Below are 72,089 nucleotides of genomic sequence, written 5' to 3'. Positions count from 1 at the left end.
AAAATACACCTAGAACCTGAAAGTCAATGTACCAAAACATCTAAAGTTCAACAAGTCTAAACAAGATGGGTCACAACCCCAAACTAATGAGAAAATCCACTAACTAAAAAGTCTAAGTCTGAAATGTGGACATAGACGAAATGAGAACTCATGCCAGCCTGGAAGAACTGACTCACCCTTGAATTCGAACGATGATCACTAATCTTCTAAACGAGGTCATTGACACTTGAAGATGCCCTGTACTCAACAAAGAAAGAGCAAGTGCAGTATCAGTACACAACCACAGTGTACTGGTAGATCACGCGGCTATCCCACTAAGTGTAACAAAAGCAAGTCAATACAACATTACAACCATGCAACATACCGAACATATACAATATCGATTATCGCATGCTCAACAATATACATTTATAACAAGTCATTGGTCCTATCATGGAACCCAAACCCAAACTGTTAGCATATTGGAACGTGGTACCCGATCCAATGTTTATGCTAAAACGTGACAACCAATCCCATAATTATATCGAAACGTAGCAACTGATCCCAATTAGTATACCGAAACGCAGTATTCGATCCAATCAACCCACCACAATTACAATCACAAGTATATTCCCAATAATCATACAATCAATGAGTGATTCATGGCATTAATCATTCATAGATCCTCATTTACAACAAGTGTGATCAATAATGCAACATTTGCATACATGCATGTATCATAATGAAGCAAAGACAAACATATATCACACAATCATAGAATCACAACCATCACCTACTTCGAAACAAGCTTGAAACCCTAAGAAACGTGATTCTTCCCTTTCTGGATTCGTTCCATTTGTTCTTGGTCTACAAACAATCATAATAACATGAGAATCAATAAACAATAACTAATTACCCGGATTACTAACAATTCTAACAACCTTAGATCATACTTATGATCCCCAAGTATCAAAACTAGGGCTTTTTCCACCATAGTTTCCAATTCAAAATCCTCCCCCATCAATACTTACCAATTCTATTACGTTCTACGGATCGAAAAATGGATTCGGGGAGTGAAAAACTTACATTTAGCCTCAAGAATGGTGGAAAACTGTCAAGAGTCTTAGCTCTAAAAATCAAAAAGTGCAGAATAAAGATGTTTTGGGATTTATTTATACGATATTAAGTCGCGTCAAACCCGCCACAACGGTCCTCACCCCGCTACAGCGGCCCCGCTCTAGCGGTAGAAATCCCGCCCCAGCGGCTTGCACGGAACCAGTGAGCTATTTTAATAATTCCAAGACCCCCATTTCACAACACACCTTTAACCAACGATGCTTAAAAAATATCATTCACGCTAAGATCGATTTCAGGAGTTCTACTCACCCGAATTCAATTTTATAAAGTCGTACGGGTTCCTTAACAACTTATCTAAGTACTCATGCAATTGAAACGACCCCAAAAATGCCCGAAAATGTGCTTCGAAAACACCTATACATGTACCTCAAAATCTGTGCATGATTTCAGAAATTCGACTTCATATTCTTATTCATGGGGTCAAAGTGAGTGGGAAATAGGTCTAACCCGAATTTTTGAGAAACCGTATCAAAATTTGAAAATCGCAAAAAAATGCGATTACGAGGGTCAACTTTAAAGGGGCATATCTCTTAGCAGACAAGAAACTGGAAGGGCCACAACCTATTAATTAAAGCTCTTTAAGTTAGCTTTCCAACGCACTTGGTTTCACCTCATTCCGAGTTAGGATGAGGGAGTTATGACCATTTTTGTAAAACCTGTCTATGCAGATTTGCAATTTCCAGTGAGCTATTATTTTTTTTTTAAGCTAAGTGTTGGGGACGTTTTTTATAAAAAGGGGATATGTCCCATACTTAGTCATTTTTAACTTCAAAAACACTCTCTAAGCCCTCTCCAAAATTCCACCGAGATCCTCAACCAAATTCAAAGATCTCAAGCTCTAATTTCTGATTCAAGACTCAATCTCAAGCTTCAATTCTCCATTCCAATCTTCATCAAGGATTCTCCAAAGTTGAGGTATGTGGGTTTGATTGTGGAAATCTTCCTTTCCACAAGTCCAACCATTTATCCTCTATTACTACTTCAAGTTTATGGGTCCTTATGATTATTTATGAACTCTTGAAGTATGGAATTACTACTACACACCCTATTATGGTCTATTTTGCATATTATCATGAAATGGAATTATTATGTGATGTTTATGGTTTTCATGCTTCCACGATCAAATTATGAAGGTTGATATATATATATGTATGTTGTTGGTGGGCTGATTTATATGGATTTTGGAATTGGTTGGACTTAGTACTCTTGAAATACATGATTTTATTTACATGAACAGTAGCCCACCATGTGTTTGATAAAATGCCCATTTATAGAATTTTTAGGAAATGGAAGGTCCAATGTACGTCTTATGAGTCGGATGGTTGTATAATTACTGAAATGATGATGAAATGGACACATGTATATGATTTTCTCTATATAAGTGTTGTGAGTCGACCAAGCCTAGCTCGGGGGGTTGTAGGCCCGAGTAACCGTATCGAGGAGTTGGTACCTTGGTTGCCTAGTACGGGGGGTAGTAGGCCCGTATAACCATATCGAGGGGTTTGTACCTTGGTCCCTAGCTCGGGGGGTGGTAGGCCCGGTAACCACATTGAGGGGTTTGTACCTCTTTCGCCTCTCCAAGGGGGTGGTAGGCCTTGGAAATACTATATTGATGGTCACTCGCCACACATGTACTACGCCCCACTAAATATGATTTTTATGTAAGCATCATTATACATATCATCTCATTAATATGCTATCTATCGGGTATGATTATGCATTTTGCCTATGATGTCCATCTATTGTTGCATTGCATTGCATCCCATATACTTAGTACATTTAAACGTACTAATGCATACTCTATGCCTACATGATGTCACCATGTAGGGACCGGAGCACCGCTTGACCATCCTCCTCCGCGTGGCTAATACGATTTTCTATCGAGGTTATTGGTGAGTCCTCCATTCCGGGGACGTTGCTTATGATCTTTTGCTATGTATAAGACTTTTCCTTTTTAGTTATGTATTGACTATGAGGGTGAGCCAGTAGTTTGTCTTGGCCCCCGCTAAGTACCCATGTTTAGAGGTGGTGTTAGACAAGTTGTGTATTATGCTTGAGTTTGACTCACCTATGGTATTTATGTATCATTCTCTTTTTCTCTTGCTCCCTTAGTCCCGATTTTCCCTTGATTATGCTTATCGCTTATAGTCATTTTAATTGCTTCCGCGATCAAGGATGTGTAATGATATGCTATAAGGCTTGTTTGGGGTTCCTTCGGGTTCTCCATTCGCCGGTCACGTCTAGGCCCTAGGCTTGGGTCGTGACAGTAATCAAAATCATAAATAACTCTCCCGATTGTTACCAGATTTTCCTACACTTCAAAGACTCCGATTTCGTCCAAATTTGGACTAGGTTGGGAAATTTCAAGTTACTACAAAAAGGTTTTCCGACCCAAAATTTTTCCCCATTGGCTTTTCTATAACAAAGGAACCCGGTTGTTACAATAGATACCGATTCACCCATCACTCGTCCCCGAGTGACAAACTTAGGAAAAATAGGCTAAGGAAGGAATGAAGTAGTACTTGAATCGACAAACAATTGGGGATACTTGTCTCGCATGTCCCTCTCAGTCTCTCAAGTAGCTTCCTCAACTGGACGATGCTTCCATTGAACCTTTACAGACTTAATCTCTTTGGTCCTCAACTTGCGCACATGACGATCAAGAATTGCAATCTGTTCCTCATCATATTGGAGGTCTTTGTCTAACACAATTGAGTCCCATTTGATGATGTAACCCCCGTCACCATGATATCTCTTCCACATGACACATGAAATATTGGATGAGCATCCGATAGATTAGGAGGTAAAGCCAATCTATACGCTATTGGTTCCACACATTCGAGAACCTCAAATGGACCAATGTATCGCGGACTTACCTACTTTTCTTTCCAAATCTCATCACCCCTTTCATGGTGATACCTTAAGAAAAACATTTTCACTGGTTTGAAACGTCATGTCTCTTACCTTATGATCCGCATACTTCTTTTGTCTACTCTGGGCTACTAAAAGCTTGGCTTGAATACTCCTCACCTTATCTTGAGCATCCTTCACTAAATCAACCCCCAAAGGTTTCACATCTCCAGTCTCAAACCATCCTATGGTGATCTACATCCCCTCTCATATAATGCCTCAAATGGTGCCATATCAATGCTGGAGTGATAACTATTATTATAGGAGAACTCACACAAAAGTATGAATTTATCCCAATGCCCTCCAAAATCAATCATACATGCCCTCAACAAGTCTTCTAACACTTGAATAGTCCTCTTTGACTACCCGTCTGCCTGTGGATGAAAGGTTGTACTAAAAGTAAGTTGTGTGCCCAATTCATCATGCAATTTCCTCTAAAACTTGGATGTGAATTGGGTACCACGGTCTGAGATGATAGAAAGGGTCACCCATGCAACCTTACTATCTCCTTCACATACACCTTAGCCAATTGTTCAGCATTATAATCTATTTTTACCGGAATAAAATGGGCTGACTTAGTCAATCTATCAATCACTACCCAAATATAATTAAACTTCTCCAAAGTCTTGGGAAGACCAACCACAAAATCCATGGCTATCATTTCCCACTTCCATTCCGGAATTGGAATTCTTTCAGGCCTTTGGTGTTGATACTTCACTTGTTGACAATTTTGATACTTAGCCACAAACTCCGATATATCCTTCTTTATGCTCGGCCACCAATAAATTTGCTTCAAATCTCGATACATCTTGGTCACACCCAGATGAATGGAATTTCACGAACCATGAGATTCTGCCAATAATTTCTGAATCAAGTCATCAACTCGAGGAACACAAATTCTTCCTTTAAAACTGAGCACACCTTTCGCATCAAGAGTGGTCTCTTGTGCCTTACCACTTGCAATCTTCTTCTTAAGTTCATTCAAATTCTCATTGTCACCGCCTGAGCCTACACCCTGGGCGGGACTGGCACTCGAAGACCATTGCTGGCCCCAAGCGAACCCTTGTCCTGGCTTACTTAACTCAGCGGAAGACAATATTCATATCTATAATGATCAATAAACTTAACTTAACTGAATAATAAAATAATTGAGAATGTTTTAAAGATTAAACATTTAACTTGGCCAAAAGCAGCAACCCAAGTCTTTAACATAAGAATGATAATGCAAAGACTACTGAACTACTAACTATCTATGAAGCATCTAAAATAAAGAGGGATGTCGGGACAGGACCCCCGATCATCCTAACATCTAAAAGACTAGAAAGCAAATAAAGGAGTCCTCCGGAATGCAAGGAGGCTCACAAACAGACTCTGAATGCTCAAATTAGATCAATGAGGCGCTGGATGCTGATCCTAGTTACCTGCGTCTGCATCATAATAAGATGCTGGGCAACTGGCATTAGTACATTGCATGTATGAGTATGCGCGTTGGAATGCTAACAAACATAGGCTCGAAAAAAATTATGGAAGAAACTCCTACCTGGCTCTTCTCAACTCATGGATACTCAACTCAAAATAACGTAATAAAACACATGCGATATATATATAAAGCTTATAAAACAATTGTAAACAATCTTAGTTCGTTAAAGATAGAGCAATAACAAACTTAACTTTACTCATTTAGAAAGTAATATAACTTCTATGGGTGATTCTCTAACCGACAACCATCACTATGAGCCTAAGTGAATGGTACAACGTTTTACCTCACGTTGCCAAGGACCGTCCTAAACGTTGCCATCGTTATGAACCTGAACTACTAAGTGGATCTACTAGTCTATGCTAAAAAGCACTAAGGAATCATCTAAAAAGTATGATCTTTTTTCTGCCCATAATGGCTACCCGGTTTATAGGGGCTTGAGTTAATATGAGCTCACGTCCCCATATCGGTGCTCAATGCTACTCCCAAAATATACTTAGCTCATATGTTTTTAAAACAACTTTTTATCTGGTTTAAGATAATTGCTCAAACTTAGCTTACAAAACTCTCTTGGAATCAATGCTCCCTTTTGCTGTTCAAAACTCTTTTGGAAATCTCAGTTTTCTCTCATCCTAAATGTAAAAACATTTACCATTGGGAATTCTTAGTTGCCATATATCATTTTAAAGAAAATGGCCTTTGCTCTTACTCTTTACTCAACTTCAAAACTTAAGTCTTAAAACAAAGTCAAAACATTTGTAAAAGACTTATGAAAATTTGAAATGAACCTCTCTTACTTGACTTTTGACTTCTCTTGACTTTGATCTTAACTGCACTTGACTTAACTCTTAACTGATCCTTGAATTGAATTATGGATTCAAGGATTATGATTCGTGTTTGGAAAGATCTTATGTTGTTTAGGAAAGATTTTAGATAGCTAAATATGAGAAACGACCAAAAAATCAAGATTTGAAGGTGGGTCCGCGACGTGGAGGCATAATTAAATTTTGGTTCTGAAAACGTCTTTTGAGGCAGAATGCCTCGTGTCAGCTCAGCGATGTGGAGTAGAATTTTTCAATTCTAAGAACAGGTCGCGCGACGCGCTCCCATACTCAAATTTCATCCAAACGAAATTTCTTCTTTGTTTTCCAGCCCCAAATCACCCAACCTCGGTTTTTTTTCCTCAAAACCTTTAGATACAGATACCCAGCAAATGTACCTAAGAACCTAACTCGAAAAGACTCTATAACGCGACGTAACGAACTCAGAAACTTCTCAATTCAAGAACAACATTTAAATTCAAGAATTCATGTCAAGAACATCAACTTTCAAACTCTATTAGGAAGAATTTCACTGAACTAAACATGTTTGGCACGTGGGTGAATGAACCCAACACTATGAGAGACTCACATACCTTATAGGGTCAATTCCTTGGTGAATCCGTAACCAAAATCAATCGTTCTTGGCGAATCTTACTTTTCCTCTTCTCCTTTCTCTTACGTTCTTTCTCCAAAAGCCCTAACGCTATTTCTCAAAAGTGTAAACTGAACTAACTCAGTTTTGACCCCAACTATTTTATTAAAAACGGATTTAATTAATTGGGTAAGGAAAAGATCAAACTACCCTTCAAAAATTCGGATTGGGCATTTCCTTATTAGAACAACCCAACTTCCAAAGGGCCTAAATCACTCGTATGAACTCGGAATTGTTCAAACTTGGAGGCGTTGGAAATATCATTCCAAGGGCTTTCCAAACCTATCTGGAACTACACCTAAATCATCTTGAAATAGGAGTTATGGTCGTTTGAAATTGACCAAAAACTCACTTTAACTTACTTAAATTTTTTCCAGATTTCCTTATACTTTCCAAAAATAAATATTTCCAGATTTTAAACTTTCTTCTAGTTCTTTCTAGTTGCGAGATAATACACTCATCCTCAAATTGCTTGGTCTTGATCTCTTCAATAAATGTGGCACTCACTTCAATGCTAGCTAACACCCCACCTCTTTCTGAGATGCCCAACTGCATGAACTTAGACTCTAAGGTCTGAATTTCCTTAGCCAAAGGTCGCTTGGTTACACTTAAGCAAGCTAAACTACCTATACTCACCTCTTTTCGACTCAAATCATCTGCTACTACAATTGCCTTGTCCGGAATGTATTGAATGGTCACATCATAATCCTTCAGTAACTCCATCCACCTTCATTGTCTCAAATTCAGATCCTTTTAAGTGAACACAAGTTGCAAACTACGATAATCAGTAAACACCTCACACTTCACCCCATAGAGGTAATGTAGCCAGATCTTAAGAGCAAACACTACCGCTACCAACCCCAAATCATGTGTTGAATAATTCCTCTCATGCACCTTCAATTGTTGTGAGGCATAAGCTATAACATTCTTATCCTGCATCAACACAGCACCGAAACCAGAATGTGAAGCATCACAATAAACAATAAAATCTTTACCTTTAATCGGTAATGCTAGAATAGGTGCGGTGGTCAAAAGAGTCTTGAGCTTTTGAAAGCTTTCCTCATATTTTTTAGTTCATTCAAATTATATCTCCTTTTTGTTAAATTAGTCAAGTGATTGGCAATAGAAGCAAAATTCTTCACAAATCGACGATAATAGCTAGCGAGCCCCATAAAACTCCTAACTTTCATCACAGAGCTAGGCTAAACCCAATTCTTAACCGCCTCAATCTTTTGAGGATCTACCATTACCCCTTCTTTTGACACTATGTGTCCATAAAATGCAACAAAAGTCAACCAAAATTCACACTTAGAAAATTTAGCATACAACATTTGTTTCCCAACCACACCCAAAACAATACGAAGATGGTCGGCATGCTCTTCCTCACTTTTCGAATAGACCAAAATATCATCAATAAAGACTATGACGAAAGAATCAAGAAATGGATTGAACACCCCATTCATTAAACTCATAAAAGTGGCGGGCACATTAATCAAACCAAAAGACATAACTAAAAACTCATAGTGCCCATAACGAGTTCTAAACGCCGTCTTAGGCACATCCTCGGGCCTAATTTTCAACTGATGGCAGCCAGACCTTAGATCAATCCTCGAGAAAACTGATGCACCTTGCAATTGGTCAAAAAGATTATTTATTCGAGGCAAAGGATACTTGTTTTGAATAGTGACCCTATTCAATTGCTGGTAATCTACACACATTCTCATACTACCATCATTTTTCTTAACAAACAAAATTGGAGCACCCCATGAGGAAGCACTAGGACGAATAAATTCCTTATTAAGAATCTCTTGGATTTGAGCCTTAAGCTCTCTTAATTCCGTTGGGGCCATGAGATATGGAAGGATAGACAGGAATAAGTAGAACTCGAATCAAATAACATATTAGCCATCCGATCACAAACATAAATAGTACATGTGATCACCACGTCAGATGCCTCAGTCTCATTCTTGCCTGGAAAGGCATAACACTGAGCCCTATCATCTTGACGAGCCACTTCCCTACCTGGTTGCACGTTACCCCTGCTTGCATTACCATTTCCTCTACCTTCACGGCCTCGCTGATTACCTCGTCGCCCACCTTGTGGGCATCCTCGACCATTATTACAATTCCCCGTGGGTATAACTACTCTAGACTGTTGATGCGCGGAATTTAACACACGTGGGTGGGGAAAATCTCTTCTTATATGCCTAGGTTCACCACAGTTGTAACATGTACGATCAAAAGATGGCCTGCCTCCCGCTGAAGGTGCGACTCTCTGGCTATTCTGAATCAAATTATGAGGTGGAGTTCCTGAGTAATTACCTGTAAAGGCGGGCATAGCGGACTGAATTGGCTTGGCTACAAGTGTTGGCCTCCCTGAACCTCTGGAATAAGAACCTTGAAAGTTGCCTGAATTTTTGTCCCTTTTTGCCAATGCCTTAGCCTGACCGTCTCGCCTCACCCCCTCCACTTTCTTCACAAAATCTGTTACCCAATTAAAACTCCTCCCTACAGAGGTCATTTGAACAGATAATACCTGCAACTCAGAGCTTAGTGCCCTAATAAATAAACGGATTCTCTCTTCCTCAGTAGTCACCAACTGAGTAGTATATCTAGACTAATCATGGAACTTGGCCTCATAAGCAGCATCAGTCATACCACCTTGTTCCAAAGCCATGAACTCATCCTTCTTGCTATCCCTCAAAATCCTAGGCACATACTTCTCTAGAAATAGAGCATGAAATTGGGTCCAAGTAAGTAGAGGTAAATTTGAAGATCTACATTCCATATAAGCTCTCCACCAATGCTTAGACTCACCTTGAAGTTGAAAGGACACAAACTCAACCCCATGTTCATGGATAATTCCCAACTTATGAAGCCTCTCATAGCAATCTAAGATAAACTCATAAGCATCCTCATTCTCAGAACCAAGAAAAACAAGAGGCTTTAGCTTCAAAAACTTATTCAACATTTCATGCTCATTACCAATCATAACAAAACCCAACAAATGACGGAAGAAAGCATCATTACCTCCCGTTCCACCCATCTTGGGCGCAGTGCTAGAAACAGGGGGATTAGCGGGAGCTTGAGTTGCTTGAACAGAAGGAAGCACTCCAGGACCAACCAACCCGTTCAAGAATGACATGATCTGTCGAGCTAACACTGGTATATGGGAGGAACATCGGTAGTCTCAGCCTGCACCTCTTCCTCTTCTCCCACCTCCTCAAAGTTTTCAACCTTGATATCTTCTTCAATCTCTTTATGATGTACGGGAGGGGCCTCATTTTAGGGAACATTTCTGGTCGGTACCCCATCTCTAGCAAGCGCCACTCTTCTTTGGCCTCGGCCTCTACCCCTAGCTCTTTCTATACCCCTGCCTCGACAGTGACCTCTCGCTACATATTCCTCAGCTGGAGCATTGATGGGGAGCTACGAGTCTGACGTCGTTGAATCTAGTATTAACCATCTGCGATAGAAAAGTGAAGGAGGTTATATACCAATTTGAATCGCCAGCTACCAAAAGGAATCAAGTCATAGCACGAAAGGAGACAAGAGAAAATAGAGAGATTTTCTAAAGTCCTATAGCCTCTCGAAGAAAAGTAAAGGCGTCCCCGTACCGTTCCGCAAGATTCTACTTGACTTGTTTTGGTACATCGAGATCAACGAAGCATAGGCTCTGATACTAACTTTGTCACGACCCAGACCATCGTGATTGGCACCCACACTAACCCTCCAGTGGGAGAACCACTACTACAACCCAAACCAAGCAACTAAATCAAAAACTAAAGCATTCAAGGATACGAAAACAGGAATAATAGCTAAAACTAAAGTTCCCTTAAACTTCAAACAAAAGATCTAACAACTAACATTACGGAAAATACACCTAGAACCTGAAAGTCAATGTACCAAAACATCTAAAGTTCAACAAGTCTAAACAAGATGGGTCACAACCCCAAACTAATGAGCAAATCCACTAACTAGAAAGTCTTAAGTCCGAAATGTGGACATAGACGAAAGGAGAACTCATGGGAGCCTAGAAGAACTGGCTCACCCTTAAATTCGAACGATGATCACTGATCTTCTAAACGATGTCAGTCAATAGCCCCTTGAAGATGCCCTTACTCAACAAAGAAAGAGCAAGTGCAGTATCAGTACACAACCACAGTGTACTCGTAGGATCACGCAGCTATCCCACTAAGTGTAACATAAGCAAGTCAATACAACATTACAAACATGCAACATACCGAACATATACAATATCGATTATCACATGCTCAACAATATACATTTATAATAAGTCATTGGTACTCTCATGGAACCCAAACTCAAACTGTTAGCATACCGGAATGTGGTACCCTATCCAATGTTTATGCTGAAACGTGACAACCGATCTCATAATTATGTCGGAACGTGGCAACCGATCTCAATTAGTGTACCGGAACGCGGTATCCGATCCAATCAACACACCACAGTCACAATCACAAGTACATTCTCAATAATCATATTCATCATTAATATATCCTTAATTACAACAAGTGTGATCAATAATGCGACATTAGCATACATACATGTATCATAATGAAGCAAAGACAAACATATATCACACAATCATAGAATCACAACCATCACCTACCTCGAAACAAGCTTGAAACCCTAAGAAACTTGATCCTTCCCTTTACGGATTCGTTCCGCTTGTTCTTGGTCTACAAACAATCATAATAACACGGGAATCAATAAACAATCACTAATTACCCTGATTACTAACAATTCTAACAACCCTAGATCATACCCATGATCCCACGTATCCAAACTAGGGATTTTTCCACCACGGTTTCCAATTCAAAACTCTCCCCCATTGATACTTACCCATTCTATTATGTTCTACGGATCGAAAAACGGATTCGGGGAGTGAAAAGCTTACCTTTAGCCTCAAGAATGGTAGAAAACTGTCAAGAGTCTCTTGGGGCTCGTTCCTTAGCTCTAAAAATCAAAAAGTGCAGAATAAAGATGTTTTAGGTTTTATTTATGACCTCAATTCGCGTCGAACTCGCCATAGCGTTCCTCACCCCACTATAGCGACCCCGCTATGGCGGCAGAAATCCCGCCCCAACGGCTTGCACGGAACCATTGAGTTATTTTAATAATTCCAAGAACCCCATTTCAAAACACACCTTTAACCAACGACGCTCAGAAAATACCATTCACGCTAAGATCGATTCCGGGATTTCTACTCACCCGAATTCAATTCCGTAAAGTCGTACGGGTTCCTTAACAACTTATCTAAGTACTCATGTAATCAAAATCATAAATAAGTCACCCGATTGTTTCCAGATTTTCCTACACTTCAAAGACTCTGATTTCGTCCAAATTTGGATTAGGTTTGAAAATTTTAAGTTACTACGAAAAAGTTTTCCAACCCAAAATTTTTCCCCGTTGGCCTTTCTATAACGATGGAACCCGCTCGTTACAATAACTTATTGAGATATCTTCATTTTTCATCATTTTCAGGTACCTGAACCTTTGTCAAGGTTTTATGAAGTGTTATGTCATAGTGCTCTTTCAAAGCACTACCTCATTAGCATGACCATTTTGATAATTTTCTCCTCTCCTTCCTCAAGGAATTTTATGTTTGGAATCGATTGGTCTATCACGCTTCAGGCGTACCATACACTCTGTCCTTCAAGGACTATTTATTGGAGCATTTGCAGCTTAAATAAAATATTGGGACAGCAAATACATCTAGTAAATTATTTACAACATTTTACAAATGAATTATCTCTTGAACTTCAAGTTCACATTTTTTTAACGAGGATCTAGATAATTCAGCCCACACATAATTTTCAGCTGCTAAAATGTTAGGAAATCTAACATTTACCCCCAACCTCATTCAGGGATCCATCTTTGTGTGTGGTGGAGCAATAAAATCATATGTGCACACATCAAATTTTTAGATGGAAATTATTTGGTTCCTGATCCAGAACCAATTACGATGGAAAAACCTTGTTGGCTTGATACATACACGTTAAATAAACTCATCTCATACCAAAATTTTATTTGAGAGATTTGTTCTCATAATCAATGGTCTAGCTATAATTGGAGGCAAACAATTTATGTTAAACCAACCACTATTATCAACATAATTTTATAGTTTGGAACTGTGCTCTTAATTAAACAATTTGAGCAAACAACCTTACAATAATCAATTTTTAAGTTGATACAAATGCACATGTGACCATACCATAGATGCATCTATTAAATCATAATAGTAAGCGGTCCACATGGCAGGTGAACGGGCTCATATTTACCTTTTTATATGTTTCAAATAATTTCAGGGGATACAATCCCAACCTTAGCTGGTACAATGATCATTTTATCATGAGAACAAGCAACACATGAGAATTCTTGAAGAATCTTTTATTTCTTCAACATATAACCACATGATTCTCAATTCTTTTGCATCAAATTTGAACCGAAATGGTCAACCGGTTATGCCAATTGATATTTATTCTAGTAAACTTCTAGTTTACTTTTGCATGTGATTCCATCATCATGCCTATATTTGTATACAACAAACAAGAGAAAGGCGGGTAACCTTTTATGTAAATATCCATAACCCGCTTTGATTGTAGTAATCTAAAGATATTTAATCTTTCAATAATTTACAGTCTCAATATAATAATTTTTTTTCAATTCCTCCGAAACTTAAAAAGTTTCTTTTGAGACTTACTACAACCTCAATATTATGAACTATTTTCATTTCTAGATAGTAACAAATTAGTTCTTCCGAAACTCTTAATTAAGTTTGTGTACTGCCACAAATTTCACAACACCATTCTTATGGTGACCATCTCCTTCAAGGAGAAAATTATTATTATTGTCATGGTTAAAATTATTACATGCAAGACTTATTTCTTGACAACCAATGACAAATTTGTGTTGCTACACAACAACATTTATTTTGGTCATGACCACAACCTTTATAGAAAAAAATTATTTCTTTCTTTTGTCCTCCAATAGTTCATAATAAAACATACCACAATATTTGTGTAGTACTCAATGTATATGACCAAAATGACCATTTATGTCAAAATATTTATTTTTTAATATCTCAAACCTCCCGTAGAGGTGAGATGTGACATATATCCAACCATACATGAACATGTCCTTATCCATACGAACACAAGTCACATTCTCTTCAAGAAATGAACCATAACCATTTGTACATGCTCCATAAGTTTTTATCAGAAACTCATTGTCATGCTTTGGCATTATCAAATTTATGTGACTCACCTCAACATCACTTTAAGAGGTCAAATGTACCAATTGTACTACCACTTTGTATTCCTTTATTTTGATGGACGATTTACAAAACTTTTCAAATTGGGTTGCATCAACAACAATTTGCCCAATATCTTTCCATATCACTTTGATGGATAAAAATTACCTTCACATTTGAAGGACAATCTTAAGAAACAATGTGCCCAATAACCTTTCATACCACTTTGATGGACAAAATTACCTTCACATTTGAAGGACGATCTTAAGAACCCATAATGTTATTCCTTTTAATTACCACAATGATGACCATTAACATTTTACCACACCCATATTCATACATTCAACCACTTGTCATTTTTTAGACATATTATGCACTGCCACCACATTCACATAAGAGAATGGAGCAAATTAATTGGACAAATTTCATGACTTTCAGTCAAAATTATACAACTTTATGTTAATCATCATCATATCATCACTATAATGCATTAGAACTTAAACCCAATTTATTACCCATATAAAGACGCCTTTGGTAATAAATCAATGGGACTTGAACCCAACTTCTTATTATCATGGTGCACCGAGACTTTTGGTGCAGTGAAACTTGAATTCACCATCTTACCCTCAATCAATGTCTTGATAAAGCAAATGCATTACCAAAAGAATAATCATTGAATACCATAAATATAATCTGAATTTGACTTAAAATTGAGTAAACATGAACAAAACTAATTAATTAGAACAACATGTTGGAACCATATAAAAGTCCCAAGTTAAAATAAATTAAAACATTTTAATAGTCCCTCTCAACATTGTTATGAAGATTATCATAATTTACTAACCATTTTAAAATAACCACAAAACAAGCTTTGTTAGTACAAATAATATATAGGATATGAAGTATACCATGCAATCAAAAAACTACTAGGATAATTCATAAAAATCAAGAAATACCTACCATCGATTCTTGACAGAGAATGAGCAACTCGTGCTGATAACGTGTTGTAAAACTAAAGAAAAATAAAACAAGAAATATAGAAGATGAAAGCAATTGAAATAGGGAGACAAGAGATGAGATCAGCTTTTCTTATTATTCCAAGTCTTCAAGTATATACAATATGAACTCTTATGCCTCTATTTATATGTAACATAGAGACATACAAAAGGTTAGTCATAAACATGACATTAACATGAATATAATGGGGGAGGTTATGGAAGTAAAAGGTTACAAGAATAATGGTTATAAAGTTGGAGGTTATGGTTATCTTCATAATGGAGAAAAGTAATAGAGATAATGAGTGAGAGTAACTTCTTGGTGTAATGTACATCCACACTATAATATTTTATAACAAATATAAATTTATATAGACAAAATATAGGAATACCATAAGACATTATAAACTTACAAATTAATGTTTGGAGGTTATGGATATGAAAATTATGAGACTTGAATATTATTAAAAATAAAAATTAAAGATGTGTAGGTCATGAGTAATTACTCCTTGTAAATAAATTAAATAATAAAGAAAAAACCCTTAAAATATTAAAATATATAATCATTTTATGATTAGAAGTGAGACTAACAAAGAAAAAAAGAATGTAATGAGTCTTTGTTATAAATGTTACTCTATTATTAAAATATTTATTCATAATAAATTAAGTAATTTGATTTTATAATACAATAATTAATTTAAATAAGAAAAAAATGAGAAAAAAGATAAATGCAAATGGAGGTTATAGAGAGGTGCCACATCACTTTGTCTATGTTTCTCCTTTATTATTTATATAGATTTTTGTCTCAATTTATGTGATACAAAAAAATTTAGAAAGTCAATTAAATTTTAATATGATTAAAGATATTTATGTTGTTAAATATTATAAATTATAGTACCTTTTACGTAATTTTTAAATAATATATGTTATTTTTGCTATCCAAATTTATGTAAACATATGTATCCACTATTAATATATAAGAGGGAATAAGCACACACGTTTCGGTCGACGTGTGTGCTTCCTCGAAATAAAATTTAAGTTCAAGGATAATTTAGTCATTTTAGATTTATTGTGGCTGCTTGCAAATTAGGACTCTCAAAATATCACATGTGTCACATATATTATTTTAAAATTATGTTCACAATATTATAAAAATAATTAACAACAAAATTATAAAATTAAAACAAATAAAATAATATATATTGGGCCCGGACTTTTCCAGACTTTTGTATCTAGTAGAACAATTAATTATTTGAGTGGATCTTTTTAAAAAATAATTACTTATTTTAAATATACTCTTTAATTATTACCATTTATAGCAATATATAACAATATTATGTATTTTATTATTAGATTTGTCTTTCTCTCTCGCTTCTTTCTCCTTTTTCTCTCTCGCCTTTTTTTTTATTCTTGTCTCTCTTTCTTGCTCTTTCTCCCTTTTTTCCTTTATGTTGTTCTTTCTTCCTTTCTTTCTTTCTATTGCTCTTTCTCTCTTGCTTTCTTTTGGTTGTTTTTTCTCCCTTTCTTTCTATTGCTCTTTCTCCCTCTTCTTCTGTTGGTTTTATCCCCTTTCGTTCTCTCTCGCTCTCTCTCTACTTTCTTTCGTAGAGTAGTTAATGATTTGTAGACTGAATAAAATTTGTATCAATAATTAATTGGATAAGTAATCTAATCGTAACAAATGAAGAGACATAATAAACTGCAAAATAAATTAAAGTCGAATTAAAAATATATTCCACACATATGAAAATTGAATTAGAAGAGAATTAAATATGAATGCAAAATGTATCAAACAAAAGAGCATTCTATGATATGTAAAGTGAAAATAATTATATCAATAATGAATTAAACAAGTAATTTAATCGTAATAAATCAACCAATAAATTGCAAAATGAAGTAAAATTGTATTTAAAAGTGTATTACACAAATATTAAAGTTGAATTAGAAGAGAGAATTAAGCATGAATAAAAATCGTAAGTAATGAAAGACCAGACAACGATCTATAGAGTGAATTAAACTTGTATCAATAATGAATTAAAAAAATAAGTCAAGAGTAACAAATAAATCAAAAAATTACAAAATAAATTAAAGTTACATTAAAATTGTATTAGACAATATTAAACCTGAACTAAAAGAGAGAATTACGAATGAATGAAAAACGTAACTAACGAAAGACAAGACAGACATATATAAACTGAATTAAAGTTATATTATTTATGAATAAAACATGTATTATATGTGTCTTTTATATTATTTTGAGTTGTATCACTAAGAAAAAAAGGGATATTTGCAATATATATTACGAACGTATTATGCCTATATTATAAATGTATTATAAGTGTGTTACCAAATTATTTTGGTTGATGTCAGAGCTTAGTGATAAACCATGGTGGACAAGGACCAATTTTGGTCTATTCTCAGTCAAAAGTGCTTGGGATCTTATAAGGAAGAGAGAGGAGGAAACTAAATTTTATAAGAAGATATGGGTACAAGACATCCCCTTTAAAATATCTTTCTTATCCTGGAAAGTGTGGAAAAAGAAAATCTCAATTGCTACTTTAATGGCACAATGGTATCCTAAAATCTCTCATCTATGTGGTTGTTGTGTGATTCCAGTTGATGAGACAGTGGATCATTTATTCGTAAAAAGGGAAGTTGCAGATTATGTGTGCTTGTATTTTTCAAGTGCAGCTGGTTTGTTGGGACCATGAATTCATGTAAAACAAGCATTGATGAAATGGTGGGATGCTAAAGGCAATATTAGACAAAAAAAAAAAGACTTTTAATGCATTGGCTAATGTCATCTTGTGGTTTTTTGTGGAAAAGGAGGAATACCATCTTACATGGTGGTTCTTACTCTACTAACAGAGTAATTTTGGGATATCTCCAACACTATTAAAAATTTTATTAAATTGAAATTGAAATTTAAATACTCTAATATCCCAAATAATTGACCTCAGATGGTAGTAATGCTTGATAGCTTCATGCCTGTTTTTATATCTATGGTGGTTAGGTGGAGGTCACCACCTTTGGGGTGGTGAAAATGTAACACAGATGGGGCATCAAGAGGTAATCTTGACCCTAGAACTATTACTTTTTGTGTTAGGGATTCTTCTGGTAATCTAGTGGGAGGAAAGGGGTAAGGATCCAAGACACAACTAACATGGTTGCTGAGGCTATTGCTTTGAAGAAAGGTCATGAATATTGCTTGGAGAATGATTTGTCACCAGTTATACTAGAATATGACTCTTTATCCTTGGTTAATATGTTGATGGAGAATGGATTGTTCATTGGAGTATGACTTTGAAGGTCAATTCCATCAATAGAATGAGAACATTGATGATAACAAGAGTGCAACACTCCTTAAGGGAGGAAATTACTTTTGTTGATTATTTTACTAACCTAGCTTTTAAATTTTGCAAGTACCTTTGAGTTTAAAAAATTTCAAGATGTACCATTTGTAGAAAAGAGAATCATTAATTCAGATAAATAGATTCCTCACTTAAGGATAAGACAATCTCATTAGGGTTATTCTAAAATCAGTCTGTATCTCTTAAGGTTCAATGGTGTTAAATAAATTCATCTAGTTGTTAGTTATGTACTCTTCACTTTGTCTGAATTAGATTATGTTAGTTACGTATCATGCACCTAGTGAGAGCTTTGAGGTGTTAACAATAAACCAGGACGAGTGAATTGGTATTAACTTTGTTACTTATAGATAGTTTACTTTGTAACTTTGTACCTATGAGTAAAGATCGAGCTTCTGATTCCCAGCTGGTATTTAAAGGTTTGTCATTGGAACTAATACAGTGCTAGAATCAGATTCAACTTCAATGGATCATAAAGTTAGTATTCTCTTCATAGATCCAAATCTAGATGGTGGTATTAATCCCATTTGTGGGATTCAATCCATCATATTTGGATCTAAGGAAAAGGATTACTAATTTGGCATGGGTTGTTCGAGCTAGCCTCTATTCTGATTTCTTCAACTAGGTAAGCAGGATTCAACTGTCTACTAGAGAAGGCCACATCAAAACAAGTTGGTTTGGCTTCGATCCTTACCTCTTGGAAGATTCCAGGAAAGACCACCATCTGCAAACTGTAGTATAATATTTGGAATTAGACAGAGTAATAACAGATGAGGGTTATGTAGAACCTACTTGTGTGGAGAAGAGGTCTCATCCAAGAAGAAGAAGTTTCAAAGTTGATTTAGAGTATCAAGAGGAGATGAAGAGAGAAACTTGAGCTGCATCGAGAAGATTCAAACATGATGTCTTGTGTTTATTTTTTTTTTTGTTTGGTTGACTGTTGTTTCTTTTGGACGTGGTTTCTTTGTTATATTAATAAAATGTGTTGATGCCTACTTTCAATTAAAAAAATTTGGTTGATATCACTAAAAAGGGAGTGAGGTTTTGCAATATGTATTATAAATCTATCGTTCATGATTTTAATACAATTATGAAACATATCTAATACAACTTTAATACAATTGCGATATAGTTCTGTAAACTTCATCTTTTTCGAGCTTCAATCTAATATTTCTCTTATTCTAAACTTGGCCAACCCTCTTAAAATTGAGATTTAAACTCCAAATAATTTTTCCCATTATGTGTAGGAACAACCTATCAAAATTAATCACAACTTCGTTAAACTAAAATAATGAATTCAAGTTTAAAGCATTATAATGATCATCAATGGTGAACTCTTGTTGCTGTAATTTTAGAGATTTGAAATTCATATTTGATCACATGATTTTGTACAAATTTTTGGTCTTTCTGTTCCTCTTCCTGTAGTGTTTTGGGTGCAAATCGTGATAGAAGAAAAAGTAGTAGTAGTTTGAGAGAAAATGACAGAGAAAAAGGAAAAGAGGCGACATATAGATAGTTATGAGCCTTTTTTAAATCGATGTACAATTTTAAATCCAAAAATTACTATATTTAGTTAGAGAAATTATATTGTTATAAATGGTAATATTTTTTTAATATAGAATATTTATGTGATTTACCCAACAATAAATAAAGAAGTAATTTGATATGATATGATATTCTCACCAGTTTAACATATAAATTAATTGGGTTAGCTTTTAATAAACTATGTACTTAATCAAACTTAAACATGCAAACCAAAAGAAAAAGCCCAACTAAATTACTCTTGTTATCATTTCATAATATTTTCCATTACTATATCATATTGAGAATTGACTATTATTAATAACAATAATACAAAATCACATTAGCAAAATGTGGCGTGCACATAAACAGTGATATATTTGGTGTCGTCAAGTTACTGGGTCTGATGTTTTTGGTTAGATGAGTTGGGCCCACTTAGGGCAATATTGTCTTGAAAATAAATAATAATCAAGCAATTGTTACAAGGGAAAACTACATAATCTCACTACTTTAGATCCTAATTATTAGGATTCACGATAGTTTATAATATTACTTTATATACCATATTTTGGCCACAAGATACATGTATCATTAAAGGTGAGATACATGTATCCAACAATTTTAAAAGCCGAGATACCCAGGTTATTAATTTAAATTAAAGGGGGTGTAACTTATTTCCTTAATTAAGGGATTACTTGATGACAAATTAACCAACTCAAAATGATTTACAGGATCCTTGCATATCAACTTTTAACAAATTTTTCAAAAAATAACGAAATCACAAATCAAAGTAATTTTGTAATCCAAAACTTCATCTTCTTCATCAATTCTTTCTTTGATGGTAAATGCGAGATACATGAATTAGTAAATGTCATCTCACTATAATTTATTATATGAATGACACTCAACACAAGGACAAGTTGTGGGATGTATTGACTAAGATTGACTTACAACATAACTATCCTTGATTGCTGAGTGGGGACTTTAATACTGTCCTAGGTGCAGGATATAGAATGGGTTTAATGGTCACAATTGTTGAGATGAAGGAGTTCAAAGACTTGTTAGATACCATGCAATTATCTTCCTTAAGAAGTACTAACTGACACTATACATAGTGCAACAACCAACAGATTGGGAGTAGAGTTTATAGCACGATAGATTGGACACTTGAGAACTACAACTGGATACAATAGTTTGTACATGTGGAGGCTGACTTTCTGAATCCCGCAGTTTCAAACCACTCACCTATTCTAATTAGATGTTATACTCAACTAAATTTGCATCCTATGTCATTTAGACTTTATATGAATGTTATGGAGCATCCTTAATTTCATCAAATCATAAGGCAGGCCTGCACAAGTGTTCACATGGAGTTGCCCTTGTAGAGAGTATAGAAAACATTAAAGAGCATGATACACAAGGTAAATAATTAGATGGCTTCTTATAAATAAAGGTTGAATCTAGCTATAGAAACTGGAATTTATCCAAGGAAATATAGAAGGGAAAGTACTAGATAACATGTTGATTGAGAGCAGGAGAAGGAGCTAATACTTGAGGTGGAGAAATAGAGCTCTATTGAGGAGCAGGTGCTTAGACAGAAATCTAGATCAACTTGGATAGAGGGTGGTGATTCTAATACCAGATACTTCCATGCACAATGTATAATTAGATCCTGCCACAATGTTATTACTTTTTTGTATATTGAGTGTAATACTGAACTTACTGAGCCACTAGTTGTTGAAAGGAAGTTTATTAGGGTGTTTTCTATAGCTTAATGGAGGATAATGCAACTAAGCTACTGTCACGATTCAAGTCTACACCTTGGACATGGCCGGCACTCGAGAATCAGTGTTCTTCCCCAAGAGAACCCTCATCCTGGCTGACTACAAGCGGAAGACTAACTCAAGCATACAAAAGCTTAATTAAAACTAAATTAAATTTCATTAAACTCAAATACTCAACTTAAAAAAAAGTTTGAACAATACTCAATAGCTAACTCAGAATTTGTAAAACAACTCAAAGCCAGTAAATACAAAAAACCCTTCAACTCTGTCTATCTATGAAGCCTCTACTATTACAAAAGGATATCGGGACAAGACCCACGACATCTCAAAACTACTAACCGGTAAAGGTGAAGTCCTCCAGAATATAAGAAGGCTCACCAAAGCTGACTGGAATATCATATGACCTCAACAAAATGCTTGTTGATGATCCTTAATACATGTATCTACATCATGAAATGATGCAGGACAAATGGCGTCAGTACATGGAATGTACGACCATGTAAATGAAACTCTGCAACATAAGTATATGCTCGATCTAATAAAAGGGAAGACATACTTACCTCGTCTCAACTCAATATGACTCAAGAATACTCAACTTGACTCAAGAATACTCACCTCAATTGAAGGAATACTCAACTCAAACTCAAGGATACTCAACTCAAAGATACTCAACTCAAGCGTACTCAACTCAAAGATACTCAACTTAACTCAGGATACTCAACTTAAACTCAAGATACTCAACTCAAAATGAAAGCAACAATAAAATATATTATATACATGAAGCTTTTAAAACAGTAGATAATAACTCAATTGTGTATGAAAATACAATAATAAACTCATTACTCTTATTTGGAAGATTCTCTAACTGCAACCATCACTATGAGCAACGTGATGATACAACATCTCGCCCACGCTTTCAAAACTGTCCTATGCCTTGCCAGAGTATAGGACATCCTCAACTAACTGGATCCACTAAGCTATACTTAAAAAGCAATAAGGAATAATCTAAAAAGTATGACCATTTACCCATGTTGGCAGACATTGTTTATGAAGATTTTAAGTTGTCTGAAGTCATCCTTATATCGGTGCTCAATACTACTCCTAATAATATATATACTCATGCTCATATGTTTAAAAACATAACTCTTCTTCTGGTTTGAGACAATTTCTTAAACCACCCTCTTAAAAGAGGTAACTGCTCTTGAAATATCTTTTGAACTCATGACTCATTTAAAAATCTCAGTTTCTCTTTTATCAAAGTAAAAATTGATGCCTCTCATACTAGATTGTCATACTAATCATGTTTTAGAAACTTTTTTTTTCTCAAAACTCATCTTTACTTTATCAAAAACTCAATTCAAGACTCAAGTATTGGCTTTAAAAAGCTTCTCAAAATTTATAACTCAATTCATAGGGTTCATACAAAATTATGGACATGAATAAATCAAATCAAGAATCTTAATAGCATTATGGAAACTCAGTACTCAGAACTCAAGGATACTACTCATCTCAAGAATACTCAATTCATAGGGTTCATGTTGAAATATAGACATGAACGAATCAACTCAAGAATCTCAATGCATAACATATAGCAATTCAATAATTAGGAATAGAATTTCAAAAAGAATCAAGAACTCTAAATCAATTCATCTTAAGAATACTCAAATCTAGGGGTAGAATCCTAGATTACTTTTTTACTGATTTGAAAGTAGATATAGGGCGTGAGGGCGAACTAGTCCAACACTATGATAGCCTTACATACCCGGAAGAACAAGGTTCGTGAAGTATCTTGAATAATTTTGAAGAAGAACTTGATTAGAAGCCTTGAAACCCTAGCTAAGAAAAATCAAGAAAATCTTTTTTGAGATTTCTTGAATTAGTTTCTTGAAACTCTATGACCAAAAATTAGGATTCTCTTTAATGATTGATAATTGTATGAAGAAAATTGAGTTGGAAAGACTGAAATTCTTGGAGAAGGAGTTACCTTGAAGAAGAATCTTGAAAAAGATTGAAAGAATCTTGAATTGAAGTCTTCTACTTTGATTTTTCCTTAGAATTTTGCTATAGGGTTTGATAGAGAAGAGAATGGGGATTAAGAGATGCAAATTTGATTATTTTAGGTCTTTAATTAGTCAAGAAATTCGCTTAGGATTTTCTTAGAGGTAAAAAGACAAAAAGTCCCTTTTTAATGTTTTTCCATGGACTAATTCGTCACTGCATTGTATCAGGTTACTAAAATGGTCATAATTTTTTACTCAAAACTCGAATTTATGCGAAACTGATGGCGTTGAAAAGAAGATTGAAATACCTTTAATTTGATAACCCCCAAGGGTGGATGTGTTCCCTATTGAGCTTTTCTTTTAGGAACCAGAGATAGTTAAGGTAGATATGATGGAGGTTGTGCAACATTCCTTCAGAACAGGTGTTATATACCCTGCAATTAACATCACTTTCATTAGTTTGATGCCAAAGGTGCCAACCCCCACCATGTCTATGATTATAGGCCTATATAATGTAGCATGCTGTTCTATAGTGTACAAAATCATCTCTAAGGTCTTAACTAGGAGATTAAAGACAGTCATTGTTGACTTAGTGGGGCCATCAGAATCTGCTTTTGTTGAGGCAAAAAGCATCATATACAATATTTTGTCTAGCCATAAAATCTTTAATTGCTACACTAGAAAGTTGAACTCCGCAAGATGTGTTTTGAAAGTTGATCTAGGGAAGGCTTATGTGGAACGTTTTAAGAAAGTTACTAGTGGATATGGGAGTTCCTGGTAAATGTATACACTAGATTATGACATGTGTGTCTACTGTGTCTTATCCTTACTGATTAGTAGAGGTCTGACTCCACCTTTTCAGGCTAAAAGAGGTTTGAGACAAGGAGACTCCATGTCTCTTTATCTTTCTATCTTAGCAATGGTATACTTAGGAAGGGAGCCAAGCATGCTTGGCCATAATGGAGATTTCAAATTTCAACCAGATGCAGGAAATTGGGTAGTGTTCATATATGCGTTGTTGATGATCTTTTGATGTATTGCAGGGCTGATATTATATAAGTTAGACTCTTACATGCTGCTTTCATGAGATTTTCTTTGGCATCTGAACTACATCCTAATGCTACTAAGAGTGTTATGTACATTAATGAAGTGCCACAACACATTAAAAAAGAGATGGTGGAGGAGTTGGGGTTTGAAGGAGGAGTGTCATTCAAATATCTTGGGGGTGCCTTTAGATACAAAGAAACTAATGGGTCGTTTGGTAGAGTGTATTAGAAAAAATAATGCATGCATTAGGTGTGTGTATTAGTAGTACCTTGTTTGGTACACTTTTTCATGCCATGTATAACTAATGCACACTCTATTGTGTATTAACTTGTGTATTACTAATACCAAGGAATTCTAGGTATTAGTAATACATAGCATTTTAACACTTGCATTAAATTAAACAATTACAAAACTACCCTTAAAGCCTTTTCATTTTCTTTGTTGTCATAAGTTTTTGTTTTTATTTTTATTTGCTTTTCGGTGTCTTTTAATTTTTTGGTGTCTTAATAGGTTTTATGACCTCTTAAGTATCTTTTTTTTAAAAAAAAAATAATTCAATTTCAATATAATTTAATCAAAAATTTTACTATTGTGACGATAAATTTGATAAAAACGAATATTTGCCAACTTTCCACAAAAATATTTTGACACAATAGTACAACTATTTAATATTATTTTTTTTATAAAGAAGAAGAAGAAGAAGAAGAGTTAATGATGTTTTAGCAAAGAACTTTGTTGCAAAGGAAGTGTACAAATAAATAAAGTGTGAAGGGTATATTTGTAAACGTATATTTTTTAATAGAAATTATGCAAGATTTGTTATTTCTAATACATCAAACCAAACAATGTATAATAAATAATGCTTGCATAACTAATGCAAGTATTACTAATGCAAGTACTACTAATACAAACATTACTAATGCACCCTATTTTACATTATTCTTATACACTTTACCAAACGACCCCTAAGTGTACACCACTACTTGCCTTTAATAGTGAAGATCACAACAAAAGCTACATGTTGGTCATCTAAGCTACTCCCTCTGTCCCATTTTATATGCCACCTTTCGGATTTCAAGAGTCAAACAAGTCTATTTTTTACCGTAAATTTTTCATAGATCTTTTAAACACTTTGAATTATCAATTATTGTGACTCATAGTACTTTTTACGTAATTTACAAATATATAAATTTCATTTCAAAAAAATTGAAAACTCCATGCGCAAATTTCGTGTTTGACTCTCAAAACATAAAAGGTGTCATATAAATTGGGACAGAGGGAGTACTATCCTATGCAGGAAGAGTTCAGTATTATTTGGTGTGCAAGCATATTAGGCACAAATATGTTTTATTCCTAAAAAAGTGCTTAAAGCTATTGAGCAAATATGTAAAATATTTTTATCAACTGGTGCTATTACTGTATCTAAAAAAACTTTAGTATCTTGGGATAATATTTGCGAACCCCACACTACTGGAGGATTGAATATACTAAATGTAATCTTGTGGAATAAGGCAGGTCTTCTGAAACAATTGTGGAATACGGTATGAAAGAAGGATTGTTTGTGGATTCACAGTATCATTATAAAAAACAGACATGTAAAAATATCCCAGATTCCCAAGGAAGATCTTGGAATCAAGGGATCTAGTATTGCAGGGGAATAATAGTTTATGTGCTCTACTTACATCTTTCAGGGTAATTCGGAAAGGTAAACTTATTCAACCAAAAAGATGCATGTATTCTAGGTTGTTGCTTCAGTATCCTAAGGTGGAGTGGAGGAGCTGCACTTTACACTCTTGTGTGCATCCTAGATTCAAATTTATATTGTGGTTAGCTGTTCGAGACAGACTTGCAATAATGGAAAGGCTGTTGAAATATGAGATCCAAGTGCATGCCTCTAGATTATGCATATTGTGGATCTAATGTAAAATCATTTGATTATCTATATTTTGAATGTTTGACTACTAAGACTCTATGGAAAATGTTGTGTCACTAGATCAGAATTAGCAGTAGCATTTAGGATTGGTAAGTTGGATTGAAATGGGTGGGTGTGTATGCTAGCTAGGAATAAAGCAGTAAGAGCAGAGATTCTACTAAGTGTGTTTTCTATGCTTGTTTATATTATTTGGTGTGAGAGAAACAAGATCAGATTGCAGAAGAGTAAAATGGATTCATAGGGAGTATTGAAAGAGATAGTATTGCATATACATATCAAAAGCCAAACAAGGAAAAAGTGATAACTAGCACTCCAACAATTTCTTGGCTCCTTAGGAGATGTTAGTAGTAATCGAGTCTATATAGATAGTTTCTTGATGTATTCATAGTTATGTAGGTTTATTTTATGAGAGAATAGGTAGTCCAATCCTTATTCTGGTTTGTAAGTTACTTTTGATTATCAATGTAAGATTTAATCTTTGCAAAAAAAAAACAACAACAACCAGAAATTCAAAAATGATAATCAAAGAAAAAAAAACCATGTGTGAGAAGAATCAAAAATACACCTACATGATTTTTTTTTTAAATTTAGAATTATTTTTTTACTTCGATTAGATAAAATGGTAAATGTGAGACACTTTTATAAAGGTAGAGGTATATGTAAGATATTTTTATAACGGTATGGATACATGTGGGCCACTTTTCTGACGAGGGGCATATAAACTCTAAAGAACAATGTTGAGGGGTATATCAGACTCTTCATCCCTTTTTAATAATTCAGCTAAATATTGTGTAGTTTTATTTTAATTCTTCTGGTGCACCTGATAAACAATTTTTAAAAAGATACTATTCATAGTTTAACAAAGATGCAATTTTTTTTCGTAAATATAGGTAATTTTATATATTTTAATCAAGAATATATAAAATCATACAAATATGAAATGCATGTACAACACACATATTCAAGAATTAACTAGAAATAAAATACCATTAAATATCAAAAAGTTACCTAGAAAGGAGTAGTATATAATGAAGATTTGACTATAAGACCAGGACAAACTACATATTACTCACTCGATTCATTTTTACTTGTTCGCTCAAAAATAGGTTTTCACTTTTATTTATGACTTTTTAATATATAAAGAAAAATAATATATTTTTCATATTTAGATTGACTTATTTTGAAATGTTTTAAGCAATTATTTTAAGCTAAAAATAAAAATTTGTAACTTTTGACTTATAAGTCAAAAGCAAAAAATCAATCAAAGCAGACTTTTAACATTAATTACTTATTCCTTAAATTATTTTTCAAGACCTAATACAAATATCAATTAATATATTATTGAGATAAAATAATCATATCAATAATTATTTTTAAGGGGTGTGTAAATTCTCAAGTTTACAAGTAAAAATAGATGGAGGGAATACCTTTTTATTTATTATTGGCCTAACTTATCGGTGACCACCTAAAATTGGCATCAATTTTTAGTTAAACATCTTACCTAGACTTTTTTCATTTTAGACACATCATGTTATACCATGTTGTGTCAGTTTGACACTTTTTGCTAATGTGACATAGTGAGTGTGATACACTCATTACCAGAGTGTCAAAAGCTTATTTAATTACTTTTATTTTATTTTGTCACGGCTCAAATTACACCCTAGGCATGGCATGACATATAAGACCCCAAGAGGCCCTACACAAGTCACTTGATATACATACAACACAACATTATAGACAAAAGAGAATAGGTAATGTAGTCTCATATTATGAAAGGAACATAAGTGCAGAAAAATACTAAGTTTGGCAAGTCAATCTTAAACATCAAGAGTGGTTGTGACGTAACACATACACCACATACAAAGTCTCAAAAGTAAATGACATCAAAAGTAAAGTTTTCATGGTCTTGTCTCGAAGTATGAGGACTCACCAATTCACAACAATAGATAGCAATATGTATCTAGCCATGAGTGGGAGGAGAGGAAGCATCGAACCCTACATTATGAGACAATGTAGGCACAACTATGCATTAGTACATGGAATGTACTAAGTATGAGGGATACGAATAAAAACATGAAACATGCTCATAAGGAGACAAAATAGAAACATGATATGCATAACCAAACTAAAACATAGTAAAACCTTTAAAGAATCATCATACATCATGAACATGGTCAATGCATCTTAAAATAATAATGAAACCTTCATAAAATCTTTGAAAGTAACTTAGTTCATTTTGTGGGATATTTATCATTAACCGACATAGACCACGTGAGCCATAACGTGGCATTCAATATCTTGCTCCACACCGAAAAATGATGTACTTACTTGCTAAGGAAAGGACCTTAAACTTCTAGCTTTGGTGGATCCACTAACTATATCTTTCTAATACAAATCCTACGGGGTCACATAGTTAGGGATAAAGAGATTACTTCTAGAGATTGGACCTCTACTAACCGGAGAATCTTCGTCTCAATGTCCTCTCGGTGCTACGTAAAATCTCAACAAGATAGTCATTTCATAAACATATCATCATACAAAAATACAACTAAGTTTCTAATCCAAGCTTAAATCATCATAGAGTAGATCCTTATATCATGAATCATATATGTATGAGAAAACCTTTCACCACATCATGATTTCTTAATATGTGAGAAAAGCTTTCACAATTTCATTGATGCTTTTCTTACCAGCAACCTTAATCCATAAAAACATTATTTTCATAAATCAAGCATAGTTTTAATAAATCATCATTCATAAGTTCATAACTTTCTTCATAAATGCATTGTCAAAATCATAAATAATGCATGAGTCCATATGAAATCAATTGAAAGACATGTAATTGAATCAAATTATTCATAAGAAGACTAAAATCGAATAATTGAATCATAAAAATTAAGACCAGTGGAGAATTGGATGAAAACCTAATCAATTTTAATGAAATTGAATTTGAAACTTGGAGATCTTTTGGGACCCAATGGATGAATGGAATCCATTGATAAATTTCAACATACCTTGATGATCGAAGCCCAAAAGAAATGGAGGAAAAAAAAGACTTGAAACTTGGAACCCTAGCTTTCTTCCTTGAAGCTTGAGAGAATTTAGAAAAGATGAACTTGGATGGAATTTTGGGAATTAGAGAGAATGAGGAGTTCGGTGGTCAATTTATGAATAGAAAGGTAGTTATAGGACTTAGAATTATGGTCAAAACGACATAGTCTAGGTATTAAATGCATAGGAAAAGACCTAAATACCTTTAATAAATAATTATTGAATAGTCCTATGGGTTGGACCTACGGTCCATAGAAGTTTCTAACTCTCGTACTGGTAAATCGTAGAACCAACTTCAGAAATCCAAAATTTGGACAACTTTCCACGAAACACTTCTACAAGTCGTCGACCTTTCTACGAACTGTGGACCCCATCAGTAGTCCTCAACTTTGAGTCTAAAATTTCACTAAGTCTGGAACCTCTCTACGAGACCCTTTCTACGACCCATTAAACCTTTTATGACTCGTTGTTCTCTTCCGTAGGCATGAGGTCCTAAATTATATCTTTGAAACGATCCTACGAGTGCTATCTACAACTCGTCTGAATTTCTATGGCTCGTCATATCAAGTCATGGGTCAGACTTTAGAAACTTGAACTTTCAAAAACTCAACTCTAGGTCTACGACTTCCTTTCTACAACTCCTAGGACATCCTACGGTCCTTGGACTTGTAAATCACTACACTAGTAATTTTTTTGCAACTTTTCTTTTCAACTCGACTTTTCAATTTTTGAGGTATTACATAGTTTTTCTTTTTCTTTCCCATCTGTTAATCACCATCTCCCAAAACTTAAACTCCTTCTACAGAGAAGTAGATTCAATGGTGGTAATTAGTTAAAACAAAAATAGCTAAAATTATAGTAGATCAAGTTATAATTAATTTTAAAAAATCAATAGAGAAAACAACTGAGGAAGATTGAACGAGATGAGTGAAGAACTGATGGGAAAGATGATTTGGGTGGGAGAGGGGCGGAGATTCGGGTGGTGGGTTTGGTGAGGAAGATGATTTGGGTAGAGGAGGAGTTGGCAATTTGGTGGTGGGGAAGATGATTTATGTGGGGTAGGGGTCGGGGTGTAACACCCTAAAAATTTAAGTCAAGACTCAACCCATTCTTCGTTGTGAATAAGATGTTTCTGACTGATTTTAAATTTTCGTAGGTGTTAAGGTCACTAGATGTAACACTTCTAGTTTCAAAAAAAACTAAGGAGAAATTAGTTCAAGTAACCCATCAGTTTCCTTAAGTTTTAGGTCAACTTCAAACAATCATATATTTTAGCACATAAAGAGTTAGGTGGTCTGTGACCTATCAAATTAAATGTCTTCGAGTCCTATTTCTAACGCCACCAAGTTTGCCTCAATCAGAGTTCTGATTAAAAATTTATGACTGATTTACTAGAGACACCTAACCTGGCAGCATATCCGCGATACGGAGTGAATACGGACCTCACTGTCCGCTGGAAAAATATCCCAACCTCCAACTCATTTCATTTATTTCTTTAAGGGTAGTTTAGTCCTAAAAATTCTTACAAAATAATCTAAATAACCCTAAACGTGTAGAAAATCTAATTTTCATAATCAAACCCTCTCATTCACTCCTAAACTTCTACGCTCAAGAGACTTCAAGAAACGCTAAGGCTAGGGTTCATCTTCCAAGATTTTTCTTCAAATTCGCCAAGAGCATAGTTCTTTACAGGTATGTAAGCTTTCATAGTGTTGAGTTTGTTCGCCCTCACGCCAATCAAGCAATTTCTTCCATAAATTCATTCTTAAATTTGATTTATTGAGATTCTTGATGAAGTTCTTGAGGTTTAAGCTTCATTCTTAATAATGGAACCTTGTTGATTTCTTAAGGTGCGGGTCTTTATGAATGAGTGTTCTTTTTGATGGATTTTGTTTGGGTTTCATTGAAAATGTTCTAACTTTATGAAATTTCATGAAATTGGGCAATTGAATTGCATTGGGTGTGGAATCGAGTTTGGGAGAGAAAGAAAAGATCGGACATAAATATATGATCAGGCCCGCGTGTAGAGGTGATTTAAAATTTTAGACTTCAGATAGTCACCCCCTCTCCGCGTCGTGGAGGGGATACAGAGTCCTCTGCCTCAAAATTTATTTCGCGATCAAAAATTTAATTCTATCTCTGCGTCGTGCCAATGCTTCTTCAAACCGTGTCTTCACTCTCTTCTTATTTCTAACTATATAAGCCTTCATTAATCATTGAGAGATCCCATATCTTAATCATTACTCTTAAATTCACATTTCAAATCAAGGTAAAATTATGAGGAAAGTTCACGAGGGTTTTTTGAGTCAAATTGAGAATTCTTTTGAAATCAATTATAGTTGTGATGAAGTCTTGAGAAGGTTAAGATGAGAATGAGAAGAGTGGTATTCATGAGTTTCTATATTGTTATTGAGATCCTTGAGTGGAGTCGTTCATGTCCATAATTTCGCATGAACCTTATAAGTTGAGTATTCTTAGGATGAGTAGTATCGTTGAGTTTTGAGTCCTTCAGTTCTTGAGTTCCTGATGCTTTTTGAAGCTATATTCCTAATTATGGAATTTCTATATGTTATTCATGGAGATCCTTGAGTTGAGTCATTCATGGACATAATTTTGCCTGAACCTTATGAGTTGAGTATACTTGAGATGAGTAGTATCATTGAGTTCCGAGTTCTTAAGTTCTTAAGTTCTGAGTATTGAGTGTTCTATATGGTTATTGAGATCCTTGAGTTGGTTCATTTATGTCGGAAAGAACCCTATTTTGAGTTATAAGTCTTGATGAATCTTTGAAAGTCATTCATAGTGTTTTAAACTAAGTTTTGAGGAAAAGTTTTAAGAGACAGTTTTGAGTAAAGTTGAAGGGAACTAAGTATTCCCAAGTGTAATATTTTTACATTTTAAAACGAGGGAAATATTGTTTTCTATATGAGTTTATGAGGAGTTTTGAGTATTTCCTCTTTTAAGAGGATATTTTGAGTAATTATCTCAAATTGAGGAAGAGTTATGTTTTTAAAGATATGACCATGAGTTATATATATTATTGAGAGTAGTATTAACCCCCAATATGGGGACGAATTCACGCAACTCAAAATCCTTATAAACCATGTATGTCAACATGGCTAAATGATTATATTTTTTAGATGATTCNATGAGTTATATATATTATTGAGAGTAGTATTGACCCCCAATATGGGGACGAATTCACGCAACTCAAAATCCTTATAAACCATGTATGTCAACATGGGTAAATGATTATATTTTTTAGATGATTATTTATTGCTTTTAAGCATAGCTTAGTGGATCCACTTAGTTGAGGTGTTCTATACCCTGGCAAGGTATAGAACAGTTCTGGCAACATGGGCGAAACGTTGTATCATCACGTGGCTCATAGTAATGGTTGTTGGTTAGAGAATCTCCTAAATAAGAGTAAAGAGTTTATTATTGTATTTTATACATCGTGAGTTATTATTTGCTGTTTTAAAAGCTTTATATATTGCATCTATTATCACTGCTTTCATGAGTTGAGTATGTCTTCCCTTTTTATCAGTTCAGCTGTATTTGTATGTTAAGTTTTCCCCTTACATGCTCGTACATTCAATGTACTGACGCCATTCGGCCTGCATTATTTTATGATGCAGATACAGGTGTTCAGGGTAAGCAACATGCGTTTCATTGAGACCATTCGCATTCCAGCTAGCTTGGGTGAGCCTCTTTGTTTTCGGAAGGCTTCACATTTACTTCTTGTTTTGCTAAGTTGTTGGGGGTCTGTCTCGACACTTATCTGAATACCTATGGCTTCATAGATAGTTTAAAGCTCGAGGAATCTCTCATTATTTCATTTTGTTGTTGAGATGTTTTAAGGTCATGAGACAATTAACTATAACTTGTTAAATATTTTTCAGACATTTATTGAAGTTGAGTTCAAATTGAGTTTTTAAAGTTTATTTATGCATTTGGAGTTCCCATTTTGCGAGGATTCGCTTGGGAATTAACAATGGTTCTTAAGTGTCGGCTACGTCAAGGGTGTAGGCTTGGGTCGTGATAAACTTGGTATCAGAGAACATAGTTCAAGTGTCCTAGGGTGTCAATGAAACCATGTCAAGTAGAATCTTATTTATGGTGTTGAGGGCCCCAATTCTATAAATGAAGAACTCCAGACATTTAAGAAAAGTTTCATTTTTTCATACTCTAAAGTGTACAATAGAACAATGTCATAAGGAACTTATTCTAACTCGTACATTCTTATATCCATTCGACTATCCCTAATACTCAAGGTGGTTGAAAAGCAAAGTCAGACCCTTATTGATGAGTTACTCTCAGCAAAAGTCTTGAGAAAGTCATGAGACTGCAGAGGGGCTTGAGAAAATCTCGTGAATGAGCTTTAGTGTTGAAATTCAAAATAATGCATATTCATATGAATCGTGCATTCAAGCTAAAAGTGAGATGCACTCTCTTCTCTAAACCCTGTTTCAATTGAGACCCTTATGAGGAAATATGTTTTATAATGCTTGGGTAGTATCTTTGAGATAGTGACGAGGCAAATTATGATTGTTGTAGTCATGCCCCCAGTAAGTTATTAATGATGATTTTTCCTTTACGAGTAGACTAAAGAATAATAATTTTGTATAGAGTTCAGGATACGAGGTAGATGAATAGTTACTAGTCAGGATGAGTTACAATATACTTTAACCAGAAGGGAGTTTATGTCAATGTAACATTGTGTTAGTGAAGGCCAAATATAGGTGTTGAATAAAATAGTAGAGTATTCATGAGGTGATATATCTAAGCTAGGCTTATGATTTTTAGGGAGAATCATGATGTTTATAGGGTTATAGAACTAATTTGGCAATGATGTATAATGAATGGGTAAATAGTACTTAAGTTGTGAACGGAGGTGTGGCGGTAAATTGTAGGTATGTAGAACTGAGAGATAAAGATTGATTACTTGTCATGAGGTCCTAGTGGGCGAGTGTTTCTTAATTTTATCTAGTAATTGTAAGTTGTTATAATAGGTGAGTAATTATATTTATATATGTGTTTGGTACTAGACACTAAGCTTGAATTTGAAATGAGTCTCATGATAAAAATAATGGCAACATAAGGGTGATGATGTTAGTTTTGAGATCTGATCTGGTAGATTTGACATAGAGTAGGTGAGGAATTAAGATGTTAGTTGAAATAAATGTGAGTGGTACAAGTGTGGCATTATGACTCTTAGTTGAGAGTAATGAAGTGAGGCTAAGTCATTAGATTAACAAGAGCATTAAGGGGTGTACCCGAGATCGTATGTTGTCGGACGAGGTTCTAATTAAGTTTATGACTTGCTATATGTGTTTAGATAGTATAACTGAGTTATCAATGTGGAGTAGATTGACGTAAGAATTATCTATTACACTTAGGAGTTTGGTCAAAGGGACTATACATAGACAATGATGAGCCTTTCAAAGATAGTTCAAATTTCCTCCAGTTAGATTGATATGAACTTAGAAGGACAATATTAGTAGGCTAAGAATGAACAGTTAAACTATTAAGAGTTAGATTAAGCGTCTTTATAAGCTAATGTGAATGGGTTAAGAGAAGCATCCGAGAAAAGAAGACTTGGAAGGAATCTTAGTACATGTGCATGAAGAGTTTAGTAGCCATGAGATAAGCATTTCCCGAGTATTAGAGTAAAGCAAATGTAGATCAGTTTAGAGATGGTGGAATATATCCATAACTTTGAAGTATAACATTTAAATCTAAGGGGGAGATGTTAAGATAAGAATCCAAGTCTAGTGTTGAGAATCATATAGTTAAGTGTTCAGGAAGAGCTAAAGTGTTATATCGATCCATCCATACTCTAGCGTATTCCTCAAAGTCAGTCGTCACATCATTATGTTGATGCCTCTTATATCAAAATTGTGTATATGACCTATGCTTATACACTTGAGAGAGATTCATATCTATGCTCAGTTTTCTCTTTTCAGAATGAGGGACAAAGACTTTTGCCCATTGATCTCAATCTTACTCCATAAAGTTATGGATATCAACCACATGATATGAACCTATTCATATAAGTATTCATGTATCCTAGTATGCTCAGTATCGTAAATTTATTATTTGATCTTAATGGCTAGCAAAATAATGTTATGTCATGCATATTCTTATATCAGAACTATCAAATGAATCATGCTTATGATCTTTCACCCTAAAGCTCTTTCAATGATCCTTTTTAGTTTTGAGAGTGGTGTCGATGATTGTAGCTGTATGATGATAGAGAAGAAGATTGCTATTTCTTATAGTGATAGTAATGGTGTGTTTATTCCACCTAAGGTTATAAATGTGGAGAAAGAAGGAGATAAGGTTTTACGATAAGTAATTAGTCAGTTCCTGGTAGTGATGCATGAAACTTATATTGGTAGAAGTGATGAGAGAATGAGGAATTCTTATAAGGATTGGTTATTAGGAGTCCGTGGAGTGGTTATAGTACTAGGCTTGGATATAGTGAGAGCATACAGTTAGGCTCAGACCTTGGTAAGAATAGTCATATACCCTTGTGGGAGCTATGAGTTGCAGCCAATGGAGAGTAGTAATAAGAAAGAAGAACATAGTTGAGAAGTGTTTCTGAGCTTGAAAGTTGCTAGTCATATCATTCAATGCATATTATTTCCATCCTTACTTCATACCCAGATACCTTTGTTTCAAGTGAAGATAACTTCAGATAGAGTGTGACTATGTTCAAACTCATATCGTTCTTGACTTATGTGCTATAGACAATTCCAAACTCATAGTATGATTCAGTTCTGCCTATGTCAATAGGCAAGTTCAAAAGTCAGATAGATAGTAAGAGTAACTCCTTCCCTTGCCATTCTCAGTCCAACCATCATTCGAGGACGAATGTTCCCAAGGGGGAGATATTGTAACACCTAAAAAATTTCTAAGTCAAGATTCGAACCATTCTTCGTTGAGAATAAGATTTTTCCAAGTGATTTTAAATTTTCATAGGTGTTAAGGTCACTAGATGTAACACATTTAGTTTCAAAAAGAACTAAGGAGAAATTTGTTCAAAACACCCATCACTTTTGTTAAGTTTTGGGTCAACTTAAAATAACCATATTTTTTAGCACATAAAGAGTTATGTGGTCCATGACCTATCAAATTAAAGGTCTTCGAGTCCTCTTTCCAATGTCACCAAGTTTGTCTCAATCAGATTTCTGATAAAAAGTTATGACTGATTTACTAGATACGCTCTAGCCTGGAAGTAGCTCCGCGATGGCTCCACGTTATGGAGTGAATATGTACCTCACTGTCCGGTGGAAAAATATTTCGACTTTCAATTGTTTTATTTTTTTCTTTAAGGTATTTTAGTCCTAAAAACACTTAGGAAGTCATCTAAATTACCCTAAACGTGTAGGAAATCCAGATTTCATAATCAAACCCTCTCATTCACTCCAAAATTTCTACGCTCAAGAGACTCAAGAAACGGTAAGGCTAGGGTTCACCTTCCAAGATTTTTCTTCAAATTCACCAAGAACATAGTTCTTTCCAGGTATGTAAGCTTTCATAGTGTTGAGTTTTTTCTCCCTCACGTCAATCATGCAATTTCATCCATAAATTTGTTCTTAAATTTGATTGACTGAGATTCTTGATGAAGTTTTTGAGGTTTTAGATTCATTCTTTAATAATGGAGTCTTGTTGAGTTCTTGAGGTGAGGGTCTTTGTGAATAAGTGTTGTTCTTGATGGATTTCGTGTAGGTTTCGTTGAAAACATTCTAGGTTTATGTAATTTCGTGAAATTGGGCAACAAAATTGCATTAGGTGTGAAGGGAATTGAGTTTGGGAGAGAAAAAAAAGATCAGACAAAAATATGCGCGGAGGCATTTTAAAATTTCAGTCTTCAGATAGTCACCTCCCTCTCCACGTCGCGGAAGGGATACAGAGTCCGTTGTCTCAAAATTTATTTCGTGATCAAAAAATTAATTTTATCTCCACTTCGCGCCAGTGCTTCTTCAAACCGTGTCTTCACTCTTTTCTTATTCTTAATTATCTAAGCCTTCATTAATCATTGAGAGATCCTATATCCTAATCATAGTTCTTAAATTCACATTTCAAATCAAGGTAAAATTAAGAGGAAAGTTCAGGATGGTTTTTGAGAGAATTTTTTCGAAATCAATTATAGTTGTGACTAAGTCTTGAGAAGGTTAAGATGAGAATGAGCAAAGTGGTATGTATGGTTTCTATATGGGGACGCGTTCACACAACTCCAAATCCTTATAAACCATATATGTCAACATGGGTAAATGATCATATTTCGATGATTCTTTATTGCTTTTAAGCATAGCTTAGTGGATCCACTTAGTTAATGTGTTCTATACAACGTGGGTGAGACATTGTATCATCACGTAGCTCATAGTGATGGTTGTCAGTTAGAGAATCTCCCAAATAAGAGTAAATAGTTTATTATTGTATTTTTATACATCTTGAGTTATTATCTGTTGTTTTAAAAGCTTTAGATATTGCATCTTATTATCACTGTTGTCATATTGAGTTGAGTTGAGGTGAATATGTCTTCCTTTTCCACCAGTTCAACTATATTTGTATATTCAGTTTTCCCTTTACATGCTCGTACATTCGATGTACCAACGCCATTCGACCTGCATCGTTTTATGATGCAGATACAAGTGTTCAGGGTCATTAACATTTGCTTCGTTGAGGCCATTCACATTCCAGCTACCTTGGGTGAGCCATCTTGTTTCCAGAAGGTTTCACATTTACTTCTTGTTTTGTTAAGTTGTTGGGGGTCTGTCCCGACACTTATCTGAATACTAGAAGCTTCATAGATAGTTTAAGGGTCGAGGAATCTCTCATTATTTCATTTTGCTGTTGAGATGTTTTGAGGTCATGAGACAGTTAACTATAACTTGTTAAATATTTTTCAGACATTTATTGGAGTTAAGTTCAAATTGAGATTTTAAAGTTTATTTATGTATTTGAAGTTCCCATTTTGCTCGAATTAGTTTTCCGCTTGTAGTCAGCCAGGATGAGGATTCGCTTGGGGACAAACAATGGTTCTTGAGTGTCGGTCACATCTAGGGTGTAGACTTGGGTCATGACATGGCGATTGAGTGGTGCTAAAAGGGTTAGGGATCTGGGGGTGGTGGGTGCTGGAGAAGATAATCTGGGTGGGTTGTGTGTTATTTTGTTTTTGAATTATTTGGGTTTAAAAATGACACATGTCATTGAGTGATTTGCCGTGTTTTTTCTACTCAAAATATATTATTTAAAAATTGTTTTCAATATAAATGTCACATGTCTTCATTTAATTCGCCACTTTGACACGTCATTAGCGAGAGTGTTACACACTTTACACATTTGGCTGATTGTCAAAAAAGTATCAAAATGATATAGTGAGGCATGACATGAAGTGTCTAAAATGAACAACGCCTAGTTAAAGTATTTAAGCAGTGAAAATATGTGCCAAATATAGGTGGTCATCAATGGGTTAAACCTTTATTATAGTAGAAGTAGCGTCTAATTTGATTGAGTTATTTTAAATATCTTTAAACCAAAATAACTTTTAATCACTTTTAGACTGTCTATGAAAATTCTAAAATTACTTCTACGAATTTGATTCCAAGTTAAAAAATAAAAATCCAAAAATAAGATTAAAAAATCCCAAACAAGCTCTTAATCAGCAATGAGTGCAGTCATAATTGTGTTTCCAAAATCCAAGATAGGCGGTACAAATGAAACCTAGCTGTTAATTCAAATCTAACACATATGCCGTAAAATTCAAATTACCAGCAGGGAAAAAGCGGTAGACGGTAGCGTTCGAATTTGTCCAAAAATGAATGGCAAAATATCGTAAATAAGCAGAATATTATGCCCAAACACATAAAACATAAATAGTGTCAGAAATCCGCCCCCTTAAATTGTCGGTTTTTGTGTCCAGTGCCCCCCTCCCCTTCTTACAATTTACAAAAAATACCGCCCAGTGTAGGCCCCACCACCTACCCCCAACCTCATAGGAAACACAGCAAATGAAAATAACTTAACTTTCCAAATTAAAAAAAAAAAAGAGTAAAAGCTTCAAACAAAATATACATATAAAGTTGTTTAGAGAGAGAAAGTCTACCCATTTTCTTCTTCACAAAATACATACAGATATACGGAGGCATATACATATATATATATACGCAGATATATATAGATAGAGAAACAAACAGAAACGGTTTTCGCTTTACCATAAGTTGATTCATCGGAGGCAAGCTTTGCTTAATTCTTCTTCATCATCGTCGTCGCTTACTTCGGCTGGAATATTTGAAGTTTGGGGAGTCCGATCTGACTAACCGACTCAAACTTCGTTTCTCTTTGCCTTGATGAGTTGGGGAGCAGGAGATCGATAGTTCAAAACTCGTCAATGGTAAGTCTATGCTGAAACGGCGAGGTTCCTTGTCGTTTTATACCTCTTGCCTTGTTTCATTTCCGAAGGACTTATTGCTTGTTGCTCTAGTCAAATCTGTTCAGCGCAGAGTCAATTTGCCGTTTATTAATTATTTTGAGGTTATTGTGTGGATGAAATTTAATTCGGGTATCATTAGGAAATATTAGCGTTTTTTTTGGGTATGTGTGGAATATATAGGAATTGGACCGAGAAGAGTGAGAACTTCTATGAGGTTTTTATGACTGTATATCGATGGATGGTTTAAAGGTATTTCTTTGAAGTCATTTCGTAAAATTTGATTTTATCCATTTTTTGTTAAGTCTGGAATTTGGATGTCAGAAAGAGATAAACGCTAGAATTAACAACTGAATTGTAATTTGATTTTATTATTAGAATAAACAGAGGTTGCAGACCAGAGTGAGTAATCCGCATATTAAAAGAGGTTGTATGTAGTGTTAATTAAGAGGCTGCTTGTAGTAATAATTTGAGGAGCTAAAATTTGGAAAATGCAACTTCAGCTTTAGAGGTGAATGTGGCAAATAGACACTACACTACTGTGTTTAAATTAAACTTTATCTTGTTAGAGGTATCCATATATATATATTTTTTTTTTTGGAAATAATAGAGATAGAAATACCATTCAATAGAGCACTTAGTAATAATAAATAAGATGTAAAAATTAATAATAGTGAGATAGAGTTTTGGATACTGCTACGGAAGGCGTGTCTTCACAGTAGATTTCCGTTGCCACCTAGGTAATAGCAAGGTGACTTCCTACTTCAAAGGTATAACAAACCACTTAAGAAACTTCTAATGTGCACTCAAATAGAAGTTCTGGAGAACTCTTAAATCTCTCGACTCTCTCAACTGTTTTTTGCTACTTCAAAATCTCTCAACTGCATTTATTTGAATTTACAATGGATGAAGAAAAGAACAATATGAATAGTGGAAAGATGAAGGGCATGAAATCACTAGATTTGAATATTTTGACCAGTGGAATAGGTGTTTACAGGGAAGAAATAATTAACAAGACTTTCCAAGGCTACATGTATACTTTAAAGATTGAATTACAACTTTTTATAAAGAATGGATGTATCGTTTATAACATGGATGGGGCTTGGTTACGTGTACGAGCTTAACGCGTGATGTGTGGGTTAGACACATGTCATGGGTTTGAACCCTGCCGCCGAGAAATAGGCGCATGTCACATGTTCGAACCCTACTGCTGAGAAATAGGTGCATGTCTCATGTTCGAACCCTACCGCTGAGAAATAGGCGCATGTCTCATATTCGAACCCTACCGCTGAGAAATAGGCGTATGTCTCATGTTCGAACCCTACCGCTGAGAAATAGGCGCATGTCTCATGTTCGAACCCTATCGCTGAGAAATAGGCACATGTCACATGTTCGAACCCTACCGCCGTCAAAAATCTTGTGTTTAAGTGGAGAGAGGTAGAGAGGTGAGCTCATTATCCACCGAGTTCCGAATCTTGCCCCAGTTGCCTTCAAGGATTTCTTGGTCGTCAAAAAAAGAAAGAATGCATTAATTTTTTCAGAAAAGGTAGTCTCTTTGCAACAGTAAACACATTAAATTTTGAATCATTGAAAATAAATTTCGGTGTTTGTAGCACCTCAATGCTCTAAAATCAAAGTTGTCCAATGTCAGATGCAGCTATGACCACTGATCTCTTGTGGAGTCTCCTCATGTAATTACATTGGTCCAAAACTTGAGATGTAAAAATGAGTGACACATGGGTGATAAGATGTATATTTGCAAATATATATCATGGGACTTCTTGACACTGCAGGAAGGGAAGAAATTGATTAAGATATCATTTTCAGTTCAAAAAGGACAGCCATATTAATGTGAATTTAAAAAGTGTGTTTGTTGTTAACCTAAAAATACTACAGCAACTAATTATGTGTATTGGTCTCTTGCATAAACGAATAATGTGTACTAGTCAAAGTAAAAGCCCATGTAATATTTTCACAATGCTTCTGACGAGAAGAAGGATACAGTTAAAAATCAGCTCTTGACATTTTCTTTTTGATTTTTCTAATTACATTAGGGGAGTGGGAAGAGTGAAGGGAATAGTTTGGATAGAAACCACCTATTGTGTGAAAGTCTGCGACCAGTACCACTAGTCTAAAGCCCTAAACGTCATTCTAGCATCTAAGTGGTGAAGGTTCCTATGGTCAAATTAGTACAAGGCAGGTGTTCTTTCAGACGTTTTGTGCTTCAAAAATATTTCATATCTGATGAGAAGTTTGTAAAGAGAAAGAACATAAACAAAGTTATGTTTCTTTGTTACTTTTATCAATTTGATAACACTTGTATTATTCGAGAAAGAATTTTGTATTAGCTTTGAAAAGGATTACAACATAATATTGCTTCAAAGAGGAATGAAATAGGTTGTCATTTTAAGGAACCCATTAAGAAAAGAAGCAAGAAGGTCGCGAGAAAAGAAAATTTCTGAAGTTTCTGTTTAACTTATTTTTTTTTTGAAAATGGTAATGATGTATTATATTTTTTTATCTGAAATGCTTCAATTGAGTTAGTGGAAGGTTCGATAATTTCTTACATTAGCTTTAATGATCTTTCCCGAAATATCAACCGCCCTTTTTTTTATAACTATGGTGGCCACACCCACTTGCATGCACCTCAACTGATCCACATGGTACCTTCTATCTCCCATCAATGCTAACACAAGTTTTGGGGTGAATCTGTCCACCAAAGCTTAGATAGATGGAATGAAATCATCTAGCAGTTCTTTTCCTCTCAGCCCTCTCCTGATATTTATTCTAGAAATATCATCGTTTATTTTAGGATTCCAATTTTCTTTGTATATAGGAAGGATGCCTTAGAGCTTACTCATGTTAAGATATGTTTGGAAAGCGTTGACATATGAGGTGCTTTATTGTATTCAAATTTTAGCCTGCCTTACCTGTTCAAAAAGAATAGAAGTTTAGACTGACAGTTTCATTCCCTGAGTGACTCCTGTCCGTTTAGCTATATGTGTTGCTTTACAAATTTCCGATTATTTTTTTTCGTATTATGATAGAGGATAGTAGAAAGACCTCTATGCCTAGCACTGATGGAGAGTACTGCTTTAGATGCATGATTTCTTTTTCCGGCTGGATTCTGCGGTTCGACTGCATGCGTAAATTTCACAAAATGTCTTGCATCTTCTTCTTTCTCAAAAAGTTTTGTCTTGCCTTTTCTTGTCTGTTTCTTTCCATCTCTTAGTTTCTAAACAAGGCAATGCTAATTTATTTTTTAAAAAGAAATGTCAACACTGGACGAATTACCCACCCTTTCTTCCTCCCTTATTTCTTATTCTCTCCCCGTTAGTATGAACATAGTTTAAAGACTTGTCTTGAAGAATTCTTTGATCTTGTGTCTCAATTAATAAATTAAGTATGCCTCAAGTTGGACTTTGATATATAAATCCACTCTATTCAGGTCCATTTTATCTGAATACTGTGTATAAAGATTAAGTTTTCTGGTGTCGTATTCGAATGACTTGACATTTTGTGCAGTAATCATTGTCCTCTTGGTATCTCATGCAAGTACCTTTTTGCAGGCATCAGTCAACATTATTGTCGGTTCTCATGTTTGGGTGGAAGACCCTAAATTGGCATGGAAAGATGGAGAAGTAATCAAAATACATGGTCAAGATCTTCATGTTAAAACCTCCGATGGGAAAGAAGTGAGTATTTGGTTTTTTAACAGCAATATTTTTTCAAGGGCAATACTTTGTGTCAATCTGGAGCGACATTGAATGAATGTTCTCATAAATTCTGAACTTGTTAATGGATCTGGTCAGACCTCACTGGTGAAAGTAGATATTTTTTAATATTGAGAAATCGGTCATTTGTATTCTATTAAGGTGAAATATCCTGCATGTTGGTTCCTTTTCCTAAAGATAGTTTTTATATACCGTAAGGAACATACGACGTGCTATTGTTTGTATGTGTGTATTTGTGTGTGCATACATGTACGTAATATGCATGTGTGTGCATACATGTATGTAATATGCATGCATGCTATATATCCAAGTACGCCATACTGAGTATATTCAAAACATTCTTATAACTCGTTCTGGGTTGCGACCAATGGATGGTACTGAGAACTAACGCCTTCCCAATTCTAGCTAATGCAAATAATTGTTAAATCCCTCAAAAGGGCTATGAATGCACAAGCTTAGACCCATGTGATGGTTCACTGTAACTGGAATGCTTCGCGTGGAGAGAAATTAGAAGCAGGTCTATGGTAGAAGCTTTCCTTTTTTGACTGACATTATGAACCAAGTTACTTACGTGTACTTAGATTGGTTCACTTCTCTTTACTTTCTTATAAATGAATTCAAAAAGTATATAGGGTGATGAAACTGATGAACACTTTTCATATTGACGTTGTGGCTTTCTTTTGCATTTACACCTTGATTATTTTTCTAAATGTTAATTCTTGTTCTTCATGCATTGATTCTGCTTACAAGCACTTTTGCTTGTCACCTTCCTTATGCACCAAGAGTATCAGTTTTCTCTATTTCAAGTTAGTGTCAATATTTTAATTTTGATTGTCTATTGTCAAAGGCGGATCCATGATTTTAAAAGTTATGAGTTCCTACAATGACTTCAAGTTAGCATACGTTAATAAGCTGGTTCACACTGAAATTTATAAATATGTAGTACATTTTAATGCATATATAGGGTTAGAGCAAAAGCTACTGGGTCTGTGAACCCTGCACACATGTTAAATCCACCTCTGTCTATCATCATATTGGCTTCCAGCGAACACTTGATTCTTCTAGACTGTAACTTTGTTAACTGTGTTCTTCTTGTAGTGTTAAGTTTTATGTTCCTCCTAGTCATGCAGTCATTAACTTATTCAAACATGAGTAGTTTTTCTGGAGGACACTTCCACACTTTCAGATTACCTGCTGTCTGCCGGTCCCTGAAGTTTGAAACCAACAAATCAGTTCTTGCATTTTTTTGGTTGTGCCCAAAGTTTTTTCTTTTTTATCTAAGGTTTTTATTGTTTCAAACTGTTGATCTCAGGTTGTTGCTAAAATCGCTAAAGTGTTCCCTAAAGATACTGAGGCTCCTCCTGGAGGTGTAGATGATATGACCAAGCTTTCCTATTTGCATGAACCTGGAGTTCTGCAGAACTTGGCCACCCGATATGAGCTCAATGAAATTTATGTAAGAGCTCTGATTTTCCTTGTAATCATGCAAATTGATCGTCAATACCTGCTAATTGTATTCTATGAATTTATTATCCTTTGGAGAAACTTTTCTTAGTTTTTCTTTATCTGTTGTCTAGACGTACACTGGGAACATATTGATTGCAGTAAACCCTTTCCAAAGATTGCCTCATCTGTACGACACTCACATGATGGAACAGTACAAAGGAGCAGCATTTGGGGAGCTAAGTCCGCATGTTTTTGCAGTTGCAGATGTTGCATATAGGTTGAGTTCTTCTTTGATGTGTGTTCCTCTTTTTAGTTGCTTTGGCATGGCACTTATTTATTTCTCATTTTGGTCTCAGGGCAATGATCAATGAGGGAAAAAGCAATTCAATATTGGTTAGTGGAGAAAGTGGTGCTGGTAAAACTGAAACTACTAAAATGCTTATGCGTTATCTTGCACATCTTGGGGGCCGGTCAGGTGTCGAAGGACGAACTGTAGAACAACAAGTTCTAGAAGTAAGATGACCTTTCACTTCAACTTTAATCTATCATTAGCATTTTCCGCTGAAACTGGTCTTATTCTATCAAATTACTGTCTCAAAATTCTTGTTATTGTTAACACTTGACACACAGTCCAATCCCGTTCTTGAAGCATTTGGAAATGCCAAAACTGTGAGAAACAACAACTCAAGGTTAGCCACTTCTCTAATTGATGCCACAGTTGATGCTAATTGCTTCAGCAACTTTGTTGATGATTTCTAAATATGATGTTCCTTTCCGTGATGGAAATGGTATAATGCTTTCAGTCGTTTTGGTAAATTTGTTGAGATACAATTTGATAAGAGTGGGAGGATATCTGGGGCAGCTATACGAACTTACCTTCTGGAGAGATCTCGCGTCTGTCAAATTTCAAATCCTGAGAGAAACTACCATTGCTTTTATCTTCTTTGTGCTGCTCCAGCTGAGGTATCTATGCTTTTTTTTAATCGTCTTTATCTGATCTAACATTGGTGATGCACATAATTATGATATTCTTTTGCTTTGCAGGAGGTAGAGAGATATAAACTACAGAACCCAAAATCATTTCACTATCTTAATCAGTCCAAGTATTATGAATTGGATGGAGTAAATGATGCTGAAGAATATCTTGCAACAAGAAGGGCTATGGATATCGTAGGAATCAGTGAGGAAGAGCAGGTTAGTTTTCCTCCCGACTAATTTGTTTTGCGGTTAACATGAATTGCTAATGCCTTAACAAATTTGTTCAGGATGCAATTTTCAGGGTGGTTGCTGCAATTCTTCACCTTGGTAATGTCGAATTTGCAAAAGGTGAGGAGATTGACTCTTCTGTGATTAAGGATGAGCAGTCTCGATTTCATCTCAATATGACGGCGGAGTTACTCAAGTAGGTCTATTTTCTACTGTTGAATCTCACTGCATGTTCTTATTTTGGATATGTTATTTCTGCTGGATCTTATGAATAAGAATTGATAGGTGTGATGCCAAGAGCTTGGAAGATGCACTAATTACACGTGTGATGATCACACCCGAGGAGGTTATTACAAGGACTCTTGATCCAGAAGCTGCTCTGGGTAGCAGGGATGCTTTGGCTAAAACCATATATTCTCGCCTTTTCGACTGGTAAGCAAGCCAAATACATACACGCACTTAGTTGGTGTTCTATATTTCTATCTTCTTTTGTATCTTAAAATATTCGTCTATTGACTCCAGGATTGTGGAAAAGATAAACATCTCAATTGGCCAGGATCCAAACTCCAAGTCAATAATCGGAGTTCTTGATATTTATGGATTTGAGAGTTTTAAAACGAACAGGTAATCTTTCAGTATGGCATATGCTCTGCTGCTGCTGCTTACTTCAAACCTTAGTGGTGTCTTTCTAACAGTTTCCCGTGTAAAACAGTTTTGAGCAATTCTGCATCAATTTTACAAATGAAAAGTTGCAACAACATTTTAACCAGGTTAGATCTCATTCTTGCATTTTAAAACTGTTTTCCTCATTTCTTTATTTTCAATCTGATAAGGGTATATATGAGTAAGTTGTGATGTGTTTGCTGCCCCACCTCTTTGCTTATTAGGGGGGATCTTGGGTATTTAATAATGTCACTCCATCTTATGATTTCAGCACGTGTTCAAGATGGAACAAGAAGAATATGAAAAAGAAGAGATTAACTGGAGCTACATAGAGTTTGTTGACAACCAAGATGTGCTGGATCTGATTGAAAAGGTCTGCAACCAATGGGTTGATTCATTGTTTATTGATTGATTTTTTTCATTTTGTTGGAAAGAGGTATACCTCTGTAACTTATCATGCGATGCTATGATTTGTTATTAGTTCTAGCCTCAGTCTTTTGGTAACTTAAATTGTAACAACTGAAGTTGAAAACTTGCAGAAACCTGGGGGAATTATTGCTCTGTTAGATGAAGCCTGGTATGCATGCTTGATTATTTATTCATCATATATATATATATATTTCTTTTTCTTGTTTTCGGTTCGTCAGCTTATGATATAATTTTTGTTCATTTATTGGTCCTTGCAGTATGTTTCCTAAATCTACTCATGAAACATTTGCTCAGAAGTTGTACCAAACATTCCCTAAAAACAAGCGCTTCATCAAACCTAAACTTTCACGGACAAGTTTTACAATATCTCATTATGCTGGAGAGGTGCTGACTAGTTCGTCTTTATGGAAACATCTATACCTTCACAGTTTTCAATGCAAGGCTAAAGCGTCCATATGATATGCAGGTGACATATCAAGCGGATCTGTTTCTGGATAAGAACAAAGATTATGTGGTTGCAGAACATCAGGTTCTGTTAACAGCCTCAAAATGTACTTTTGTGGCGGGTTTGTTTCCTCCTCTACCTGAAGATTCATCGAAATCGTCCAAATTCTCCTCCATAGGGTCTCGTTTTAAGGTTAATTCATCTTTATCCATCAAGTATTTTGGTTAATGTAGATTTTAGAAACAATTAAAAGAACATGCTTCACCAATCCCAGGAAAATGTCTCTTCTTTTTCTTTATAGCTTAATTAGATGTATGAATTTCTATTATCTGGGTTTTCTATTGTGTGAGTTATCTTTCTCTTAATAACTTGATATTAATTACCAGGCGTAACATCTGAGTCATCACAAAGGTTCTTGAAGATGAAAATAATTAATGGATCAGCTGTATATGAAAAAATAAAGACTAATCTATATATCTAAGAGAAGCTTCTTACAAATAAATGTCTTATGAGGAGCTCTTGCGTTTAGTTTTCATTGTATACTAGGAGCTTCAGATTTGTCCAAGAATCATGTGGAGTAATAGAATAATGTATTGCTTCATGTAACTGAATGAGTTGTGCTTTACAATGGAATTTCTGAAGTTTTTGCTATCCATTCTTAGTCAATTGTATGCCTAGTAAATTCTAGTTAGAGTAAGTCTTGCCTTTGTCTTGTTAGGTCCATGTATCATTTGACTGATTGGTATGCTACTTTTTACCCGTAGCACGTTGTGGTTGTTAATGCTTGGACCTCCATCTCCACTTCTTTTATCACAATATTAATTTTGATTGTGTTCTTTTTGTTGCAATATTGCTTTTATCATCTCAAAAGATTCATATTTCTGCTATTGTGTTGTGTTTTAGTGCTTCTGTGTTTGTTTTTTTGTTTTCTCCATCTCTCTTTCTAGCAAAAATGGTTCATTACAGCATATGTGAACTTCTAGTATATGTTTTTATAGTGTTTCTGTGTTTATTTTTTTGTTTTCTCCGTTTCTCGTTCTAGCAAAAATGGTTCATTACAGCATATGTGAACTTCTAGTATATGTTTTTTATAATGATACTTTTCTGATTGCTGAAGCCTTTTCTTACATGCTTGCAGCTACAACTGCAATCTTTAATGGAAACATTAAGTTCAACAGAGCCTCACTACATCAGATGTGTAAAGCCTAATAATGCCCTTAAGCCTTGTATCTTTGAGAATCTGAATGTGATCCAGCAATTGCGATGTGGTGTAAGTGTCTATTGATGCTCATCCTTGTGCCTGCAATTGTAATGAATTTATTACTTCTTCTTGCCCTTCACATAAGTTGTTCTTTTTATTCTAGGGTGTCTTAGAAGCTATCAGAATCAGTTGTGCTGGATATCCTACTAGACGTACATTTTATGAGTTTCTTCTTAGATTTGGTGTTCTTGCTCCAGAAGTTTTAGCTGGAAGGTAAGTTTTCCAGACTCGTTGTGTGTCAATTCTAACTGAAACTTTTATTCTCATATGTGAATTTCCTTCTTTCCTATCAGTTTCTTTATGATTTTTCTGATGATCTATAATGATCCCTTGTCAGCTATGATGACAAAGTTGCATGCCAGATGATTCTAGACAAGAAGGGACTTGAGGGTTATCAGGTAAATTTTTGATATTGTGCTGAATCAAATGTTCTCATCTTCCAACTAGAGTAGGTTGGTTATTGAACTGCTGAGGGAATATCTGAGCTAGGGAAGTATTAGACAAGTTCTTTTATATACCTTTCGTGGCATCATGAAATCTGCATAGAGATTTTGGTGTCTTTACATTATCTGAATGTCCGTCTTTACAGATGGGAAAGACAAAGGTCTTTTTGCGGGCTGGACAGATGGCTGAGCTCGATGCTAGGAGAGCTGAGGTACTTGGAAATGCAGCAAAAATTATTCAAAGACAAATCCGTACATATATTATGCGAAAAGAATTTGTTTCTCTGCGTCAAGCTGCTATTCAGTTGCAATCATGTTGGCGAGGTATGTTTCAATCACTCATTTGAAAGCCTACAATTAGGTCACTGAAACTTCTTTCATCTGCTCCCTACTTCACTGAGAAGAATGTTTTGGGACTGGCCCATGGAGGAGTAGCTATAGCTTCCCTTTACATTGTTTGACTTTGATTTTTAAACATACATTTAGCCTAATACGGTGCTTTGAGGCCAACTTTAAGGAATGTTTCTAGTATTATATGATTTATGATGCTTGTGTATCCCCATGGTGCTTTATTCAAGTTTCAAAAGCTTTGGTTCAATTTACATATTCATGCACATTATTATTTATTTTTTATTAGAAATAAATTATTGATGATGTGGAGGGGAATACCCTGGATAGCCAGAAGTTTTAAAGAAGTAGATGACAATATGGTTGGTTACGATAGACACCAGCCATCTTATACTAACGGGAAGCTCATGGGTGCACCAAAAGTGAACTGAAGCCGATAGAAACACCCTAGTCTGCACAGAGTCGTATTCCACCTCTTCAAAAGCTTTACAGCTCTAATTTGGTATGGTCAATACAATGAAAAAAGGAAAAAAGCTCTACAGCTCTAATTTGGTTAAGTCAATACAAAATTGAACTGGCATTGAGAAGTCAACTGGTTTCAAGAGTTCTCCTGACCACAAAACTTGAAAACATATGTCAATTGCTCCAATTTATGATTAGAAATGCATAGGTTTCAACTTTTCTCTGCGAGTCTTGTTTGAGGACAATTACTTACTCTCTTATTAGCTGACTTGTCAATGTTTCTTCTTATAACTATTAACACCGTGTGTACTATTTTCTTGGTCATAATGTCAGCTATGCTGTCCTGCAAACTGTATGAACAACTGAGACGTGAAGCAGCTTCTCTGAAGATTCAAAAGAATTTCAGATGTCATGTTGCACACATAACATATACAACGCTGCATTCTTCTGCAATTATGTTGCAAACAGGCATGAGAGCCATGGTTGCTCGGAATGACTTTAGATTCCGGAAACACACTAAAGCTGCAATTAAAATACAGGAATTTATCTCTCTACTGCTATTACAATGCTTGTGATCTTCCCTATCATATATGCAGAAGATACATGAAGTCTTGAAATGTTGAAAGAGTATAATATCTGATACATGATTTGCTTACTATCCTGCAGGCTCATGCACGTGGCCATGCCGCTTATTCTTATTACAGAAGTCTTCAGAGAGCTGCGATCATTACTCAGTGTGGTTGGAGGCGACGGGTCGCCAGGAAGGAGCTTCGAAATCTCAAAATGGTTTGTTATGCATTTCAGAGATCATGTCTTGTAGTAATGTCTTCATATCATCTGGTTCAGAGAAGGAAGATCATTGTTAATGAGAGATTACTTATACAGGCTGCAAGGGAAACAGGTGCTCTCAAAGAAGCCAAGGACAAGCTCGAAAAGAAAGTGGAAGAACTTACATGGCGGTTGCAATTTGAGAAACGACTCAGGGTAAGTTACTCTTATTTCTAGGGAAGTTTCTCCTTGGTCATTTCCTAGATTCTGACACCATTGTTCTTTGGATTAATACAGGCTGAGCTGGAGGAGACTAAAGCCCAAGAAGTTACAAAGCTACAGGAGGCACTGCATACAATGCAAAAGCAAGTAGAAGAAGCAAATGCTAAAGTTGTCCAAGAGCGGGAGGCAGCACGGAGAGCAATTGAAGAAGCACCTCCAGTCATCAAGGAGACCCCAGTTATAGTTCAAGACACTGAAAAAATAAATGCCCTGTCAGCTGAAGTAGATAATTTGAAGGTATGGTTCCACTACCCCAAGGCTTATTATCTCTATAGTTGGACGCAAACCTTAATAAAAACTGCCAACCAATTCTTTATTTCCTTGTGAGTTAGAGGGCTTATGAATATGAATCTGTCCTCTAACCAAATTAGCCAGGAAGTTCAAGTTAGAGGGCATATGAATATGAAATAGCATATGATGTTGATTATTGCAAATAAAACCCCCTTGCCAAACATCCAATTCTACATAAAGTTTCGATTTCATAGAGAAGTCTTGCCCCTGCGCTTTGATAATTAGGGTGCTACAAGGGTTTGAACAACTTTAGGATGGACTTCACCTGTTTTATTTAAAGGGAAAGAGGAAGCCCCAGACGTCACTTCTTTGATGACGACCAAAAATTGAGTGCTAGTACATTTGAGACTTCTTAATTGGCTTGTTGTAAATAGACCAACGGTTATGGAACAAAGGATTATCTTGGACCTAGACCAAGATATTGATGATGATAGCCAGGAGAGGAAGGAAGCTAGTTAGTCATAGCTCAAGACTGATCGATGTATGGAAATCCTATGGAACATATAAGTCTTATTGTGCTAATGGCTATAGCAGGATTGCTAGACAAAAGCCTGGTATTGAAGTAAAAAAAGGTAGATAGGTGGGCCTATTATTCACGGACTTCAAACCATGCACCACCAGCCCTGAAGGATTTCAGTTATGAAAAAAAAAGAAGATAGTTGGATTGGGAGCGCTACAACGTACAATTCCTGTCACTGCATTTATTTGATCCATTTTACTGGATAAACACTGTTACAAGTGCATATGCTTGACTTTGATGTTGCAAAATATTCTGTATCATGGTTTCTGCAAGTGTACTCCTTAAGTTCATTCTCCACCTTGAAGTTGCTTCTGAGCTGGCCTAGGAGGAGGAATTAACCTCAAAAGATTCCCATTCATGTGCTAAATCATAAACCAATAATAAAAAGTTGATCTTTAATCGGTTGCTATTTCGTATAAAAAAGTTGTTTCATGAACTATCCAGGCTTTGCTGGCATCCGAAAAGAAAGCTACAGAAGAGGCTAGAGATTCTTCCAGGGATGCAGAGGCCAAAAACACAGAGCTGGCTAGCAAACTAGAAACTGCCGAGCGAAAAGTAGATCAGCTTCAAGATTCTGTGCAGAGGTTTGTAAATTAATATTGACTCTCTGTCTATGACAGAGTCAACTTATTCACCTCTTTATGGGTTTATTGTTGTTAGTCTGACCTTGTAATCAAGAGTCTTTTGATCAAACATACAGAGCAAAAGTAGCGCTGATTTGCCACGATTCATGTCTTTTTTTATTTTTGATTGAACCTAAATAAGGTTATGGGCATTGATCTTAAGATTTCTAGCTATGAACAACCAGCATGCAGTATAATAGTAGATTTACATCCTTAAATCATCACGTTTTGTGAGCTGGACTTCCCAAACATAGGATTTTGCAGTCTTAAAGAATGTAAAGACATTCTGACGCTCTCTTTCATCTACTGCCTCTTTGTTTGTCTCTTGTTTCAGGCTTGAAGAGAAGCTTTCCAACATGGAATCAGAGAACCAAGTGCTTCGTCAACAAGCTTTGACCATGTCACCAACTGGAAAAGCTTTATCTGCACGGCCAAAGACTACCATCATACAGGTGCACAACCAGTTGCCAATTCTCATCTTCTTAGATTTTTTTTTGAGGGAGTAGATTTTCATAATAGCAGCAGGTGGTCTAGATAATTACTCTCTTCATGAAATTGCAGAGGACTCCGGAGAATGGCAATGTTATAAATGGAGAATCAAAACCTAATTCTGTAAGTTCAATAGTTGCAGATTGATGTGTTTACTATCATTTTTTAATGTAAATTAAACGTCTGCCTCTTTTGATGTATATGCTTGTTTATATGGCATAGGATATGAGTCTTGTTGTAGCAAGTCCAAAGGAGCCTTCATCTGAAGAGAAACCACAGAAGTCTCTAAATGAAAAGCAGCAGGTAAGTGGTCCACTGGCTTGCACAAAATATTACCTGATCAATTATGCTTGTTTAATCACACTGTGACATCTAAACTTCGGAAATCGTTTTTGTACAATTTATCCTTTTTCACAGGAGAACCAAGACATGCTCATTAAGTGCATTTCTCAAGATTTGGGCTTTTCTGGAGGCAAACCAATTGCAGCTTGTCTCATATACAAATGTCTGCTCCACTGGAGGTCCTTTGAAGTGGAAAGAACTAGTGTTTTTGACCGTATAATACAAACCATTGCTTCAGCCATAGAGGTAGAAAGCTTATTACTTTGGTAATGTTATATCATTCCAGTTTTCCTGAACTTAATGTTTATAAATCTAAGGCAATTAATTTCTGAAACTTCTTCATTACAGGTCCCAGATAATAATGATGTATTAGCCTACTGGTTATGCAATACGTCCACATTGTTGATGCTGCTTCAACAAACACTTAAAGCTAGTGGGGCTGCTAATTTGACTCCGCAGAGGCGGAGATCCAGTTCAGCCTCTTTGTTTGGAAGGATGTCCCAAGTATGAGCTCTATGGTTTATATTAAGTTCTCTGGTTTCAGCTGGTTACCCAATTTCTAAGTCATATCATAGTTAATACTTCTCCTCTGCTATCTCTAATGTTTATGTAGGGCTTGCGAGGTTCTCCTCAGAGTGCTGGGCTTTCAGTTCTCAATGGGCGTATGCTTGGGAGATTGGATGACTTACGTCATGTTGAGGCCAAGTATCCTGCGCTGCTGTTCAAACAGCAGCTGACTGCCTTTTTGGAGAAAATATATGGAATGATAAGAGACAATTTGAAGAAAGAGATCTCCCCATTGCTTGGGCTATGTATTCAGGTGCATTACTTTTTATGAGCTAGTATTATTTATGCCACAGGTCCCAGAAATATTATGGAATAGAATGTTTACTGCTTGATGTGTAGTTTCAGCTAGTCCATATGCTTACTGTAGAATTGTTATGATAACTTGGGGTTTTTAGCACTTGGGTTGGTTGATTACCACTGAGTAGTTCTCTGATGCTTGAACTAGTCAATGTGTTAAAGCAGTACAATCTTATAGATTGATTGTCACTTAAGAAGTTAATCGGTATTGTAAATTATGCAACGAGCAAGCTCTTGAATGTTTCTGCCTGGTCAAGTCAGGAGTTCCTCTTATCTATTAAAATGACTGTAAAATAAATCAGACAAATCCAATGACTAGTGATGATACTTCTCTTCCAGCCCAAGGTGTTGGAACGAGTGGATCTTTCTAGGTTTAGTACTGTGCCTTGAAGCTGAGCAATTTATAGAGAGACCACCTTTTCTCTTTGGGACACTGTGTTACCTTTTCTATTTTGTTCTCTCCCCAGTGTAATTATTTTTTCTGCCGAGAGAAAGAGGGAAGGAGTTAATTTTGTCAGATCATTATCTACATAATGTCTGCAGGCACCAAGAACATCTCGTGCAAGTTTAATCAAAGGAAGATCCCAAGCTAATGCTGCTGCCCAGCAAGCTCTATTTGCTCATTGGCAAAGCATTGTAAAAAGTTTGAACAACTACTTGATGATGATGAAATCAAACCATGTAAGTTAAAGATTGAAGTGTTAAATAATAGCAACTGTCATTTTGTCTCCTTGATGTTTATATGTTTCCATTGCTCCACCTATGTAGGTTCCTCCCTTCTTAGTTCGGAAGGTTTTCACTCAAATATTTTCCTTTATCAATGTTCAACTTTTCAACAGGTAAATAGTTGTATGTTTTTACATTAAATAGATTTCATTCAGTACATTGTCATCTTCTTATGTGTCTGTGTGTTAACCTTCTTTACATTCAGTCTTCTTTTGAGGCGTGAGTGTTGCTCATTTAGTAATGGAGAGTTCGTGAAAGCTGGGTTGGCTGAATTGGAACAGTGGTGCTGCTATGCAACTGAAGAAGTAAGCATGTTCTACTGTATCTTTTCAGTTCTTAGTGCTATTCAGCATCTTATTTCTGTATTTTCATGTCCAGTTTGTAGGCTCAGCATGGGACGAGTTGAAGCACATTAGACAGGCCATTGGATTCCTAGTAAGAAACTGATTTCGGGGCTATGTGCTAAATGAATTTTTGTATGATGTGGTGCTTTTATCTGACTTTTTTTTTCTCTCAATTTCTCGCAGGTTATACATCAAAAGCCCAAAAAGTCATTGAATGAAATCACTAATGAACTTTGTCCAGTAAGGAGTCATTTTTCTATACTACTCCATTCTTCCCATTTTTTCTGCATAAAATTTGCTTCTTTCTTTTACCTATGAAAAGAAAAAAAAAACCTTTGTTTCTTTTGACTTCTCGCATGCTGCTTTAATTTATATTATTCTTTTATTAGGTGCTTAGCATACAGCAACTGTATAGGATCAGCACTATGTACTGGGATGACAAATACGGAACCCACACTGTTTCTTCAGATGTAAGTTCTTGCACGGTTGCACCTACAGTTTGGATGCCTATGTAGGTTTACAGTAGTTTTTGGTATTGTTATTAAACAGTTCGCTTGGTTCCTGATTATGGGTTTTATGCTTTACCTTAAACTGATAGGTTATTTCAAGTATGAGAGTTAGGATGACAGAGGACTCCAATAATGCTGTCAGCAGTTCCTTTTTGTTGGATGATGATTCGAGGTATCGTTTATTAAATATCTCATCCTCAATCTTTGGTATACATGTACATTTTATTGAGCACCTCAAATTCAATAGCTTGTCTTAAATTATGACGCAGCATTCCATTCTCCGTGGATGACATCTCCAAAACGATGCAACAAATAGACATTGGTGATGTTGAACCTCCTCCATTAATCCGTGAGAATTCAGGATTTGTATTCTTACATCAACGGTCTAGTTGATGGTGGTTCTAAATATACAATTCAACATGGAGATTGATGAATGTTTGCATAGCTCCAGAGAGCTGACGCTCCTGCACATCAAGGAACATGCAGAACTTGTGCATACATTGATTGTTGCATTTAATGGCTAGTGTATATTTTTGTCCACTTGATTTTGGACAATCGTAGCTGTTTGTTGTCCGGTTCAATTTATTCTTTTTTCCTCTCCTGCTCAACTGGGAGGTATTTTTATTATGCCAAAAGGCTTCTAGTGTGGTCATATGCAGGTATAGGCAGATGCATTGGTTTTTGTTGCTTGCCTTTATTTTTTTTGTCCTTGTCAGAGTTGTAAAGTCACTAAAGTTGTCAATTTTAGGTCCTTATTTGCTGTAGTGTGTAGGTGAAGTGCAGTTGAAGGTTGTGTTGTATAAGAAGTGTTAAAATTATTAAGGCAAAAAAGTTTGTGAGTCTTTTCTTCCCATTAGTGACTAGTTGATCTTTCATGATTTTGACTTGAAAAAACTGTTCTGATTTTTCTTTGGGAACTAAATTTAATCATAGCATAATGTTCTTTTCTTGCTAATTGCATGAAATATTCTTTTCTTTACGTTAAAATTTTGAAGAAGTAAGGTTACATATTACTTTGAGAATGGATTCTGCTAAAACGCCTATCGCTAGAGCGGTCCTAGGCCTCTAAACCAGCCAAGCCTAGGTGGCTAGATATTGCTACGGAGCCGCTAAAGCGTCTAGTGCTCTGCGGACTGCAAAAGCGGTCACATTAGCACTTGGCACCAGCCAAAAACAGCTAAGTCAATATCTGTTGTTCATATCCAAAGAAAAACAGATGAAAAATACAAATTTGAAAACCTCACTGTCACCTCAAAGAACAAATTATTCATCAATAACGAGATCAAACGAACCTAAAAGATGGATAGATAATTCATATAGTAAACACAAACAAGAGGTATAGTCGATAGTTTATAGTGTATATGGCAGAAAAATACAAACCCCAACAATACCAATTTTGGGAGATTTCTTTTCTACTTTTATTGCTAATCCTCCACAATTATCAAGTCCCTTTTCACTTTGATTTGAATTTTCTTAGTGTCCTTTCGACTTTCAATTATCTTCTACAAGTTTCTGCAATCCATTTCGACTTTATGCAGTCCTTTCTAGATATTTAGTATGTTAAGTTTTTAATAATAAGGTCTAAACATAAGCTATTGGGTTTATGTGAACTCGTGAGTGAGTCTCTAGATTGTCTCTGCTTTGCAGTTATCTTTCATCACTATAATACTTATTTATATATTTTACTTTGCTATTGTGCCCTTTCACGTACCTTTTTAGTTATACATTATACCAAATGTTGAGACTTTTCATGCAATTGCATACCCTCTTGATCCAATGCTTGCTCTAGATAAGATGAGGACTTTCGTATTGGATCAGTCACAAAAATTTAATGATGTGAGGTCAATATTGACTGTTTCTTTTGCTTATACAATCACAAGCATGTCGAAGTACTATTGTTGTCATGACCCAAGTCTATATTCTGCATGTGGTCGACACTCAGAATTATTGCTGGTCCGAGCGAAACCTTGACTTGGCATACTATCAATTGTTAAAAGATGATCATAAAATGACTTAGAAGAAAACGAACGCAATAACTTTATAGTTAAAAATATGAAAATTTGTATCATATGCATATGTTTATGAAACAATGGAGAAAGCTATAAATCATCCGACTCATCTATGAAGCCTCTAACATACTGAAGATAGGTTATCAGGATAGTATCACAGGCTGCCTGAATACTCTACTAGTGACATAGACAAACAAGTAATTCTCATGATGAATCGGAGTCCTCCAAAAGCAAGGAGGTCTTACCAAAGATAGAGGATGTGATCCTAATGATGTGCCTACTATAAATCTTGAATATATGAATTTACATCATATAATGATACAACATCGAATGATGTCACTGCATGAAATGTACGGTATGTAAAATAGTTGAATGAAATAACTAGCTAAAACTGAACATACTGAGTTAAATAAAGAGCTTTGCAGATAGACTCAAACAAAGTCAATTGGATATTGTAAAACGTGCATATGTGCTTTAACAATAAAATTTTAAAAATAGATATATGCAATAATAGGGAATATTGAAAAATAATAACTTTACTATTTTGGGGGAGTTTCTTACAACCGACATAAACCATGTGAGCAACATCGAGTCCAATAACTAACTCTGTTGGGAGGGTTTTCCTATACCTTGTCATGGTATATAATCTTTCTTTCTAATGTGGAACCACTAACTAAGCCTCAAAGGGACAAAAGAGTTGACCGACTAGTGATATACTCAAATTCTACGATGAACACAATTATGGAACTTGAATTTTCTAAATATGTGTCCTCTTGCTACTAAATAATCCTCCCAAAGTAGTCCATATATGCTCATAATATAACATGAAAGTTGTTTATTTGTCAAGATTTCATAGACAAGTTTGATGCATTTTATAGGTGATATTGAAGCTTGAAAATTATGATTCATCTACAAACATGGATTCCTCAAATTCCCTCTGTGTGAGTGATGCTTATCGTGACCAACGACACTAATCTACGGTTTGAGTGTCTACGATTGTCGATAATATAGTAACCCAACTAAAGGTTGGGGTCGTGTCTCAAGGGAGTGATTTTGAGAATTAATAGAAAAATAAAATTAAGCTCTAACTAGTCATAGCTAAAGACATTAACGATTAAAAACATAGTAAATTAAAGGGGGCGACACAAAAGTGCCAAATATCGATTGGGGGGTTTTGTCATAAGTAGTAAAAACAACAAAAATTAACAAGAAAATCAAGTATGGGGAAATGTTCTTGGGGTGTGACCGCAATATAAGTTGAGATAAATCGTTGGGTACATGCTTTCAATAGGAAATTTGCAAGATAATAGTGACTAGGCTAAGCTTTAGATGGAAATAAGTTCCTTCTTGGGCAACTTACCCCATTTCAAATGGGTTCCTTTCGGACACCCATTTGTCGCATGAAGACCAGCCTACGCCTTACCCCACTCACTCTCTCGAGCTGAGTGTTAGGATATGGGACTAGGGCTCACCCTCTCGGGCTGAACCTCATGGCGACCCACTCTTTAGGCCATCAGTCTAGTGGTCTTGGTTTCGTGACCTCCCTCTTGGGCAAACTGAAAACACATGGGTGGTTTTGTATTTGCAACTACAGACCCATTAAATTAAACCAGAACCACTAGGTGAAATCACCATTAAAATACATTTGCCCTATCAGCAAGCAGGACCCAACAACAATATCAACACATATTTGCTAAATCACACCCCAAGAATGGGGGTTTTTAGCCACACATCAAGAAATAAAAAAACACACCTAACATGATACTAAAATCAAATGGGTATAAGAAATTAAACCTTGGTTTAAGCAAAAGAAGAAGAATGGAGAAGACCCACTTCCAACTTGGGGAAGATGAAATCCTTCTCTCTTCAAGTCTCCCACAAAATCCTCTCCAAACTTCAGAGAAAATATCTAAAAAGTACTATTCTATTCTGAAAATAATAATAATGGTTTGGAACTTATAAAATTAATAAAGAGTTCAGTATTTATAGACTTCAAAAAATAGCACTGGAGGATCTTTTGGCGAAGTTAGTTGATGCCACCGAATGACTCGGCGACTCGCCCTTCTTCTATTTCATCGCCGTTTCATGCTTGCCTTCAGTATCTTCACGTTCTAGATCATTGGGCGATATAGTACTGCTTCGCGAAACTATTCAGCGAAGCGCCGACTGCTCCTGTCATCGCCTTTTTGATCCTCTTCCTTCAGGGCTTCGCATACTGGAACAAAGGGCAGAGTCTGTCCTTTCGGCGAATCACCAAAGGTTCTTGACGATGCTCATGCTTCAGCTTCTTCGTTCTTTTCAACCTTTTGGTTCCTTTTTGCGCCTAAGTGTCCATGCTTCCACTAAAACTTCAATTACCTGAAACTTAAGAGTTTTCATAAGATATTGAGACAAAATAAGCATTTGAGGACACTATTTCTATCAAAATAAAGCCCTAAATGAGTCCAATTTGTGGACTCATCAGTGAGATCTTTAGATATCACTTCTCCCATTTTGACAAATAACAATTGATTCTTTTATAAGGTGAGTAGTCCTTAATATAATACTTTTTGCCTTAATTAGGCATTCCATGTCGCTTTTATTTTTACAACTATTTATTTTCTTCTTATTTGTTCTCAAATGACATGAAAGTCGGAGCAAACGCACGTAACCATACAAGTCTATGTGTCGAGTAAATATTAATTTTGAGTGATATATTCTTGTGTGAAAGATTCAGTTCATTCCACTACCTTTCTTTTATGATTGAAAAATGTAGTTATACTAATGAACTTCAAGTTTTTCAACTAGATTTCTTTCGTGATTGCATCCGGGGATAAAATCACTGTCATTGCATGTATGACTCTAGGGTGCTATGGGAATTATCACATAGACTCATCCCCTCATGACATTCACCCACAATTAATATAATGACCAAACACATATGCAGACCCTCAAACTTATCCCTAAATTTCATTTTGGCACTCCAACTCAATCTTGTTTCATTTTAACCCTTTAACTCCAATTTTTATGTTTCATTTTGGCACTTCTAAGTGATGTGGCAGGGTGTGTGCGACACACTTTTTCTAAGAGAGTGAAAGACACAAAAAAGTTTTTTTTTTAAAAAATAATAAAAGATTAACCCTTCAACTTTATTTTTTTTATGTACCATTTAAACACAAAATACTAATTTTGATTTCTTTATTTCTATATATGCTCTTCAACTGCAATTTTGCATTTTAAAAATCGTTGTTCATCCGTTAATTATTGTAAAAAAATTCAAATTGACGGATGATCATTGATTTTTTTTTTTAAAAAGTAACAATTTCTTTTTGAGAGTTTCCCTGTATTTTTGCGTGAAAAATAACCGACGAAAGTGCATCAATTTTCTTTCTTAAGAAAATCAATGACAACCAAAAAAAGTCTATCGAGTTTCAATATTTTTTATAGTGTTATTAATTAGCAATTAACATGAGTTTTTTTTACTCATATTTAGTTGAATGAAAAATTAGAAAGCTAGTATTTGAGTTAGTCCAAATAGATTAGCTATGGAAAAAAAATATGTGATGCTATTTAATTTAATTAATTATTTTAAAAAGAAAATCAACACACTTTTGTCGATTATTTTTCACACAATAATGTACTGAAACTTTAAAAAAATAATTGAAGTTCATCCATTATTTTTTATAAAAAAAAAAGATATGACGTTGATTTTTAAAATGAAAAAGTGGAAATGAAGAACATAAATAAAAATGAAGAAACTTTTTATGTTGTATTTTTAATGACAAGTTTCTTCATTTTTATTTTTGTTATTCATTTCCACTTTTTCATTTTAAAAATCAACATCATATCTTTTTTTATATAAAAAATAATGGATGAACTTCAATTTTTTTTTTAAAGTTTCAGTACATTATTGTGTGAAAAATAATCGACAAAAGTGTGTTGATTTTTTTTAAAAAATAATTAATTAAATTAAATAACACCACATATTTTCTTTCATATCTAATCTATTTGGACTAACTCAAATACCAGTTTTCTAATTTTTCATTAAAGTAAATACGAGTAGAAAAAAAACTCATGTTCATTACTAATTAATAACACTATAAAAAAATGTTGAAACTCGATAGACTTTTTAAAATGCAAAATTGTAGTTGAAAAGCATATATAGAAATAAAGAAATCATAAACTTAGTATTTTGTGTTTGTGGTACATAAAAAAAATAGAGTTGAAGGGTTAATCTCTTATTATTTTTTAAAAAAATATTTGTTTTTGTCTTTTACTCTCTTAGAGAAAGTGTGATGCACACACTCTGTCACATTACTTAGAAATGTCAAAATGAAACATAAAAATTGGAAAAGGAACAAGGTTGAGTTGAAATGCCAAAATGAAATTTAAGGATCTGCATATGTGTTTGGCCTAATACAATTGTCACCTCCAAAGTTGTGATATCCATGTAAGAGTTGGAAATATATAGGCATGTGCGCAAAGGAAAGACTGAGATAATTAAGGAAGAAAATAAATGTGTCTAATACCATTTTCATGAATGATTTATACTTTCACAAATCTCTCTTCTTATTCTCTTTTTTTTTTTTTTGTGGATATTGTTGTTTTAAGGAAAAAGAGATTTGTGAATGTAAGTCATTCATGAAGATAGTATCAGACACCTTTATTTTCTTCTTCTTTAATCATTTTACGGAAAAGGGTCAAAATTGCCCTCGAACTATATGAAATAGACCATTTATANGTTGACGTGGCAAGCCACGTGAGACTAATCCTTCCACCTAAGCGTTGCCAACTAGGATTCACTACAAAAGAACTAGACCTTTAGCGGCAACAACAGTCGCCACAAAAGCCCAGAAAATCGTCACTAAAAGTTTTTAACATTAAATTCTAATTTTGTGTTTTTTTCTTCATTGTTTTTAAAAAACCAAATATGATATCGATTAAGTAGGAGTTTGAAGACACTATATGTTTTATTTTTATGTCATATGTAAATGTATAAAATGTACAATGATGCATTATATATATATATAGTAGGAGATTTGAATCGAGAAGTAATTTTGATTATTTTTCGTAATAATATTGGATGTTTTTAATATGGATATTGCAAGTTATTTATTTTAGAAAATTAGGTCGCAATCGAAAATTAATTATCATATTTTTTTTTTTGAAAAAATAGGTTTTACTAGCGAATGGTTGTTGGAGCCTTAGTCGCCACTAAAAATCACTCATAACCTTTAGTGGCAATATTTTGGGATTTTGTGGCGACTTTGTCGCCACTAAAAGTCAAGTTCTTTTGTAGTGAATCTTAGTTGGCAATGCTTAGGTGGAGGGATTAGTCTCATGTGGCTTGCCACGTCACTAAGAAATTGGGGTGTTAACTCTTGAGGGTATTTGTGGTCTCCTGGGATAACTGCGGGGGTATTTTTGATCCCAAAATGTAATGGAGGGTAAAAGTGGTCTATTTCGCATAGTTCAGGGGCAATTTTGACCCTTTTCCGATCATTTTATTCTTTTCTTTGTGCTTTTGCCTAAGCATTTCCAACTATAGAATGAATATCATAACCTTGGAGGTGTCAATTGTATTAATTGTGTGTATGGTGATGGGGATGAATTTGTGTGAGAATGCTCATGTAACAACTTGAAAATTTCTAAGTTAAGATCTGAACTATTCTTCATTTACACAAGGTCGTGTCGCGTAATTTTTAAATTATACTTAGGTGTTAAGGTCATTTTTTTAATGTGAGAATAACTTTACAGATGAATTAAGGTCACAAGAAATCCCTAGCACACAATTGAGTTGAAAGCTTCCTTATCGATTAAATTTTGACATAAAATTATACTTGTGTCAACTTCAAACGACCATATCTTTTTGCTCATAGTGAATTAGGTAACCCATGACCTATCAAATTAAAGGTATACGAGTCATCTTTCAAATACCACCAAGTTTGCCTCAATTTTTAGTTTAGAGTAAAAATTTATGCCCATTTTAGTGAAGCCCTGTCAGGCAGTTGATGTTCCATGACTAGACGTACGGACGGTAGAAATTTCGACGAATGGTAGACCCTTTCGTGAAGGCTTGCTGCAACTTTCTTTTCCAGCGACTTTCTACACACGTTCTAGGGGTATTTTTGTCCTTTCCCAAGCCTTTTAACCCTATTCTAAGTGGGTCTTTAATGTTTTAACTGTGTGTATCATTCAACTAACTAGTTTTCCTCTCAAATTCGTCAATCTAAACATTCAAGTATTTACAAATTTTCTTAAAGCTCACCTAGGGATCCTTCTCCAACAAGAATCCTAAAACCTTTAAGCCAAAAATTCAAGATACTAAGAGAATTCTTCCACCCAAGGTTTTCCCATGTTATTTCACTCTAAGAACTCCATAAAAGAATTTCTTTTATCAAGATCAAGCATCAAGATTCCAAGACCAAGGATTTCATCCAAGAAAGGTAGTGTTCTTACTTGGGGTCAAGAAAAATCAAGTCTCCCCCAAAGTTTTCGGTCTAATAGCTTCATAATCAGGCATGTAAGACTATCATAGTGTTGGACTAGTTCATCCTCATTCCCTACATCTACTTTCAAATCAGTAAAAGAATAATCTAGGGTTCTATCCTTAGATTTGAGTATTCTTGAGATAAGTTGATGTGGAGTTCTTGAGTTCCTGATTATTGAATTTCTGTTTCTAATTATTGAATTGTTGTATATTGTGCATTGAGATTTATTGAGTTGATTGTTTATGTCTATTTTTCAGCATGAACCCTATCTCTGAGCATTCATTGAGTTCTTATTGAGAATCTTTCTAACAAACATAATTGTTTTAAACTGAGTTCTGAGAAAGCAAAGAGGAATTTAGAGAAATATTTTGAAAAATGGTTTGAAAAAGAGTATAAGGAAACTAAGAAGTCCCAAATGTATCATTTTAGTACATTTAGAAAAGAGAAACTTTGATATCTAAACGAGTTATGAGTTTAGAGATATTTCAGAGCAGTTACCTCTTTAAAGAAGATATTTTGAGTAATTACCTCAAAAGAGAAAAAATATATTTTATAGCATGACTATATATTTTGGAAGTAGTATTAAACATCGATATGAGGATGAGTTCAGACAACTCAAAATCCTCATAAACCATGTCTGCCAACATGGATAAATGATCATACTTTTTAGATAAATCTGTATTGCTTAGTGAATCCACTTAGTTGAGAGATTCAATATGTGACACGGTATATATGACATTTCTTGTAGCATGGGTAAGACGATGTATCATTATGTAGCTTATAGTGAATGTTGTTGGTTAGAGAACCTCCCAAATAGAGTTAAAAGTATATTTTTATCATATCACTTAATATGTTGAGTTTAGAGATGAGTAAGTATTTCGCTAAAGTTTTAATGATTTCACTTCCGTATTTCATTACATTAGTTGAGTATATATTTATATCTATTGCGGTCCTTTCATTCAGTTATTTGTTATTCAGCTATATTACATACTTGTACATTCAATACATTACTGTCATTCAACTTGCATATTTTAATGATGTAGATACAGGTTCTTAGGATCCTCAATAAGAGTCTGTTGAGATCACTTCATCTGCTCATTAGATTTTGAGTGAGACCTCCTTGTTTCAGAGAACTCCAGTTTTATGAGTTGTTAGTAGTAGTTATCTTGAGGAGTCATGGGTATTGTCTTGACACTCATCTTTGTACAACAAAGGCTTTATAGATAGACAATTTTGGAGAGTCTTTCAGTTTCAGAGGATTTCTTTAAAACTTATGTTTAATACTCAGTATATTTTGAGAGCTTTGAGATTTAATACACTGTTGATTTAGTATTTCTTTCACTTTGATGCTTGTGTATGCTTGAGTTGGTTTTCCGCTTGTAGTTAGCTAGGAAGAGGGTTCACTTGGGACCAATAATGATTCTTGAGTGTCGGCCACATCTTGGAAGTAGACTCGGGTCATGAAAAACTTGGTATTAGAGCACATAGCTCAAGCGTCTGAGGGTGTCTATGAAGCTGTGTCAGTAGTATATTATTTATGGTTGTGAGGGCCCCACTTCTATTGATGTAGATCTATAGACATTTAAGAAAACTTTTCCTTCTTTCATACTCTAAATTGTGCAATAGACATGTGTCATGAGGAACGTATTCAAACCTGTGCATTTCTCAAATCTCTTCGACTACCCCTCATACTCAAGGTGGTTGAAAAGAAATTTCAGATCCTTATCGATGAGTTACTTTCAGATAAAGTCTTCAAAAAGTCATGATATTGTGGAGGGGTTTGAGAGAAGCCCGTGAGTGAGCTTAAGTGTATTGATTTGAAAGAGTGCACCCTTATTCATATGACTCGTGCATTCGAGCTAAAAGCAAGATGTGCTCTCAAATTCTCTTCTCTAACCATGTTTCAAATGATTCCCTTTATGAGAGGAGGGTGTTTTAGAGCGCTTGAGTAGTATTATCACGCGAAAGATAATATGAGTTGCAATGTTATAAGCCAGTAGTAGTAGAAGTGCCAGAGTTAGAAGTACACATTTAAAAGTGTAGTAACTTAAGAGATGGGGATAGTTATTGAGTAGAGTATTTAAGTTGTACCAATTTACCTAGTAAGCCATTAATGAGGAGTTTTCCCCTTATGTGTGGGCTAAGGAGTGGTAATTTTGTGTGAATTTCATGATAGAAGGTAGAGTAATATTTACTAGTCATGATGAGTTAGAGTATACTTTAACCAGAAAGGACTTTATGATAAGGTGTCAATGCATTAGCATTGACAAAGTATAGGTGTGAATAAAAGATCAGAGTATTCATGAGGTGATAGATCTAAGCTAGAATTATGATTTTTTAGGGAGAGCCCATGATATTCAGAGAGTTATAGAACTAATTAGGCAATGATGTATAATGAAAGGGTAAATAGTACTTAAGCTATGAAAGGGAACGTGACGGTAAACTGTAAGTATGTACACTGGGAGATAAAGATTGACTACTTGTCATGAGGTCTTAGTGAGCGAGTATTTCTTAATTTTATCTAGTAGTCGTAAGTTAGTATAGTATGTGAGCAATTATATTGCATAAATTATGTAGAGAATTAAGGTGTTACTTTTTGATAAATGTGAGTGATACAAGTGTGGTATTATGACTCTTAGATGAGAGCAATGAAGTGTGACTAAGTCATTAGATTAGCAAGATCATTAAGAGGTGCACCCTAGATCGTATGTAGTTAGACGAGCTTCTAATTAAGTTTATGACTTTTCATGTTCTTAGATAGTATAGTGAGCTATCAATGTGGGGTAGGATGATGTAAGCATTATTTATTACCCTTAAGAGTTTGGTAGAAGAGATTTTATATAGCCTAACCAATGATGAACCTCTTAAATATAGTTCAAGTTTCCTCCCGTTAGCTAGATATGAACTTAAAAGGACGGTATGTGATGTGTTCAGAAGAGTTATAGTGTTCTATCAATCCATTCATACTCTAGCGTATTCCTCAAAGTTCATCCATTACAACATTCAGTTGATGCCTCTAATATCACAATTGTGTTCATGACCTATCCTCATACACTTCAGACAGATTCATATCTATGCTCAGTTCCCAGAATGAGGAGCAACTACTTTAGCCCATTGATCTCAATTTTACTCATAAGATTGTGAATATTAGCCTCATAATATGAACTTATTCAAATAAGCACTCAAATCTCATAGTATGCTCAGTCTCATGAATTCATGATTTACCCTCAATGGCTAGCAAAATAAAGTTATGTCATACATATTCTTATATCAGATTTCTTGAATAAATTGTACTTATGATCTTTCGCTCTAAATTCTCTGATCCTTTTAGTTTTGATAATGATGTTGATGATAGTAGTTGAGTAATGATAGATGAGAGAGAGTTGATGCTCCTATTGTGATGCTTAGAAAGTTCATGTCATGACCTGTAATCTTGAAATCTTATTTGAGTGTTCATACCAAGTGTGCTGTAGTCCAGTTTCAAAACTCACAGTACCTATATTAGTAGACAAGTAAAGAAGTAAAAGAGATGTAAGATTAACTCCTTTCCCTTCCATGCTCAGTTTAACCGTCATTCGAGGACAAATGATCCCAAGGGGGAGATATTGTTACACCCTAAAAAGTTTTAAGCTAAGATCCAAACTATTCTTCATTTACGTAAGGTCATGTCAGCTAATTCTTAAATTATACTTAGGTGTTAAGGTCAACTTTTAGTGTGAGAATAAATTTGGAGATGAATTAAGGTCACAAGAAACCCCTAGCACAAAGTTGAGTGGAAAGCTTTCTTGCCGATTAAGTTTTGAGATAAGATTCTACTTAGGTCAATTTTAAACAACCATATCTCTCAGTTCATAATGAATTAGGTGACTCATGGGCTATCAAATTAAAGGTATACGAGTCCTCTTTCCAACGCCACCAAATTTACCTCATTTTGAGTAAATATGTATGCTTGTTTAAGTGAAGCCCTGTCAAGCAATTGATGTTCTACGACTGGACCTACAGACGGTAGAAATTCCGACTAATGGTAGACCCTTCCATGAAGGGTTGCTGCAAATTTTTTCAGCAACTTCTTGCACACGTTCTAGGGTTATTTTGGTCCCATTCTAAGCTTTTAATTATATTCTAAGTCATTTTTGAGTGTTTAAACTGAGTAAATCATACAACTAGCTATTTCTCCTCTCAAAATCGTCAATCTAAACATTGAAGTATTAAGAAATTCTCTTAAAACTCACCTAAGGTTCCTCTTCTCCAACAAGAACCCTAAAACCTTCAAGTAAAAAATTCAAGATACTAAGAGAATCCTTCCACCCAAGATTTTCCCATGTTGTTCCACTCTAAAAACTCCATAAAATAATTTCTTTTATCAAGATCAAGCATCAAGATTTCAATACCAAAGATTTCATCCAAGAAAGGTAATGTTCTTACTCGGGCTCAAGAAAAAGCAAGTCTCCACCAAGGGTTTTGGTCTAATAACTTCATAATCAGGTATGTAAGACTATCATAGTGTTGGACTAGTTCATCCTCACACCCTACATCTACTTTCAAATATGTCAAAGAGTAATCTAGGGTTCTATCCTTAGATTTGAGTATTCTTGATATGAGTTGATGTTGGGTTCTGAGTTCTTGAGTTCCTGATTATTGAATTTTTATTCCTAATATTTGAATTATTGTATATTGTACATTGAAATTTATTGAGTTGATTATTCATATCAATTTTTCGGCATGGACCCTATCCCTGAGTATTCATTGAGTTATTATTGAGAATCTTTTAAACAAATATAATTGTTTTAAACTGAATTTTGAGAAAGCAAAGAGGAATCTTGAGAAAGAGTTTTAAAAATGATTTGAAAAAGAGTATAAGGGAACTAAGAAGTCCCCATGTATCATTTTATTACATTAAGAAATGAGAAACTTTGATTTCTGAATGAGTTATGAGTTCAGAGATATTTTAAAGTAGTTACCTCTTTTAAGAGGATATTGTGAGTAATTACCTCAAAATAGAGAAAGAGTATATTTTATACATTTGAGCATGAATATATATTTTTGGAGTAGTATTGAGCACTGATATGAGGATGAGTTCAGATAACTCAAAATCCTCTTAAACCATGTCTGCCAACATGGGTAAAAGAATCATACTTTTTAGATGAATCTTTATTGCTTAGTGGATCTACTTAGTTGAGAGATTCTAAAACATGGCACGGTATAAGACAGTTCTGACAGCGTGGGTGAGATGATGTAATATCACGTAACTCATAGTGATGATTGTCGGTTAGAAAATCTCTCAAATAGAGTTAAAAGTGTATTTGATTATATCACTTAACTAGTAAATGGGTCCGCGCTAGCTTCGCGCAATTAGAACATTCTTCTTTAACATTTATTAGAATAGAACTTTTCTTGTATTTTGATGTTGTAGTATTTTTATATAAATCTATTTTTAAGAGTACAGATGTTATTCAAATGTAGTATACCATTTGTTTTATTAAAATAAAAGGCAAAATTACAAATCATAACACTATATGAAAATTATTACATCTTATCATTTATCCTTAATAACATAAGAATAAATAAATGACTATAAAAATACATACAAGGATCTGTAACATAAACAATGGTGTCAGTGAGCCACTCAACATGATCAAAGTACACAAATAATTAATTGTGAAGAAGAAGAAGAAGAGGTTCAAATTTTTTGTTGTTTTAAAATGAGAGGAAATCCATTTATTTATAGACAACAAAGGGTCGTGTGAACAAATGTGTATTGTGCCTTATCGGAAATGTTACAACTATTTGGAAAAGTTACAACCCTTCGGAAAGGTCGCAACCTTTCATAAAAGTCACAACTTTTCATAAAAGTCGCAACTCTTCATTAAAGTCGCAACTTTTCATAAAAGTCACAACTTTTCATTAAAAGTTGCAACTCTTCATTAAAGTTGTAACTTTTCATAAAAGTCACAACTTTTCATGAAGGGGAAGGCTAGTTTTGTAAATAAATAAATTAAAAGAGAATTCTAGCTTGTGGTGGCGCCACGTAGGCGGACCTAAATTCTCTTTTATATATATATATATATATATATATATATATATATATATATATGATATATGATATTTTGAGTTCAAAGATGAGTAAGTATTTCTGTAAATTTTTAATGATTTCACTTCCTTATTTCTTTACATTCAGTTGAGTATATATCTATATTTATTGCTCTCCGTTCATTCAATTATTTGTTATTCTACTATATTACATACTCGTACATTGAATGTACTGATGTCATTCGACCTACATCTTTTAATGATGCAGATACATGTTCTTAGGATCTTCAACAATAGTTCGTTGCGATCACTTTATCTGCTCGTCAGCTTTTGAGTGAGACCTCCTTGCTTCCGGAGAACTCCAGTTTTATGAGTTCTTAGTAGTAGTTCTCTTGATGAGTCATGGGTCTTGTCCCGATACTCATCTTTGTACTATAGAGGCTTCATAGATAGACAATTTTGGAGTTTTTGAGTTTCAAAGGTTTTCTTTAAAACTTATGTTTAATACTCAGAGGGTTCGCTTAGGGACCAATAATAGTTCTTGAATGTCGGTCACATCCAGAATGTAGGCTCGGGTCGTGACAACGCATAGTAACCTAGACCCAAATAGGCATTGACATTGGTGTTATCCATTGATGCAATCAGAAATGAAATATAGTTGAAAAACTTTAAGTTCACAAATACAATACACTTTTCAATCCTAAAAGAAATGTAGTGGAATGAACTGAATCTTTCACATAAGAAAATACTAGTCAAAATTAGTATTTACTCGACACATGGACTTGTATAGTTATGTGTCGCTGCTCTGACTCTTTCGTGTCATTTGGGAACAACTAAGAAGAAAACAAATAGTTGTAAAAAAAAACAAAAATAGGGAATACTTAATTAAGGCATACGATATTATTATTAAGGACTACTCACCTTATAAAAGAATCAACTTTTATTTGCCAAAATGGGAGAAATGATATGTAAAGTTCTCATCCGGAGGGGACTTGA

General features: G+C 34.8%; 1 protein-coding gene across 1 annotated transcript; it reads left to right on the top strand.

The window, feature by feature from the left end:
* The first annotated feature begins 40,104 nt into the window (after positions 1–40,104).
* On the top strand, positions 40,105–57,369 carry LOC125876197 (myosin-17-like). The gene is made up of 39 exons (XM_049557315.1): positions 40,105–40,353; positions 43,959–44,084; positions 45,436–45,579; positions 45,701–45,846; positions 45,926–46,082; positions 46,200–46,258; positions 46,373–46,532; positions 46,614–46,763; positions 46,835–46,971; positions 47,061–47,207; positions 47,298–47,399; positions 47,488–47,545; positions 47,710–47,811; positions 47,978–48,015; positions 48,125–48,251; positions 48,334–48,504; positions 49,451–49,582; positions 49,677–49,786; positions 49,911–49,971; positions 50,163–50,340; positions 51,160–51,366; positions 51,494–51,612; positions 51,712–51,810; positions 51,892–52,113; positions 53,132–53,271; positions 53,645–53,762; positions 53,872–53,922; positions 54,022–54,102; positions 54,217–54,387; positions 54,490–54,645; positions 54,755–54,961; positions 55,549–55,686; positions 55,774–55,844; positions 55,937–56,036; positions 56,110–56,166; positions 56,259–56,315; positions 56,465–56,545; positions 56,674–56,756; positions 56,854–57,369. The coding sequence occupies exons 1-39, from the start codon at positions 40,351–40,353 to the stop codon at positions 56,975–56,977; spliced, it is 4,590 nt and encodes a 1,529-aa protein (XP_049413272.1). The 5' UTR covers positions 40,105–40,350; the 3' UTR covers positions 56,978–57,369.
* Positions 57,370–72,089: the final 14,720 nt, after the last annotated feature.

Source organism: Solanum stenotomum, chromosome 9 (assembly GCF_019186545.1).
Source record: "Solanum stenotomum isolate F172 chromosome 9, ASM1918654v1, whole genome shotgun sequence".
NCBI classification, from domain to species: Eukaryota; Viridiplantae; Streptophyta; class Magnoliopsida; order Solanales; family Solanaceae; genus Solanum; species Solanum stenotomum.
The sequence above is the reverse complement of the archived record's forward strand: the minus strand, read 5'-3'. Positions and strand labels throughout refer to the sequence as shown.

What these genes read in the sequence shown, in the direction of transcription:
- LOC125876197 (XM_049557315.1), top strand. An exon ending in TCCAGCAATTGCGATGTGGT is followed by an intron (nt 49,583 to 49,676) that starts GTAAGTGTCTAT and finishes TTTTTATTCTAG; the next exon opens with GGTGTCTTAGAAGCTATCAG. An exon ending in TGCTTGGGCTATGTATTCAG is followed by an intron (nt 54,962 to 55,548) that starts GTGCATTACTTT and finishes TAATGTCTGCAG; the next exon opens with GCACCAAGAACATCTCGTGC.